Below are 72,089 nucleotides of genomic sequence, written 5' to 3' on the forward strand. Positions count from 1 at the left end.
GGAATATTGTGTGCAGTTCTGGTCCCCAAATTATGGGAAGGATATCAATAAAGTAGAGAGAATGCAGAGAAGATTGACTAAAATGTTGCTTGGGTTGCATTATCTAGAATACAAAGAAAGAGTGAATAGAGTGAGTTTTTATTCATTGGAGCATAGAAAGTTGTGGGGGATTTGATAGAGGTATTTAAAATTATGAGGGGGATAGATAGAGTAGATGTGAATAGGCTCTTCGCCTTGAGGGTAGGTGAGATTGAAATGAGGGGTCATAAGTTAAGTGTTAGAGGGGAAAACTTTAGAAGTAACACGAGGGGAAAATTCTTCACTCAGAGAGTGGCGGCTGAGTGGAATGATCTTCCGGAAGAGGTGATTGCAGCAGGGTCAATTTTGTCATTTAAGAGAAGTTGGATGAGTACATGGATATGAGGGGATTGGAGGGTTATTGGCAGGGAGCAGGTAGGTGGGACTAGTGGAGTTCACTTAAATCGGTGCGGACTAGAGGAGCTGAGATGGCCTGTTTCCGTACTGTCATTTTTATATGGTTTATATGATTGCTTCTCACATTCTGAACAGCAACACTTAAGATCAATTCTCTATCTTGAAAGTGGAGCTTGACCTGGAAGAGGTTTCCTTCTTATCGCTCTGTGAGCTCTATCCAATTCCAGACTATTCAGAAAATATTCTTTCCCTTAAACTTCAGGAATCCACTTCTGAAAAAATTGAACCAGATCCGGACCTTCAAAATCTTCCAGGAGACCAAAAAATGTTACTTTATTCCTTCGACTTTGATTCTCCAAAACATCAATTTTCTTCAATAAATCACTTCTCTGAATTTCCTAACCAGTAAATTAATCCTCCACCTGACCCATCTTTTCTTGACATTGTTCCACATCAACCTTACAATCATGAAAATCCTCTTCAACCTTCTTAAATTTATCTTGCACTTCATCCACCACTTTCAGACACTTTGCCACATCCAACTTAATCGAAGATAACTCCCCCTTCATGTCAGCAAGTTGTTCCTTCATAGATAAAAACCCTTGGCCCATCTGAATTGCCAAATTTTCGATCTGTTTAGATATATCAATTTGTGATGGTGGATCTGAAGAGTGAGGGTCAGATTTAAAGTTTGTTAAAGCCTGTTTGACAATGGACCTACCCTTGTATATGACAGTTTCTTCCTCCTCCATACCTTGATAAACTTCTTCTTCCTCCTTTGATGCTGAAGGCATTTCAGCCTGACTGCGAGTTTGGAACCACCCCGCACCCCCCCCCCCCCATGTCAGCCCAGGATCGCTTGGCTGAGAGAAGTCAGGTACCCCTGCAACCTGGGCCACATTCAATATAACACGCATGGGTGAAGTTTCGCGCATGTGCGGTTGCTCCTTCTGGTCCGGAGGAGGATGACGTTGAGTGCCGGCGCCTTCTTCCACAATGCTACGTGAAATGATCACCAGAGTCAAATGGATCTTACCCAGGGGCTGCTGTTGCAATCTTGGATGAGGAGGATTCATCTCCGGAAGCTCCACTTTGAAGGTAGACCCTAGTTCTTCTGTACTTGATAGCTGTTCGGAAGCCATTTTTTTAACTACTTGTACTTTTGTTTTCCTCATAATTGCTTCCAGAATATATCAGCAATATCTTCAATATTTTCTGAAAAAATTTAAAAACTTTAAAGATGGGTTTTCAATAGTTCTGCCAGGGGGAGGTGTCTCTCCACGTCTTATTCCTATGCCATGCCCTCCCCCCACCCTGAACACCTTGCCTTTGATCCATGTTTGGATGAAGGTTTTAGTGAGATCTGGAGATGGTGAAATCCAAACTGGACATTGCGAAGCAGGTTTTGTAGAGCATGCATCTCCTAATACTGAAGCTAATGAGACTTTCCATAACCTTTTGATGATTAAGAGTCAACTGACTGGGTGATAATTCGTTGGATTGGATGACCTGATGTGTGGGAACAGGTCAGTCCTCCGCCATCTTTCGTTTACATTGGCAGGAAGATGCTGGTTTTGAAACTCCAATGGAATATTTATTGGAGGCTCAGTTAATTTTATGGCTCCTCCTTGGTACCACAGCTGGGATATTGACTAGTTTCATTATGTTAGCCTATACCCAGTATTCCCATCTATTCTCTTACATCCTGAGGAACAAACCCATCATTGAATTTAAATGTAGACATACTGCACAGTAACAGGCCGTTTCAGCCCACAAGTCTGTGCTGCCCAATTTACACCCAATTAACCTGGTACATTTTAAACGGTGGAAGGAAACTAGACCCCCCCCCCCCCGGGAAAACCCAGGCAGACATGAAGAGAACGTACAAAGTCCTTACAGACAGCATTGGATTTTAACCCCGGTGCCAATCGCTGGCGCTGTAAAGGTGCTGCACTAACTGCTACGCCAACTGGACTGTCAACTTTGTGCTCTCTGTGGGGTCCACAAACTCTTTCACTGATAGGGCAGGAGATGCCTGTGAAGGCAGGTGGGTGCGCACTGTGCTCCTGATGAAGGCCTAAAAGATCTTAATATTGCAATTACTCCTTCTCCATTTTAAGCAGTCATGGGCCAAAGGATCCCAGGGGCATGTTGCTCTTCTTCAAGCAAACACCTGACTGAATGTTTTTTTCTTTGGCCATATAATGAACTCCTTCTCTGACAGAGCTTGGAAAAGGATGTGTGTTTTGGGAATCTTGTGGTGGAAGTGCAAATAATATGCTTTGACCAATGTAGGGAGCTGAGAGTAACTAGGTTCTCAGTGCTAGGAGTTTTGACCCAGAAGAGGACACTAATCCTGGTGTACATCCTTCCAGTGATAGCTTTCTTGGTCTCAATGCCTTGAGGTGCTTGGTGCAGGTAATCCTGTCTAAGAAGATGAAAGGATGGCATGGATTACTGCTGAACACAAGAAATGTACTTGCTGGAATCCTGAGCAAATACTAAGAGGCTGGTGGGACTCAATGTATTCATGGAGAGAAATGGACAGTTATCATTTTGGAAAGGATCTCAAGCTGAAACATCAATCTCCATGGATGTGCCTAGATGGTTGAGTCCCACCAGCTTCTCGTTATTAGCTCAGCAAATGCTGCCGTTTCTGCTATATTTTTAAAAACAAAATAGACTGCATTATTAAACTCATCTGTCCCTACATCTCTCCTCCACGTTGTTAACTACATTTCCAAATGCAGATAGTTAACATGCATCACAAGATGAGTTGGATTACAATGCAGTTTCTGGGTTGGGCAGCATGTTCCTCTGAACCTTAAGGAAAAAAAATGCATTTGTTTAATGTATTTTTGCTTATTCTTTTTCATTTTTCATTAGTGAATGTAAATTAAAGTGTTGAGTCCTTAGTAAAATATTAATTTAAAAATCTGCAACTGAATGGTTAACAGAGCTATAAAAATACAGGTAATTGAAAATGTTTCAGTAAATAGATATTTTTGTAAAACCAAATACAATGTCCAAATTCTAAATCCTGTTTCTGCTTCGAGATGGAATTAAGTGTTCCAGATAGATATATGTATCTTTCAATTAAATTATTTTTTTAAATGTAGATAATTTTTGCTTTCCTCAGCTGCACCAAATCCATACTATAATGATTGATATATAGGATTACTTTGTGACAGAATTTTTTAATGCTTTTCCCTTTTCCTTATTTCCTTACTCTGCAACAGTTTCCCCATAGATAGACTTGCTGCAGAGTCTATCATTTTTTTTGCTGTGTTCATTCCTTATTTCAAATCTAGATTTGATTGATGACATGTCATAGAGGAACAAAGTACAAAAAGAAAATCCTTCAGTCAGTCATTACATTATTTATACTGACTCATCAAGATGGCTTTAATGCTTTACACTTTCATTGGTCAGGGCATCAACTATGAGTAATAAGGTTGTGTTGTAGTTAATAACACATTGGTTAGACATACTTGGAGTATTGTGTGCAATTCTGGTTGCCCTATTGGAGGCTTTGGAAAGGATTTTTAACCAGGATTAGAGGGGTGACTTGTGATGAGAGGCTGGACGAATTTGGGTTACTTTCCTTGGAGTCTTCGAGGCTAAGGGGAGACCTGACAGAAGTTTATAAAATTGAGACTCAGATAGTCAGAAATTTTTGCCCATTGTGAAAATGTCACATGCTAGAGGATATGAATTTAAGGAGAAAGGAAAGGAGTTTAAAGGAGATGAGCAGGGGCAAATATTTTACATGAAGAGTAGTAGGTGCCTGGAATTGGGCTGTCAGGGGTAATGGTGGAAGAAGACGCAATAGTATAATTTGAGAGGCTTATAGATAGACCCATGAAAAATGCAGGGAATAGAGGATATGTATCATTTGCAAGCAGCAGAGCTTTACTTTAAATCGGGCATCATGTCCAGCGTAGATGTTGTGCGCCAAAGGGGACTGTACCTGTGCTGTACAATTCTATACTCTATGTAAAATCTTACCATTTCAGGCATAATTTGTGAATGCAGGTATTGTGTAACAGGTCACCTTAGAAACTTCATCTGCAGAAATACATTTCTACATGTAGAATTTTAAAAAAATATATTTATTGAGCAACATGATTAGGATTTTTAACAGATAGTATCAATAGAAATGACTCATTGAGATAGAGAACTTGCTGCCTTTTGCTTTGCTGAGGCTATGGCATTCCAAAGAAAAGGAATTGACCAATATATGAAGGTTTTGTTTGCAATCTTACTGAAAATCTGCTGAAGCAAGCTTTCCTGACTTTGCCCAGTCATTAGTGCCTTTGAAAGGGTAATAGTAAGCTGCCCATTTGAAACACTGCATTGCTGTGGGGAGGAGAGTTCCAGGATTGAGGGCCAGTGCGAGTGAAGGAACAGCAAGATGTTTCCAGCTCAGGATGAAGTGTAACTGGGAAGGAGCCTGTGATTGATTGTATTCCCTTGGTTCTGCAGCCCTTGTCCTTCTTGGATGTAGAGTTTACAGGTTTGATATGGCCTCTGTGAGAAACTATATTTTATAGATGCTACTGTCATCATGCCGAAAACATACCTTACAGTAAAACAAAATCAACCAAAATCCAAACCTGGAAGATATACAAAGAAGGAACACTTACAGATCATTCTGCACCCACTGAATGCTGATGGTCGAGGGAAAGAATGCACTGCAAGAGCATTCCCACCAGTTATCCACCTCCAGCTGGATGGTGTCCAGATCCTTCGATGCTGTTAGGATTTATGGTACTACTAAGCTGTATTAGGTTTAATAACAGCCCACTATAATGGTGAGCCTTGAAGGACCTATGGGCCAAAACTCAAAGGTTGTAGATTTCATTTTCGGAAAGGTATTTAAATTTAAATTTAAATTTAGACATACAGCACGGTAACAGGCCATTTCGGCCCACGAGTCCGTGCCACCCAATTAACCTACAGCCCTGATGCATTTTGAAGGGTGGGAGGGAACCAGTGGCCCCTGGGGAAAACCCAGGCAGGCACAGGGAGAACATACAAACTCCTTAAAGACGGCACAGGATTCGAAACCTGGTCCCAATTGCTGGCATTGTAAAGGCCTTGCGCTAACCGCTATGCCACCCCCTGATAAGCCAGGTGTATTTTTTTAACAAACTGGAAGTAATTGTAGTTAGAATCGCTAATGATGAGCTTTTTTAAAAAAAAACCCTAAACGATTAACTGAATTTAAATTCCAAGCTTGCCTGGTGAGATTTGAATTCAAATTGCTAATCCACGTCTCGATAATACTAAAAAGTAAATTAAAAAAACTGCATATGGAAGGAATCTGAAATGGGGAGTGGGGGTGGGGAAAGGGAGGGTGGTAAAGCTCAACATGTGATGCAGCATCCGTAGAGGGAGAAACAAGAAACATTTTGAGTCAATCATACTTTATTACAGGTTGAAGTTTCTGATTGGCTTGGGAAAGGGTGAAGTTATCAGAATTAATATGCTGGAAACTCTCAGCAAGTCAGCAACATCTGTAAAAAGAGAACTAGTTAATATTTCAGGACGAGGAGAAATAGGGTTTATGTTTTAGATCATTAATCCTGGAAAAAAAAAGAGCATCAGCTAAATGTGCAGCAACAGGATTAGTGGTGCAGCGGTTAAATAGTAATCTAGAGCGGAGAAAAATGGAGTTGATGTTTCAGGTCAGTGATCCCTCCTCATCCGAACCTCTTCTGCCTGAAAGATTGAAAGAAAGAATGTATTTGCATTTATTGAATTTAGTGACCTTAAGACATTCCAATTCATTTCACAGTCTGTGAAGGATATTTAACATGCCATTATGGTAATGGGTCCTCTACCGGCACCACCTACGGCTCCTAGAACGCTTCCACCAGCGTTGTCTCCGCTCCATCCTCAACATCCATTGGAGTGCTTACATCCCTAACGTCGAAGTACTCGAGATGGCAGAGGTCGACAGCATCGAGTCCACGCTGCTGAAGATCCAGCTGCGCTGGATGGGTCACGTCTCCAGAATGGAGGACCATCGCCTTCCCAAGATCGTGTTATATGGCGAGCTCTCCACTGGCCACTGTGACAGAGGTGCACCAAAGAAAAGGTACAAGGACTGCCTAAAGAAATCTCTTGGTGCCTGCCACATTGACCACCGCCAGTGGGCTGATAACGCCTCAAACCGTGCATCTTGGCGCCTCACAGTTTGGCGGGCAGCAACCTCCTTTGAAGAAGACCGCAGAGCCCACCTCACTGACAAAAGGCAAAGGAGGAAAAACCCAACACCCAACCCCAACCAACCAATTTTCCCCTGCAACCGCTGCAATCGCGTCTGCCTGTCCCGCATCGGACTAGTCAGCCACAAACGAGCCTGCAGCTGACGTGGACTTTTTACCCCCTCCATAAATCTTTGTCCGCGAAGCCAAGCCAAAGGGATGGTAATGTAAAGAAGTATGCCAGAAAATGTGCAAGAACAAGGCCCTACTAAATACAATGAGATAAAAGACCAGATAACCTATTTCAATGATATTCCTTTAAGATAAATGTTTCCCAGAACATTACCCTTGCGAATTCAGTGGTGTTCTTCATATTGACCTGAAAGGGCAATTTAAAATATCCAAAAAAGGAGCACATCCAGTATAATACAATCTTAGCACTGCACTGGACAGAATTAACAGTCTGGATTATATGCACATATTTCAGGAACGGGATTTGAAACCATACTGTCCTGGTTTGGGGGAAAGAATGGTTCAATTGAACTAAAAACACCCTAATTTGCTCCATAATTTCTATCCTTGTGTGACATGCATATTGAGTTACCAGAGAGGGTGTTCTGAAAGTCATTGAGCAGATGAGAAGAAGAGCAAGTAGATTCAGCTGGAACAGCCAAGGAGTGAGGCAGCTTGGGGAACAGCTTACATTGTGATGACCTCAGAGATATATAATACAGGCTTTCAGCATTTTAAAAAAATAATTATTGCCGAATCTATTGAATGCATTGGAAGCTGTGGTGGAGTCCACTACTGCATGGATTATGATCTTCTCTCATTGTATTCAACCATGGAAAGAGTGGCTCCTTTAATCAATATTCTGGATGACTGGATCATTATTGATAGAATCTCTCAATGATATTCATACTGGGGCCGTGCACATGAATAGAGAGGGGATTTGCTTCAATGACTCTTCATTTGGGGTCAGCTCAGATGGGACCTCGCAGCATTTATAGTCAATAGCAGAGTAAGACAGGAATGGCATTAGTAGAACACCAGAAGTTGTGTTCCTTCTCCACAAACAATGCCAGTCTTGATTATAAGGAGGTAGCTTAGGCAGTACCCAGGCAGGTGATGAGATACCATAATATGTCGCTGGTCTATCTCAGGTCTATCTTCCTCACAAATGACAATTGCAGTCATTTCCTGAGGCTTGAATGGACTTTCCTGGTCCATAGCTGCCGTAGAACAATTTAAGAGTTAAAAAATAAATAACTCATTATTGAACCATGTAATTTATATTTGGGATGAAATGAAACAATTTTTCAGATTAAAAGAAGGATTAATCTCAAAGACACCTCTATCTCAAAACAGTTTAATACCCATGACTTTGGGTAATAGAATCTTGAAGACCTGGTACCAATATGTTATCAGGTGCATTGAATTTGTTATGAATAACAGAAGCAATATATGTCTTTTGAGAGACTTAAAAATAAATATTATTTACCTAACAACACAGTCCTCTGCTATCTCCAGTTGTGATCTTTTTTGAGGAAATGTGCTCAGACAAGGAAATTCTAATTCAAAAGGGGAATGCAACCAAATTTATCTTTTAATATATGCACCGATCCAGGATCAAAGCCCATCATCTGGGCTATGTAGATCGAGGGAGAGATGGGAATTAGATTTGGGCATTGTAATTGATCCACAATGCTGGTCAGATCTATGTGTAGATAATATGACTACTTTAATTAATTCTAGATGTAGACTGATTTGTTATAATTTTCTGCACCAATTATATCTCACACCTCAAAAGGTACATAAAAACAAACTAGAATTTTCTGATAGGTGTCTTAGGTGTGGTATCGATGTTGGTACTTTTTTACTTCCCACCTGGTTATGCACAAAATTAAGACCCTTTTGGATAGAATTGGGGGGAGTGTTGACAAAAATTGTGGGGGTGAATTTCCCTCTAGAACAGGAATTGTTTCTTCTGGGGAATGTGGCAGTTATAAATGTTAACTTCTCCAGAAGTAAATCTAAAATTATTAACATTGAGTTCTCAATAGCCAGTGAATGTATAGCGGTAACATGGAAATCCGATTCCCTACATCACATTGATCGTTGGAACATGGAAGTGCAAAGTTGTATTCCCCTTGACAAGATTAGGAATAGATATAGTATGTTTGTTAAAATTTGACAACTTTATTTAGATTACTTAAATGCCCAGATTGTATAATTTATTTTGATATTTGTCATTTAATTTACTCCTTATTGGAAAAGTAATCATTTTAAAATGATATGACTCTGAGATGTCAAACCTTGCTCCTGTTGCTTTTTCTTTTCTATTTTGTTTCTTTTTATCTCCCTCTATTCCCTGCTGTCTGTCCCCTTTTCTTTTGAATCTAGGGAGGGGGCGCTGGGAAAAGAGGGATTCCTTTCCTTTATATTTTTTTTCCCCTCGGACCTTATGAATTTTTTTAATGAAAGAGTCCTAAATTCTTTATTTTCTTAAAACAATTGAAATATTTTAAAAAAAGAGTTTAAGAGTTAACAGAAGAACATTTTTACAGCCCTTGGGGACTAACATGGTGAGAATCAGTTTGCATTTCTTTCTGATCATAATTTGGAAATCTTTGTTTTGTTGTAGCTTGTGTTGTTACAATCGTTTTTCTCAATAAAAGTACTATTTCTTTTTGTTTATGATAGTGATGTCGCAAATAATACGTCAGCCCATTTATCTACAACCCAGAGCTATCATTCTAGAGATATGAGGTCATATCCCACCATAGCAGGTATGGAATTTAAATTCAGTTAATAATCTGGAATTTGGAAGTTAAAAAAAAAATATCTTCAGCAATGAAGACTGCAAACACAACCATTTGGTTCACTCACACCATTCAAGGGGAAACTTACCCATGTGACTCCAGTCCAACCAATATGGTTCAATCTTAAATGGCCAGCAAACTTCACAGCTGTAAATCTGGTACGTTGAAGAACAATCCAGTATGGGATAGTGTTATTGGAGGTCAGCATCTGCTCTTGAGCACCACTGCAGAACTTCCTCAGGAGATCCAATCTCCAGTAAAAAATGTAATTATTGTAAAATATATTTTAATTTTGAATCATCTGTTAATGAAAATCTGAATACATACATTTTAATTACTGGCTGTTATTGATCGCTAAGCAGTAATTCTGTATATTGTTAAGGTTTCATTAACACCTCATTCAAGAAAGGTAACATTTTCACTATTTTATTCATAGGGAATCTGAAAATGTTGCTATTTTACTGATGTGTAAAGATAATACTGGATAAGGCCCATTGGACCTGATCTAGAGATCAGTGAGGCACCTGAGGTTGCTGTTTGACTGTTTTTATTTTGAGCCCGTCCCTGTTGCATTCTTCCAGGAGGAAGGTGGCTCCTATCTGATGGTCAAGGCCAAGAAGCGTAAATTGCAAGATCTGTCTTGACATCTAGTGAGGCCTTGTCCTCAGGCTTATTGGCTGCCAAATCTATGGGTGAGTTTAAAAAAAATATTCTAAACAATTCAAAACAACTAAAATTGAAAAGCATTATTAAATTTATTAAAGCATAGTATTTAAGTAAATGTTCAAATTAATACACTAAAAACAAGTGCACACACTTTAATCAGCTCAATTTACTAAAAGGTAAATTACCTTGTACTTTTCCATCACACTTTTGGGTGCTTCTGTCATTGCAATCAAAGGATTCATGGACTTGCACTTGGTTAATGCAGCACAAATCCATTGGGCGGATTTCCCATTCTAAATAATCACGGGATACCAGATAGAGATGCTGTGGCTCTCTTGTGGTCTTGCAGTAAATTTAGTACTTATTCCCTGTTAATCCCTCAAGGTCCAGATTTTACCACACACAATGTGCATGAAAACTATTGCACTCTCAAAGCTTTAGGAAGGAAAAAGTTAGATTTTGCATATAAAAATTATGCCTGCCCAGAGATTCTAAAAATCCTTTGGCTTATGACTTGAGAGTTGCACACGGTTGTAATTGAGAGTTCTTTGCATTCCGGACCCTGCCCTGCATTATTGGGAGTGAATTAGTAAATGAATGACATGCTAGATATCAGGAGGCTGATCCATAGCCATTATCCAATGCTATTTGCTGTAATCTATTCATATATATTGTACTTGTGTGTGTCTGTGCATATGCATCTGTAAAAATACACAGTAAATGCTGGAAGAACCCAACTGGTCTCGCAGGTATACCTTGGAGTAGGGTTTAGGCCCAAAACATTGGTACAGGTCGTACCTCTCTTGACCGACAACTCCCATGGGACTTGAACCACGGTTCCAATCACCAGCGCTGTAAAGGTGTTGCGCTTATCGTGCCGCCCCACAGTATTATATCCTGTTCTAAGCTTTGTTCTACATTTGATATGTTTACTCAGGGGGGTCCCTTAGGGGTCTTTTTTTTTGTTTTCTGGCAATGGCCAGGTTAAAGAGGTAATACATCTTTACCTCCAATGGATGCTGCAAGACTGGCTGAGTTCCTCCAGCATTTACTGTGAGTTTTTACTACAATCACAGCATCTACGGTCTTCCATGTTTCACTCCTCAGTGTACATGTATATTTGTATTTGTGGATAATGGGTTAGTCCCAGTCCTGTAATAAGTAGCAAAACTTATGAAAAAAAGATTTTATGAACAATGCTTTTGAAGGCAAATAAACATGTTCTTTTCTGTAGGTAAAATTGAACAACTTGTGGTTTTAAAGTGACTATCCAGTGGTGCACAGAAAAGACTCAGCAGTCGGTCAAAATTTTTCTGTTCAGATACAATGCAGTCAATTGCTGAGTGGTCTGAATATCTCGTGACCAATTGAAAATGAGATCTAAAGATCTGACATATATCGCAGATAAGAGCTCAGCTGGTAAATGTGCAGAAACCCACAACTCAAATATACCAATTATTTGACTTTACAATTCTAATGGTTAAATTAGTGCTTTTAATTTCCTGTGTATTTTTCCTCAATGAATGCTAATAATTTATCTTCCTAACCCTGAAAAGAATAGTATTACCCGTTACTATTCCAATCCTCAGTACTTTTGTACAGAGAATAAGAAGTATATTAAGAAGGAAGCCGATAATTTCTCCAGAACTAAAATCATCGATTGTTATTGTTTCTTTGTTAAACAGTGCCTTTGGATTGAGGCAGGCTGACAGATAAATTAACTTATGTACTGTACTATATTTTCAAAAGTGCAAAGAACAATCAACAAGTTAATTTGAACACAAATGAGTGCTCTGTACTTTTCAAACAAGATTTCATCTTGCTGTAGCTTATACATGAATATGCTTTCCATTCTACAATGTGAAGTACTTAGCTAATTAAATGTTTTTATAATGGACTATACAAAAGTATGTTAGTAGTTATTTGGTATAGTATTTCTTTAAATAGAGTTAATTATTTATTTCTGAACTAAAGCTAATAAGTTTCCACTTCTTTCAGTCACTTTGTATTGGACTCGGTCTAATGTTGGTTGAAGGTAAATCAGGATGGCCCTTCAGTAATTTAGCAAAATCCTCCAGGAAAAACAAGGACTGGTTCGACGAAAACAACCAGGAAATCCAGGAGCTGCTGGCAAAGAAGCGAGCTGCCCACCAGGCTCACCTTGCAAAGCCGTCCTGGCCAGAGAAGAAACGAGCCTTCCGTCGTGCATGCAGCCATCTTCAGCGCAAACTCCGGGAGATCCAAAATAAGTGGTGGACTAGCCTCGCCAAACGAACCCAGCTCAGCGTGGACAGGGGTTTTTACGAGGCTCTAAAGGCTGTGTACGGCCCGTCACCCCAAGTTCAAAGCCCGCTGCGCAGCTCAGATGGCAAAATCCTCCTCAGCGACAAGATCTCCATCCTCAACCAATGGTCAGAACACTTCCAATCTCTTTTCAGTGCCAACCGCTCAGTCCAAGAATCCGCCCTGCTCCAGCTCCCTCAACAGCCCTTAAGGCTAGAGCTGGATGAGGTCCTCACCCGGGAAGAGACATATAAGGCAATTGAACAACTGAAAAGTGGCAAAGCAGCAGGTATGGATGGAATCCCCCCAAGAGGTCTGGAAGGCAAAACTCTGCAAGCCAAACTGCATGAGTTTTTCAAGCTCTGCTGGGACCAAGGAAAGCTGCCTCAGGACCTTCATGATGCCATCATCATCACCCTGTACAAAAACAAAGGCGAGAATCCCAACTACAGGGGAATCACGCTGCTCTCCATTGCAGGCAAAATCTTCGCTAGGATTCTCCTAAATAGAACAATACCTAGTGTCACCGAAAATGTTCTCCCAGAATCAAAGTGCGGCTATCACGCAAACAGAGGAACTACTGACATGGTCTTTGCCCTCAGACAGCTCCAAGAAAAGTGCAGAGAACAAAACAAAGGACTCTACATCACCTTTGTTGACCTCACCAAAGCCTTCGACACCGTGAGTAGGAAAGGGCTTTGGCAAATACTAGAGCGCCTCGGATGCCCCCCAAAGTTCCTCAACATGGTTATCCAACTGCACGAAAACCAACAAGGTCGGGTCAGATACAGCAATGAGCTCTCTGAACCCTTCTCCATTAACAATGGCGTGAAGCAAGGCTGCATTCACGCTCCAACCCGCTTTTCAATCTTATTCAGCATGATGCTGAAACAAGCCATGAAAGACCTCAACAATGAAGACGTTGTTTACATCTGGTACCGCACGGATGGCAGTCTCTTCAATCTGAGGCACCTGCAAGCTCACACCAAGACACAAGAGCAACTTGTCCGTGAACTACTCTTTGCAGACGATGACGCTTTAGTTGCCCATTCAGAGCCAGCTCTTCAGCGCTTGACGTCCTGTTTTGCGGAAACTGCCAAAATGTTTGGCCTGGAAGTCAGCCTGAAGAAAACTGAGGTCCTCCATCAGCCAGTTCCCACCATGACTACCAGCCCTCCCCACATCTCCATCGGGCACACAAAACTCAAAATGGTCAACCAGTTTACCTATCTCGGCTGCACCATTTCATCGGATGCAAGGATCGACAACGAGATAGACTACAGACTCGCCAAGGCAAATAGCGCCTTTGGAAGACTACACAAAAGAGTCTGGAAAAACAACCAACCGAAAAACTTCACAAAGATTAGCGTATACAGAGCCGTTGTCATACCCACACTCCTGTTCGGCTCCGAATCATGGGTTCTCTTCCGGCATCACCTACGGCTCCTAGAACGCTTCCACCAGCGTTGTCTCCGCTCCATCCTCAACATTCATTGGAGCGACTTCATCCCTAACAACGAAGAAATCGAGATGGCAGAGACCAACAGCATCAAATCCACGCTGCTGAAGATCAAACTGCGCTGGGTAGGTCACATCTCCAGAATGGAGGACCATCGCCTTCCCAAGATCGTGTTATATGGCGAGCTCTCCACTGGCCACCGAGACAGAGGTACACCAAAGAAGAGGTACAAGGACTGCCTAAAGAAATCTCTTGGTGCATGCCACATTGACCACTGCCAGTGGGCTGATATCGCCTCAAACCATGCATCTTGGCGCCTCACAGTTCGGCGGGCAGCAACCTCTTTTGAAGAAGACCGCAGAGCCCACCACACTGACAAAAAACAACACCCAACCCCAACCAACCAATTCTCCCTTGCAACCGCTGCAACCGTGTCTGCCTGTCCCGCATCAGACTTGTCAGCCACAAACGAGCCTGCAGCTGACGTGGACATTACCCCTCCATTAATCTTCGTCCGTGTAGCCAAGCCAAAGAAAAAGAAAGATTACTGTGTGGCTGTGATTTCTATTTTCATGTGCTGATATATCTATGCAATGTATATGGCAGAATATTATTCTGTATGTTCACTAGACATAAGCATATTGAACTATCATTTTCCTTATCGATCAATTTCTGTGCCAATCATCATGGTCCTATTTCTCAACTATACACATTATGCAGATTATTGAATTAATTTCAAACTCCAAAGAATTGGAACAGTAAACTGATAGACATTGCATAAAGTTTCAGATGACTGAAATATGAATTATAGGGATTTTCTGTTATCTTTGACATTAAAGGCTCATTAAATGGGAAAAAAATTAAATGGAGAAAAATGGTTTATCGAGAAAAATATGGTTTATCGAGTGGATTCCAAGAAGAATATCAGTCTAGATCCTTGAGTGTTATATTGTTAACAAGATGTAATTTATTATAGGAAAATTAATACCTTGAAATTATTTTCTGATTTGTGCTATCATCATCAGTTGTTTCTGCATATAATTTGTACTAGTTCTGAGGAAATTTGTTTGAGAGCAGCACTTATTGGAGGTATGAGTGATCATCAGACTATTCAGCAATTAAGGTCCAATAGTGAAGGTCTGAAGTAAATTATTACCCCCTTTACCTCGTGCTAAAAGGAAGGAAGGAAAGCTCCAGTAAAATCTAATTACATCATTTGGTTTTTTTTGTTTTAATATTGCATTAATGGGGTAGCGTTCAATGAAGACTGACTAAAAGTTTTTTTTGGTTTCTTCTCACAAGTGACACAGTTAGCGGATAGGACGGCATGGTTAATGTAATAGCACAATGCTGGGTTCCAATCTGGCACTGTCTGCAATGCCTTTGTACATTCTCCCTTGGGCAGGTGGGTTTCCTGTGGGTGTTCCAGTTCCCTCTCACCCTCCAAAAATGTATGGGATTTGGAAGTTAATTGGTGTGGTTGGGCCACATGGGCTGGTGGGCCAGAAGGGCCTGTTACTATCCTGTATCTCATTAAAATATTGGTAAGTCAAACAATTCCTTCAGTTGGTATGGTGATTCTGGAAGGTCTGATATCCTGAGTTCAATTTGCTATGATTGAGCGATTGTGGCAGACAATTGGAGGAATGTTATACTCAATTTCAGACACGTTTAATTCAGGAGAAATTAAATGTTCTATGTGAACAACCTTGGGATTGAATTTTAACATTGGCTCATGCAATTATTTATTACTAATCCCAAATTGTCCCTCAATTGCGACTTTGTTGAACTGTTTCACACGATATCCAAAAAAAACAATGGTTTTGCTGCTGGTTTGGTGTAAAATGCAGCATCGATGTGATATGGTGGCAGTTTTCTTCCCTGAAGAAAATGAATGAACTGCGTGGCATCTTGCATAACTTCATTGTCACCGTGGCAAGTTTTTTGTTCTATGTTAAATCAATTGCATAGGTTATCATTTAATTATTTGAATTCGCCAGCAGTCAAGGTGGGATATCAATTTGCATCATTGCTATCCATTTAACTTTTGCAAGTGCAGATTATGATTATTTTTTTAAACATAGACTTTGCGTGATTATACCAGTCTAAAGAATGTCCAATGTATTAGCATTTGTCGTTCACACACAAACGACCAAAAATCCAAATCTCCATTTCTTTACGCAAGTATAGATGCTTACTGGATATGTGCTTTATGTGTCATTGGGCATCATTGATACATCCTATTCATTCGCCTGAACTTCACGGAATGTCTGCAGTTCACTTTAGACTGCAAGCTTTCCAGGAATTTTATAAGGGGTCTCGGAGGTAAAAGGTCAGAATGGGAATGACACCCTCATTTCCATTCCAAGCTTTTTACACATCATGCGTTCCTGGAAGCAGCGGCTGTGTAAAAAAAAAAAACAAGTGAGTCACTAAACTCCCACCGCTAACAATGTGATAAAGACTAGATAATCTGCTTTCACTGATGTTGGCTGAAGTTTGAATGAGGGCTCAGGGGACAAAAGTCAAAGCTCCCACCTTTCTTCAAAATAGTACCAGGAAATATTTTAACATCCACTTGAAAAATAGATCGAGCTGAATGAAAAACAATAACTTCCATAGTGGAGAAGTATGATTAAAGTGCCAGTTAAGGTTTTGCTCTCACATTTTTGGACTGGGTATCTATGACCTGTTGGTGAGGCGCTATCATGGAACCACAACTATATTGAGTAATAGTGTTACATTGAATCGCAGCAAATCAACTCCATGGGTGATGATCCCTGTAGATATCATATCAAAGATTTTTCATGGGAGTAAACCTATATTAGTAATTGACTGATAAAAATAAGTAGGTAATGTACAAATTAAAAACTGCTGTAATACATGTCTAATAATTTATTCTACAATAAAACCATTCTTCAGTAGATAGCCAAGGAAAAAGTATATCAACTTTATTAAACATTGAGAAATAACCTACTCCCAGGACTGTCCATCAAAGAAAACAACCAACTCTGTGAAGGTCCCTGTAGAATTTAATAGTAGGAACTTGGCTTTTGTCTTTTGGAATACAATCTTGTTTTATGATACTCTTTGAAAACTGTCATTTTCTGTTTTCTCAATTTCGACACCCTGAAGATTGTGTTATCAAATTAGCTATCCACCCACTCATTCACCCAAGCTTGAATTTTTCACTATGGCAATTATCCCTTCTGCAAATGGAAATATCTTTACTGTCTTCATTTGATTAAAAAAAGTGACCCATTCAATTCTTAGGCACTTAAAGGGAATGTATATTTGAATGGATCTTTTTTTGCAGCAGGATCACATATGGTGTATGAGGACCCCAGATAAGATCTAGCAATAGTTTTTATTGAATGAAAAGACATCCATAGTGTACTTCTGAGCACTTTAATGTAGAACAAGAAAACCATGAGCATGTGGCCATGAAGAAAAACATTTTGGCAAAAGTATTTTTTTGTGTCACAAGTATTTTATACATCATGCGATTGATGCAAAACTGAAATTTGGTCTAGAAATGCAACTGAAAGTTTTTTTGTTAGAATATGCTAAGTTCTTGGTGCACAAGACATATAGAACATTTCAGCACAAGCCCTTCAGCCCTCAATGTTGTTCCAACCTATGTATTCCTACCAAAATAAAATACTAAATCCTTCCTACCTTATAACCCTGTATTTTTCTGTCTAAGAGTCTCTTAAATGCCCCTATTGTTTTACATAGGCAAGAAATTCCATGCACCCACAACTCTCTAGGTGAAAAAAAAACTCACCCCTGATGCCTCCCCTAAACTTTTCTCCCTTCACTTCGTATAGATGCCCTTGGTGGTTGCTACTCCCGTCCTGGGAATAAAGGTGCTGGCTGCCTTCTTATCTCGGTCTCTCAGAATTTTGTAGACCGCTTTTAAGTCACCTCTTGTGCTTCTTCACTCCAAAGAGAAAATATAAATATCATTCAAGATAAGCCAGTCACTTCAATCTGCATACAGCATACATTTGCTGCAATACTGTGACAAGGATACACATTGAAGGAACATGGGGACTTTGCATGAAAAGCTAACATCTAACTGAAGCGAAAGGCCTATTTAATCTTCAAGGTTGAAGGATCATAAGATAGATTTCAGAATCTAGATTACAAAGAAAGATGGTGTAGATTAGGTCTTTATTCATTGAAGCGTAGAAGGTGGAGGGGGATTTGATAGAGGTATTTAAAATTATGAGGGGGATAGAGAGAATGTGAAAAGGCGTTTTCCCTTGAGGTGAGATTCAAATAAGAGGTCATGAGTTGAGAGTGAGGGGACAGAAGTTTAGAAGCAACATGAGAGGGAGCTTCTTCACTCAGAGAGTGGTGGCTGAGTGGAATGACCTTCCGAAAGAGGTGGTTGCAGCAAAGTCAATTTTGTCATTTAAGGAAAGGTTGGATTGGTATGTGAATGGGAGGGGATTGGAGGGTTATAGGCAAAATGCAGGTGGGACTAGAGGAGATCACTTCGATCGGTACCGACTAGAGGGGCCGAGATGGCCTGTTTCCGTACTGTAATTGTTATATGGTTTTTATGAGGTGCTATTCCAGATTTTGTCAACAAAGAGGGCAAACTAAGAATTTCATTCTCTGTTGGTGGACTTTAATGTGTTAGTTAGTAGCAACAGTAAACTGTACTCTATCTCTGAAATTATTTTTATTGATGTCAGTGAGAAAAAAATATTGGAAGTAGAGCAGAAATGCTCTTGTGCCTTTATAATGCATTTTACATGACCAACTAAGGATGAAATTCCAGGCTAGGAATATTCTTCAATGAGCTAAACATTTCATTTTGTACCTTTTTCTAATCGTTTGTGAATTGAAAGCCAAATAATTTGATTATTCTTCTCCATTTACAATATCACACTGAAGATTCCTCCTAATACTTTATTCATTCAATAAAAGTACTCTCCATATCCCCCCTCGATTCTTCTCAGTTCATGATTGTTTATTTGAAAAAGAAAATACCTAGAAGATACAACAAAATTTCACTGATTACATTGAACAACAAAGATTTGCCTCCTGAACACTTTGGCGTATATAGTATGGATTTTGGGCTGCTAATCACGAAAATCTCCTAAAAAAAAACTTTTCATAATGCTCATTGGTTCGCTAATATGAGATCCCATCTACACATGTGCAGCCAATTCATCTGCTTGACTTGCAGCATGGGCGCCATTTTGAGCACCAACAAAAGGTCAAAAAGAGTCAGTAAATTGTGTTTAAGACGATCCGACCAACAATTGGAGGCCAAGCATGAACCCCCAGAAGGCTCTCCCTCAAAGGAGGTGAGGAAAAAACGATCCAGGGTAGCCAGTGGGGGCAGGAGTGCAGCAAAAAGGTCTCAAGCTCACAGGGCTCCTACAGCGTGATCGAAGTGCAGTAGAACCAACGGGCCTACTGGGGAGCAATCAACCCGCTGAGAAGCAGCAAAGCTGACCTATCCCAGTTGGGGGTTGGCCAGGGCAAGCCAACCTACCTCTGTTGGGGGTGGGATCAGGCGACAGTGGCCTTCCCTCATGAAGGGTGGGGCCCAATTCTGGCTGCACTGACCTAGTTTCGCTGAAGTTGTGGTTCGATGTGTCTGGCAGTGATACAGAAATGCCGCTACAGGAGGTGAGCTCAATGAGGCCATGTCTCATCAGTTCTAGTGGCAGTGAAGAGGAGGCTCCTTCACTTAGTAAGGGAAGGCCTGGCCACTCTATGACCCGCTCATAGTTAATTTGCCCGCTTGACGGGCAAGGATGACCTCCAGCTGCACAAAAAGCCTGAGAAAAGTCCATGTGTCTCTGATACACGGGCACCCGCTCGATCAGCGTCCATCACAAAAGCCTGCCAGAGTGCAGAGCCTACGACCAATGAGGAGATCTTGCTAAGACTGGACAAGTTGGAAGGCCTGATATCAGCAATCGTGAGTAAACCACGTGCCTTCTGAGCAGGGGGAGGAATCTTATTTCTAATGTGAATGGGACGAGGGAGAGCCTGAGGGGCAGGACATGGAAACTGAGTCCCCGAACCCTCAATTTACTACCCCCATTGGTCGGGATGAGAGAAAAGTTCTATCAATCGCAGCAAAATTTGCATTACCGAGGGGCATTGGGCAACACCTCGATGAAGAAATTGAGGGGTCATTATCTTATCTCTAATCTAATGTCTTCGAAGCGACGTTGCTAGAGGACTCGATTTAGAAAAAAATATCCCTGCCCAGCCAATTGCCCTCAGCTGGATGTACCAAAAGTAAACACCACAATTTGGGACAATTTGAACAACTCCACAAGACCCAAGGACATGAAGCTGCAAAGATTACAAGGCTCTTTGGTTAAAGGTATCACTGTGTTTGCCCAGACACTGTTGTCAGATATAACAGAGACACAACAAGATGCCAATTATGAACTTAATGCATTTCAGAAGGAACTGATCTAAATGTTCAGTATGCTCATTTACGTAAACCCACTAATCCTGTCACTAAATTTCTCTTTGGTGATGACCTGAGTAAACAGTTGAAGGACCTGAATGAGCAGCAGAAGGCAGCAGCTGGAGTGGTTAGAGGCTCGAGAGTACAGACAAGAGCAACTGCTATGTTTCATCCCTATCGCAGGTACACGGGCGACTTTAAGAGAGGATATCCCCCCTCAGATGGCACCACCACGCAGGCAGTTTTTAGGCCAATGCCCTCTGCGGAGACAACGGCAGCAGAATTTTCCCACCCAAAGCTCTTCATAGAGGTTGAGCCAGATTGCACAGCAACGCCAGCCAAGCGCCGACAAAATGAGCACCACATATAGAGAGCTGAGTGCATTTTCTAATTATGATGATAAGGTTGTGGGTGGTCGATTAACAATGTTCTTTAGCCAATGGTGTAATCTTGCTACTGATGTTAATATAAGGCATGGAGTCTGGGTATCAAATTGAGTATGAGCCACAGAAATTCCCTCCGGTTAGGAGTAAGGGCTTATATAATTATATACTCAGCTCCCAGCTGACTGAAGCTACACATAAAGAGATTACGGCTTTAGAACACAAAAAACATAATAGAACGCTGCTGCTGGGTAGAGAATGAGTTTGTATCAAACATATTCACGAGAGAGAAGGGGGGAATGGGAGTGAGCTTGGATTTATCTGACATAAATGAATATGTCTTATACCAACATTTTAAAATGGACACTATTTACTCCATTATGCCTTGATTTCATAAGGGCTATTTTATGGCATCCATCGATTTACAAGATGCTTATTATTCAGTATCTATTCACCTGCTCCGAGAAAGTACTTGGTTTATTTGGAAGGGTGAATTGTGGTAATGTAAGACTCTGCCGAACGAACTTAGTTTGGCGCCCAGAATATTGACAAAATTGCTAAAACCGGTTTTCTCCCAGCTCAGAAAGGAAGGTCATACGGTGATGGGTTACTTGGATGACACCATCGTGATTGGCAGGTCCATGGTCGAAACACAGAGAGCAGAGAACGCCACTACGGCGCTGCTGCAGGGACTGGGATTTGTTATACACCCAGAAAAATCAGTCCTCAGCCCAACCAGAGAAATTAAATTCCTTGGGTTCCTCTTAAATACAGAATCTATAAGAATAACTCTGCCAGAAGATTAAGGTGGAAATTCTTCTGGCTTGTTGTGCTTTGATTGCAGAATCACATCCCTCTATAAGTAGTAAAAACAATTGGGAAATTGGTGGCTGCTTTCCCAGCCATTCAGTACAGTCCATTAAAATCTAGATTTCTGGAAAGAGATAAAGAACAAGCCTTAAAGGCTCCCAGGGGTCATTTTGATAGACCTATGAGCTTATCGCAAGAGGCTAGAGCAGATCTTGCATGGTGGACGACAAATGTATCTCAGGCTTATGCCATGATGGACATTAGAAAGTTTGAAATGGAAATCCAATCAGATACTAGTGGTGAAGGATGGAGCTCCACAGACTTTACTACCTCTGCCGGTGGGGGATGGACCATTCAAGAGCTCAGTTGGCACTGAAATCATTCTGTGCAGAGAAAAGGGCTGTACATGTGTTGATGAGGTTAGACAACACCTCAGCAATAGCATCCCTGAATAAAATGGGAGGATTGAAGTCCCCATCACATAAATGGCTCCCAATACAGACGTGGAGTTGGTGCATCGAAAGGAATATCTGGATTATACCCATGTATTTTCCAGGGCATCTGAACCATCAGGCAAATTAGGTTGCCAGAGATCGATCTATTTGCATCTCGTTTAAATGCCCAAGTACCAAGGTATGCATCCTGGTTACCAGACCCCCAGGAAGAAGCCACAGACGCCTTTACGAATGATTGGGCAGAAATGAATTTCTATGCTTTTCCCCCCTTATCATTAGTAGCTAAATATCTGAACAAAGTTCAGGAGGATGGGGCCACTGGACTCCTGGTCGTGCCAAATTGGCTTTTCCAGTCTTGGTTCCCAATGCTGAATTGGATGCTGCTAGAGCAGCCTTCACTGTTGAGAAGGAGCAAGGAACTGCTAGTTCAACCAGTATCTCTCCTGCCCCATCCTCTCACTCATCTTGATCCCTTATGTTGCAGGATTGGGGTGAAAACTTTGATGCAAAAGGATTGCAGCCGAAAACGGAAGACATTATTTGTGCTTCAAGGAGAAAGTCAACTCAAAAGCAATACGTCACTTGTGTTAATAAATGGCAACTGTTTTGTTTTAATGAGAGTTTAAATGTTAATTACATTTAAACAATGTGTTGTATTTCCTCACTGATTTGTTTTATGTTCACGTAGCCAGATAAAGAGCTATCAATATGGCCAAAAGTGCTTTGGCGGCTTTCCTGACTCTACGAGACACCGAACACTCTGTCGGGAATCATCCCCTGATTTAAAGATTCATGAGGGGAGTATTTCACTTACATCCCCCTACACCACGTTATCACGCGATCTTGGATGTTAAAGTTGTGTTGGATTTGTTGCGACATTTGTCACCAGTGTACACTTTGGACTTATGTGACTTATCTAGGAAATTTCTTATGCTTGTGGCCTTGAGTTTGGCCCAAAGAATACAGACTAACTTGTTTGCACTTGGACTATACCATTTGGGGAAAATGATTTTGTTGAATTTCATGTTCATGACTTGTTGAAACATAATGAACTTTGTAGTGTGGGAAATATGCTTATCAAGAGGATGAAAGAAAGATTATGTGTGGTGCGGTATCTGAAACAATGTATGAATGTACTCGCGATATCAGAGGGGAAGAGAGATTCTGGTTTGCTGTTACAGGAAGCCGCATCAGCGGGCATCCTCTCAGACCTTGGCCAGATGGCTAAAGAGGTCCATAAGGTTGGCTGGAATGGATACCACTTGATTTGGGGCTCACTCAATCAGAGAGGCAGCTATGTCTACTGCAGAAGTCCCCATCCATCAGGTGGGATGGTCAATTGAAAGAACTATTAACAGGTTTTACAATAAACTTCTGAGGACAGAGAGGCAAAACTTCACTGCAGCAATTTTGCAGGCTGCCGATTGAATTGTGCCTCGAACTGAAGGTTCATTTATCTACTCTTTGGTCTTTTGGACCATGCGAAAAAGCGACCGCTGAGCTTTGAAATCTCATATTAGCGAACCAACAAGCATTATGAAAAATAATGGAGCAATAAATGAGAACTTACTGGTTCGAAGTTTGATGATTATTATTTGAGTAATGGGAGAGGTGAGACAATATGCCCTCCTCACCCTCCCATAATTACCTCGAACATTGTTTCTAGTCCTGCATGTATGGCTCATAATAAAATGCTCTTTTGACAGAATTATACCAGCGGTCATCTTTTTTGAGATTCAAAGATTCACTGCACTTTCCCAGATGGGATCTCATTATCTCACCACACCCGTAATAATAATCAAACTTCAAACTGGTAAGTTCTTGTTTAATGCACCATTTCCTATTACATACTATTTTATAGATATAACCTACTTTTGTGATATCCCATCATATTTTAAGTCTACTCCAAGCATACAAAACCATGAAGCACAACATACAATTGAAAATTCATTCAGACTTGGACTTCTTCCCTGCTGATCTCGGTGCAATTGGTGACAAACATGACGAAAGGTTTCACCATGACATTGTGACCATGAAAAAGTGGTATCAGGGCATCTGGAATCCATCATTGCCATCCCCCTATTGTTGGACACCGACTCAAGAGGCATCAGATGTGGAGTACAAATGAAATCAGTGGAGGAACATTTTTAAGCCAATGGAACTAGGGCAATGTGTCAACATCATTATGCAATTAAACATGCTAAATATAATAAAAGTTAATTTCAATTTTCTCCACCTTCCTACATGTTGCAATAAATCTGAATTCATCTTTCTGTTCATCTTGAAATTGTCTATCATAATCCCTAATTTTCTTTCAGGAATAAAAATAATCATGCGATAGAATTTTAAATCTTTATCTTACTTTTGGTAGTCTACACAGACTTCAATAAGTCCTTTGAGAAGTTCCAACATCAGAAACTAGTCCTAAAGTTTTACAGGATGGAATCAAGCCCTTCCACCCACATTGGGTATGCCAACCAAGTTAATCCCATTTGATTGCGTTCATTACATATCCATCTAATCTGTAAGTATACCGTTTGACCAGCCGAGTTCCTCCAGCATTGTGTTTTTACTCCAAACATTTCCTGTCTGTCATTGCCCTACTCTCTTAAATATTTCAGTCACATCCACCTCTCCCACTTCCTATGGCAGCTCATTCCAGGTACCCACCATACTGTGCATTAAAAAAAAACCTGTGATATTAAGGGCAAGTTTGCAAACTGGATCCAAAATTGCCCTGGTAAAAGGAAGCACCGGGTAATAATGGAAAGTGATTTTCATGATTGGAGCCCTGCAATGAGTACTTTTGGGATCAGTGCAAGGACCCTTATTGTTTATGATATGCATGAATGGTTTGGATATGAATGTTGAAGGTTGGAGGTATGTTTGCAGGTGATACTAAATTGCTGAGTTGCAGTTAACAAGGATTCAAGATGACACCCTGGGTTCAGATGGCAATCTCCATCTGTTAGCAACATGGGGCAGAACAATGGTAAATGGAATTTAATAATGACAAATGTAACATGATGCATATTGAGGAGAAGAAGAAGAAGGTAAGATAGAAACAATGAATGGTTAAGCCCAAAGAGGAACTTGAGAAATGGAGTTAGGTGCACAAGATGAGGCAAGGGTTGAAGGCATATTGGATACTCGCTTTATAGACTAGACATAAAAGGCAAGAGCATGGTATCATTTCACAAAACATTAGTTAGGCCAGCTCCCCACCATGATTACCAGCCCCCCCACATCTCCATCGGGCACACAAAACTCAAAACGGTCAACCAGTTTACCTATCTCGGCTGCACCATTTCATCAGATGCAAGGATCGACAATGAGATAGACAACAGACTCGCCAAGGCAAATAGCGCCTTGGGAAGACTACACAAAAGAGTCTGGAAAAACAACCAACTGAAAAACCTCACAAAGATAAGCGTATACAGAGCCGTTGTCATACCCACACTCCTGTTCGGCTCCGAATCATGGGTCCTCTACCGGCACCACCTACGGCTCCTAGAACGCTTCCACCAGCGTTGTCTCCGCTCAATCCTCAACATCCATTGGAGCGCTTACATCCCTAACGTCGAAGTACTCGAGATGGCAGAGGTCGACAGCATCGAGTCCACGCTGCTGAAGATCCAGCTGCGCTGGATGGGTCACGTCTCCAGAATGGAGGACCATTGCCTTCCCAAGATCGTGTTATATGGCGAGCTCTCCACTGGCCACCGTGACAGAGGTGCACCAAAGAAAAGGTACAAGGACTGCCTAAAGAAATCTCTTGGTGCCTGCCACATTGACCACCGCCAGTGGGCTGATATCGCCTCAAACCGTGCATCTTGGCGCCTCACAGTTTGGCGGGCAGCAACCTCCTTTGAAGAAGACCGCAGAGCCTACCTCACTGACAAAAGGCAAAGGAGGAAAAACCCAACACCCAACCCCAACCAACCAATTTTCCCCTGCAACCGTGTCTGCCTGTCCCGCATCGGACTTGTCAGCCACAAACGAGCCTGCAGCTGACGTGGACTTTTTACCCCCTCCATAAATCTTCGTCCGCGAAGCCAAGCCAAAGAAGAAAAAAAAGTTAGGCCATAACTGAAATTGTGTGCAATCCTGGTTGCGCCATAGGAAGCATATTTTTGCGCTGAAGAGGGTACAGAGATGATCACCAGGACATTGCCTGAGATGGGGCATTTCAATTGCAGGGCCAAACTGGGCTTGTTTTCCTTTAAGTGGGGGAGGCTGAAGGAGATCCTGATAGAGGTGTATGTGGCATAGATGGGATAAATAGCTTGACTATTTTTCTTCCCGAAGCCGGTTGGATTCCGGAATATATTGCCCGAAGGAGGAGGGGATAGGGTGGGGTCAAGAACTCTCATAACATTTCAGGAGTACATGGAGCAGCATGGAAGGCTGCAGGCCAAGTGCTGGTAAATGGTGATCAAAAAGCAGCAAATGTTTGTAATTTTTAAAAAAAGATTAGACAGACAGCACGGTAACAGGCCGTATTGGACCACGAGTCTGTGCTGCCCAATTTGCAACCAATTAACCTTCAGCCCTGGTACGTTTTGAATGGTGGGAGGAAACTGAAGGCTCCGGGGAAAATCCACGCAGACGTGGGGAGAACGCACCAATTCTAGCTGCAAAGGCAATAGGCCAAATGTGCCGCCCTAAGCTGAAATAAAACTAGGAATTGTTGGAAACACTTAGCAAGTTAGACAGCATCGCTGGAAATGGAAATGGTTAATGTTTCAGGTCCAGAATCCTTCAGCATTTGTGAAATAGGACTAGTATAATTGGATATTTGATGGACATGTTTGGTTGAAAGGGTGTCTCTGTGCTGCATAATTCAAAGACTGATCCTTCTGAGAATTTAAAATAAAATAAAAAGGTAATTGACAAGCTTTTAAATGGCAAAACCACTGACAATGCAAATATGATATTTTTATTGAGAATGATAGTTATTTTAAGACAGTTGCTCCTTTCAGTGTTTGTACAATGGTGTAACATGCTCTCGATGTTGTAACAGTATCTTCTCTATCATGTTGTTGATGCGACATTGACCGCCCAATATGGTGGACATTCACAACAGAAAATAACAAGTCATTAAAAGATCTGTTACTATTTACAAACTCAATGGGTTTGACAATATTGTAAATATTAGGGTGCCATTGTTGGCATAGCAGTTAGCGCAACACCTTTACAGCGCCAGCGATCAGGACCGGCATTTGAATCCCCCCGCTGTCTGTAAGGAGTTTGTACGTTCTCCGCGTGTCTGTGTATCGTTCAAAATGTACTGGGGGTGTAAATTAATTGAGTGTAAATTGGGTGGCACAGACTTGTGGGCTGAAATGGCCTGTTACTATGTTGTATGTTGAAATTTAAATTTATTATTTACTGGGGCAAACAAATTATTGAAATAGATAAAGGTCATATATAAAGTCTCCAGACACTGTGATTGTAGTAAAAACACACTCAAAACCTGGAGGAACTCAGCCAGTCTTTCAACATACATTAAAAAAAAAATCAACGATACATTGCTGTCATTTTGGGCTTGAGCCCATCTTCAAGGAATAAACAGAAGGAGCCAGAAGCAGGAAATCTCAGAAAGTCTCAGAATTCAGTCGGGGCCAGCCTGGGGGATGAATCCAGACCAAGAACAGGTGTTAATAGGATATGTTAAGGGGAGGGGTGAGCATTTATCATGTCAAAAGGAGACAGGAGGGAGAGTCAGAGCTGGGGGAAGGTGACAGGGAAGAATTTAAGGGGGGAGGGCGATGTTAATGAAAACCAGAGAGGTTGATATTTATGCCATCCATTTGGAGGGTAACCAGTCAGAAGATGAGTTGTTGTTTCTCCAGTTTGGAGGTGGTCTCAGTCTGAGGACACATGGACAGATATGTCAGCAAGAGAATGGGATGGGGAATTGAAATAGGTAGCCAGTGGGAGATCCATGCTATTTCAGTGGACAGAGCTGAGGCGATCAATGAAGCAATCGTCTGGTCTGCATCCCAGTCAATTCGCCATCCCATTCCCTTGCTGACACATCTGTCCATCTGTCATGCGTCCCCAGATTGAGACAATCTACAAATTGGAGGAACAACAACTCATCTTTTGACTAGGCACCCTCCAACTGGATGGCATTAATATCAACATCTGTGGCTTTTGGTAATTCCCCCCTCCCTCACTTCCCCCAGCTCTGTCACTCCCTTCCCTGTCTCCTTTTGCACAGACATGATAAATTCTCCGCTCTCCTCTCATCATATTCAATTAACTCCTTTTTTGTTGGTCTGGTTTCCTCCCCCAGGCCAGCATTGTCTGAATTCTGAGATTTACTGAAATTTCCTGTTTCTGGTTCATTCTGCTTATTCCTTGAAGAAGGGTTCAGGCCCGAAACATCGGGAATGTATCTTTGTCTCTTCTGGATGCAGAAAGACCAGCTGAGTTCCTCCCGCATTTTGGAGTGTTTTTAGGAAGGTCATATACAAAGGCAAGAAGGTGATTTTGTCGAAAGAAGTAGACCAGATGCTTCTGCATTTGTGGCAAACATACTTGCCTCTTGTAGGATGCCCTATTTAATGAAGTAATAGAGCAGATAAGATAATTTAATCAATAAAAGAGTTTGTGGGAAGTTTGGAAAACATAAGCAATGGTTGGAAGATGTGACCTGTACAGTAAGGACGGGTTACACTTAAATCCCAGGGGGACCAGAATCCTGGCAGGGGTATTTGCTAGGGCTACTCAGGATTCTTTAAACTAGAATGATTGGGGGGAGGGAGCAAAATTGTACAGAGCAGTAAGGAGAAGTTTAGAATGCAAACAAAGAAAGTTTGTAGTAAGTATTTGAATATGGATGCGAAGGTGATAGAGAAAGGAAATGCTCTAGAAGAAGATGAAGGGCAATTGGCAGGAAAAGGAAATAATGTTGTTATTAAAGATGAGGGAAAACAGGGATTAAGAATTGGGAAATCTCTGAAATTCATATATTTTAATGCCAGGAGTATTGTAAAAAAGGTGGATGAGCTGAAGGTGTGGATTGAAACTTGGAAGTATGATGTGGTAGCGATTAGTGAGACATGGTTGCAGGAGGGATGTGATTGGCAGCTGAATATCCCTGGGTTTCGTTGCTTTAGGTGTGATAGAGTCAGAGGGGCAAGAGGAGGTGGTGTTGCATTGCTTGTCAGGGAGAATATTACAGCGGTGCCTAGGCAGGATAGATTAGAGGGCTCGTCCACGGAGGCTATTTGGGTGGAACTGAGGAGTGGGAAAGGAGAGGTTACACTTGTAGGGGTGTATTATAGACCACACGGAGGGGACTGAGACCTAGAGGAGCAAATCTGTAGGGAGATAGTGGATATTTGTGATAAGCACAGGGTTGTAATTATGGGAGATTTTAATTTTCCACATATAGATTGGGAAACACATTTTGTGAAAGGGCTGAATGGGTTAGAGTTTGTGAAATGTGTGCAAGATAGTTTTTTACAACAATATGTAGAGGTGCCAACCAGAGAAGGAGCAGTGTTAGATCTACTGTTGGCAAATGGGATGGGTCAAGTGACGGAGGTTAGTGTTGGCGAGCACTTCAGGTCCAGTGATCATAATGCCATCAGCTTCAATGTCATTATGGAAAGAGATAAGTCAGGGCCAAGGGTTGAGGTTTTTGATTGGGGAAAAGCTAGATTTGAGGAGATGCGAAAGGACTTACAGGGTGTGCATTGGGACAATTTGTTTTATAGGCAGGATGTAGTAGAGAGATGGAAGTCTTTTAAAGATCAGATTTTGAGAGTGCAAAAGCTTTATGTTCCTGTTAGGTTAAAAGGAGGGGCAAAAGGTTTGAGAGAGCCGTGGTTTTCAAGGAATAATGGAAACTTAGTTCGAAGAAAAAGGGAGGCGTACATTAGGTATAAGAAGCATGGAATTAAGGAGATGTTTGAAAAATACATTGAATGTAAGAGGAATCTTGAGAGGAATTAGGAAAGCTAAAAGAAGGTAGGAGGAGACTATAGCAAGCAGGGTGAAAATTAATCCAAAAGGGTTCTACAAATATGTTAATGGTAAAAGGAAAGCGAGAGACAAAATTGGTCCCTTAGAGAATCAGAGCGGAAAACTGTGTGTGGAGCCTAGAGAAATGGGGGATATATTGAACAGTTTCTTTTCTTCGGTATTCACCAAGGATAAGGATATTGGGATATGTGAGATAAAAAAAGCAAATTGGGTAAATATGGAGAATATAGTAATTATGAAAGATGTAGTGTTAGGGCTTTTGAGGAATATAAAAGTGGATAAGTCTCCGGGACCAGATGGGATATTCCCCAGGACATTGAGAGAAGTAAAGGAGGAAATAACAGAGGCTCTGACGGTAATTTTCCAAATGTCATTAGAGATGGGGATAGTGCCAGATGATTGGCATATTGCACATGTGGTTCCATTATTTAAAAAGGGTTCAAGGAGGAAGCCTGGCAATTATCGGCCTGTAAGTTTGACGTCTGTGGTAGGTAAATTAATGGAGAAAGTTCTTCGAGATAGTACTTATAAATATCTGGATAGACAGGGTCTGATCAGGAGCACTCAACACGGATTTCTGGGCGGATTGTTTGACCAATCTGATTGAATTTTGAAGAGGTGACTAGGAATGTGGATGAGGGTAGCGTGGTGGATGTTGTCTATATGGACTTCAGTAAGGCCTTCGATAAGGTACCACATGGAAGGTTAGTTAGGAAGGTGCAGTCTTTAGGTATAAATTTTGAGATAGTCAAATGGATTGAACATTGGCTGAAAGGGAGAGGCCAGAGAGTGGTAGTGGAAAATTGTCTGTCAGGTTGGAGGCCGGTGACCAGTGGTGTGCCTCAGGGATCTGTATTGGGCCCATTGTTGTTTGTTTATATACATTAATGATCTAGATGATGGGGTGGTGAACTGGATTAGTAAATATGCAGATGATACTAAGATAGGCGGAATAGTGGATGATGAAGAAGGTTTTCAAGGATTGCAGAGGGATTTGGGCTGCTTAGAAAAGTGGGCTGAAAAATGGCAGATGGAATTTAATGCTGATAAGTGTGAGGTGCTTCATCTTGGTAAGAAGAATCAGAACAGGACATACGTAGTAAATGGGAGAGCATCGAAGAATACAGAAGAGCAGAAGGATTTAGGAGTAACGGTACATCGTTCCCTGAAAGTAGAAACTCATGTGAATAGGGTGGTGAAGAAGGCTTTTAGTATGCTGGCCTTTATCATTCATTGCATGGAATATAGGAGTTGGGAAGTGATGTTGAGATTGTATAAGACGTTGGTGCGGCCTAATTTAGAGTTCTGTGTGCAGTTCTGGTCGCCTAATTATAGGAAGGATATAAACAGAGTGGAGAGAGTGCTGAGAAGATTTACCAGAATGTTACCTGGGTTTAAGCATATAGAGTACAGGGAGAGATTGGGCAGATTAGGTCTTTATTCTTTGGAGCGTAGAAGGTTGAGAGGGGATTTGATAGAGGTATTTAAGATTATGAAAGGGATAGACAGAGTGGATGTGGATAGACTATTTCCGTTAAGAGTAGGAGAGATTGAAACAAGAGGACATAAGTTAAGAGTTAAGGGGCAGAGGTTTAGAGGTAACATGAGGGGGAACTTCTTTACTCAGAGAGTGGTAGCGGGGTGGAACGAGCTTCTGGGAGAAATAGTGGCAGCAGAGTAAATTTTATTATTTAAGAAAAAGCTGGACAGGTATATGGATGAGAAGAAGGTGGAGGGTTATGGTCATTGTGCAGGAAGGTGGGACTAGAGGAGTGTTTGGTTCGGTGCAGACTAGAAGGGCCTGTTTCCATGCTGTAATTGTTATGTTATGTTAACTATATGGATCTCTTATAGGATTTCAGCTTTGATGCCTGTCTCTGTTGCCTGCTAATAATGATGTTTTGTTTGGATTTCTCATTGAATATATCCAGTTGCAAGTTAATGATTGTTTAAAACTTACAACTCCAGCTGACAGGCAAGCTTGTGGAGATTGGTTGAAGGAATTGAGCAGGTTTTGGAAAAGTGTATTCAGTACGAGTACAATTCAGAAAGATTTTGGAACAAAATGTGGGAATGCCCAAGGAGTTGCACAAGAATATTAAAAGGCACAAAATCCATAAAGTGAAATCCCAAGATGATCCACATTAGATCCAGGCCACTGCTTCAAGCAGTGACACTTTTAGTTGCAAGAAAGCAATGAAAACAGAGAAAGCACCATGGAGCACAATGGAGTTCATGCCTTGAGACCAACCAGCAGATCAGAAGTGAAGATCAAGGCACTGATGTGATTGCTGATGAACAAGAGTCCAGGAATTAGTTAGTGGAAAAAAAAATCCATAGTTTTCCATTTGAATGCTTAATCCTAGTAAATGTTCAGCAAGGGAATAGCAAATTTTCCACATTGGAGAATTTTTGACGCCCAGATATTGTTCAAGAGAAGTCAAGATGTAAAAAGTTTCTGAAGAAAGTCAAGGTGAGACAGTATTGTTAAAGCAGCCAGATGAATCTAACACTTCAACACAAGCAGCATCAGCGCTGTTTCGAAGATAACAGGCGGTGTGGACATCTTGGTTAAATTGGTGGTAAATGAGACAATCTGCAGATGCTGGGGTGCATGACCCTCTGACCTTCTCCAGCACTTTGGTGGACTGCACAGTTAAATTAGCATAATTTTAAAATGTGTTAAATTGTTTTTTTAAGAAAAAAGTTATGTGCAATATTGCTTAGAAACAGTGATTTTATTTTCACGTTTTCACCTCTTTATGGATTTAACCATGTTATTCACTGATGTCAGGGTTTCAGATTCTAGAGCTAGTCAGCAAAGAGGCCTTAAATAAAATGAGCCACTCACCACTTTTTTGCCAAGCTCTTCATGCATCTTGTTTAGGTCTCTATATTCTGAATGATTTCATTCAGAGGTTAACAATTCACTGAGCAAGCTGACTGAACACTGTATGGATAAACATGTAAAATCAAAGTTAAAATACATTTAAAGATTACCACCTGTTCATTTCATTTTATCAGCCACTAAATAGTTTACTTTAGAGGGACTAATGCATCAGTTAAAACAGCTCAAGAAGATTTCTGTGCAAGTCCATAGAGTTCATACCATAACATCACGGAAGTTATTTATTAACCTTGACCAACAAACAGAACATTTAGCACAAAGCCTGCTAGAACAAGCCATGGGACAAAGTGAACAGTTCCATTCACAGGACCCCGGCTGGCTCCTATGTTTGGATTTGATTTGGGACATTAACTTAGGCTTTCAGAATATGGAATTTCTGACTCATAGCTTCAGTTTTCATTCTTATTTAATTAAAGCTATTGACTATCATAATTTTAAAAATCAGTGATTTTTTTTGTCTTAATGTTAATAATTTAAAGAATAAATGTTCAAATGCAATGCAATAAATAAATTTGTTTTGTTTCCATGAAAAACAGACAGTCCTTTCCCAAATGTACTATTGCAGCTGTGTTTATTGGCTTAGGCAAAAATCAACCCCTAATGTCTTGGGAAAAATTCTGTAGGCTCCTTATTGCTGGGGAATCTCAGATAGCACTGTGTTTCTTTCCAGCATATGGCCTGCAGATAGCTTCTATCTAATCACCATTGCCTTTGGATATTAACATAATCACAGCCTGAAACTTTACATTACATATGTCATCAGTACCATGTGACAATGAGCAGGAGAAAAGCATGTAACTGGTAAATGTTATCAGAGACACAACTTTGTCACTTAGACAAAAGAGTGAAAGGTAATTTTTCACATCAGAGAGCAATTCAAAGAGAAGTGTTCAAATGTGACCATTGCAAAATATGCCATCAATTTCATTAGATTGGGTTTACAGTGGTGGAGTATTACTTGATTTGATTGTGAATCAGAAATGGGAAAAGAGAGAAGAAATTGACTTCAATACCACAGATTAATAAATTGTAAATGGATTTTATTTCCAGTGTTGAAGTGGGAGAATCACTTGTACACAAGATCTCATGGTAGATAAGTTGAATAACCAATTAACAGGTTTATGGAGTTGTTGACATACAGTTTTGACCAGAACATAAATATAGCCAAGTTCAAAAGAAGCTATTTGATCCTAGCTAATCTCTTGACCCGGCAGAAATGGCACTGGGTTAATTTTCTAGTCAGAATGAGCTCTTCAGTGCCTGCAACAGTCTTTTTGCATTGCACTAAGTACCCATTTCCTAAAAGGGACCACAAATTGGAAGCAAATATGTAGCTACTCTGTTATAATGACATAGTTGTTGGATGCTATCAGTTGCCCCAATAATCACAGAGACAAAGACTGAGGGGAACAATAGGTTTTATTACACTTGAGACTAATGGCCCGGGTCCAAGCTAGGGAAATGAGGGGAGGGAGAGGAGACTTGACCTTTTTGGCCTAGTTCACAGGGGAGGAGTCCAAGGAGGAGTCTAGGAGAGAATGTCATCAGGAAGGCGGGCCAGCCTGTGCCTGTAGTACATACAACCACATCATTACAATAGTTTCCAAATTGGTACGGGTCTTGGGCTTTACAAGTTTAACCTACGTTAAATGTCAGCCATGAACTGAATAATAATTCTCTCCATTATTATGCTGCTACCCAATGACCAAGAAAATAGAACCATCACCAAACGACCAATCTTCTCTCTCCTTGTTACTTTAAGGAAAAGGCTAAATGTAGGCTGATATGGTGTATGAATTTCATACCAGGAGATCATGGACCTTTTGTCACCGAGATCTGAATTACATTTTGTGCCAATGCAACAACTTTCACTTCTCCTGCCTACCAGGTCAAATGCTGATTAATACTCAATCAATGCTTCCTATCCATCCTCCTGTCCAACAATAGCTTCACTTCAGAATTCTCTTTCTAGTTTTCCAGGCCTTGCTTACCCACCCACTAAATATCCCTCTTCCACTTTTCTTCCCATCATGAGGGGTTTTGACAGTGTGGATGTGGTCAAGATGTTATTGGAGAATCGAAAACTAGGGGATTAACATATTAAAATAAATGAGCTGAAGTAAAGTTTTTCTTTTCAAATGCTTGTGAGTCCTTGGAACTCTCCATTAAAGAATGATGCAAGCTAAGTCTTCAAATATTTTAAGGCAGGGGCCATTATATACTCGATGTGCAAGGAGGTTACATTTTACTGCAATGAGGTGGAGCTGAAATTTAATCATGTTTGCCATTAATTAAGCTTCAGAAGTGAAATGTCCTTCTTCTAGATTGAACTCCATCTCTATTCAGTATATTCACAATTTTTTACAATGTCTTCTTCCTCCCACAAACTTTTAAAACCTTACCATTCCTCTAAATCTGGCCTCGTCTGCATCCTTATTTGATCACAAAACCCAAACACTCTCAAAACTCTTGTACTCCCCTTAAATTCTCTTCCTTGCTATCTTTCTCTCCTGAAGATGCTTCACTCGTTCTATTACATTGGACCAACACTTTGTCCATCTGTCCACCGTTTGTTTAATTGAAGGGTCAGTAATAACCTGAGAAATTTCAAAATACTGGAGATGTAAAGAGAGAGGGAACTTGCTGTGCATTAAACCTCTCTTATTCTCCATTATCCTAACCTTTTGCTGAAAGTTTTCACTTTAGAAGATAAATGGCAGGGGCAAGGTGGTGAATTTTACCCTGAAATTGATCTTTCAACATTTTACCCAGTGTTTCCAGAGAGAAAAAAAATAAAAAGTCAAGTTAATTTAAAATTGATAATAGATGCAGTATGGCAACAGGCCATTCCAGCCTGTGTAGCCCAGATGCATCAATTAACATACAAATTCTCATTTGTTTGTAGAGTGTAGGAGGAAACTGGAGCACCTGGAAGAAACCCTCACAGATAAAGGGAAAACTTATAAACACTCAACTTACAGCGCCGGATTCAAACTCTGGTTTGCTGTAATAGTGTTGCACCTACCCCAGAGTTTCTGCATAGCTTTAAATTGTAAAGCAGTGGACCATTCCCAGCAGAGAAGATTTGTGGTATTAGGAGATCATCCATGTTATCAAAATAAGGTAAAACTAGAAAAAAAACCAGGAAAGTTATTATTTGTAGCATAGCTTGGACCCAAGTCATTTTATTTTGGTGATTTTTATCAAGTCCTGACACTTGATTGCATTCCATGATGCATTATTACTATTTTAATTTGTTTTTACAAAATTCGAGTTATCACCTTCCAGGCAAATTTTATCTGTAAATTAAATGCGGGCTTGGATAACACCATTCCAACCAAATTCATTCCATTAGTGCAAATGAGATACCCCTGATGCAGGAAAGAAAATGCTTATTTGACACTTCACTGTGCAATACATTAAGAGAATGATCAGGGTCCATCTATCATAGCCAGCTTTTTATCTCCTGTCATTTGGTTAAGACAAGCAGATGATGAAGTGACAGCTCTGGCCTTATGACTGAGGGAAATGGTGATAGTCTCTTCTGTCAATACAAGTGCTGGAGTCTTGGGAGGTGAGATAGGAATTGTGCTCTGGAGGAAGAGCTGATGGTGTTGAGATAATGTAACAGTTACTAGACCTCAAAGGATTAAAACAAGTTCTGCTGCAGAAGTCCAATTTAGTCAATGTTACTGTTTTCTAATCATTATCTTGAAACTAATGAGTATTTCAGTTTAGAAATTAACTATGCAGGTATGAGACTGTAAAATAATTACATTATTTTAGTACCATTGAATATATTATGTTGATGGCATAATAGGTGCAAAAGAATTTAAAAGATTATTTTCACCTGTTTTAACCTCAACATTGTTTTTCAGGATTAAATTTTGGGTGTTGATACGTGATGAAAACTTCCACTCATCTTTGCATCATTATAAGGTCACAAGGTAGAATGTAAGCACTTACCAGTGTCAAAGGTAAGTTGGGAATTACCTTCCATTTATTTTTGTGCAGAGCTTGTGGAAATTTATTTTCAAACTACCAGCAAGGCCATAGTAGGAGTAGAAGTGTTACTGGAAGTAATTACAACTGCAAAATCTCACGTTTACAAACCACAAGCTGCCCTGGCACATTATCATTTCAATAAATCAGTACCAATTTTTTATAAACTTTGTATTAAATTGGTGATTGACAAGTTGTAGGACGATGGGTTATAAGGTGGTTTTATATCACAGTAGGGGGCAATTTTCTTGCAGTAGCAGGACATATTTCAAGATCATCTATGACATTGAAAGCTGTTCCAAGTGATATAAAAATGTCAATGTTCTCTAAGCACCCGCTGCGTATCCACCTTTTGACGCTCAACATATTTTGATTTCCACTTCTGCCCAATGTAACAGATATCGGAAAAGCACAAAAAGTGAAAAGCCTGGGAAGTTGCTTCCTTGCTTCACTGGTGAATGCACCCCACTGAGTCCACAGGCAGTTCTGGGCCACATTGAGCTGAAGGCTCAGATGCACTCGGCATTTGGCCTCCAGCTTTACACCGACCATGTCAAGGGTGCAAACAATAACTCAATTCAAATGGGTCACCAAAATTTACAAAAAAGGCAAATTTGGTGAAGTTTTTTAGTTATTCTGCTTTGTTCACATATTAATATAATTTGCACATTTTACATTAAATATTTTACCATAAATTATTTTTTTTCACTAAATTGCCTATTTAAATTTTAATTTTAAAAAATGTTTAAAAAAAAGTTAATCAAATTTATCTACGTACAGACATTGACAGCATAAACCATTGTCAAACCAATAAGCCAGTACAATGGCAGTGAGCCGTCAAGGCAATGCTGGGGAAGAGCCCTGATCTTCACTCATTGCCTACTTCATCTTATGGGTAGGAAGTTGAGTAAAGGGCCAACAGGCAAGACCAGTCATTGGATAGAGGAAATGTGCTGGTGACAAGTCAGACCATAGAGTGATAGGTTGCTACAGCAGAGAAAACAGGCCATTCAGCCCTTCTAGTTTGTGCTGACCATCTCACTAGTACCCCCCCAGACCTCTCCCATCTATACATTGATCCAATTTATTCTTAAAACACAAGATTGAGCCCGCATTCACCACATCAGATGACAGTTCATTCCACACTCCCACCAGTCTGAGTGAATAACCTCCAATGTTTCCTCTAAACCTTTCCCCTTTCAGCTTAAAACTATGACCTGCCATATTTATCTTTCCCAATCTAAGTGGAAAAACCGTTCTCGCATCCACTCTGTTTACATCTCTCAATCTTGCAAATCTCCCCTCATTCTTCTTTGCTCCAAGAATTAAAGTCCCAACCTGTTTAATTTTTCCCTGTAACTCAACTCCTGAAGACCCAGCAACATCTTCTCTGCACTCTTTCAATCTTATTGATATCCTTCCTGTAGTTAGGCGCCCAGAACTGCACATAATATTCCAGATTTGGCCTTACTAATGTCTTAAACAACTTCAACATAACATCCCAACTGCTATACTCAATACATTGATTTATAAAGGCAAAGATGCCAAAAGCTTTCTTTACAACCCTGTCCACATGTGACGCCACCTTCAAGGAACAATGTATCTGAATTCCCAGATCTCTCTGCTCCTCCGCAGTCCTCAATGCCCTATCATTTACTGTATATCCTACCTTGGCTTGCCCTTCCAAAAGGCATCACTTCACACTTGTTTGCATTAAACTCCATCTGCCATTTTTGGGTCCATTCTCCTACTGGTCCAGATCCCTTTGCAAGCTTTGAAAATTTTCCTCGCTGTCCAGAATGCCTGCTATCTTCATGTCATCAGCAAACTTGCTGAACCAATTTACCACATTATCATTCAGATCATTAATATACGCAACAAACAACAATGGTCTCAATACAGATCCCTGAGGTAGACCACTAGTCATAGACCTCCAGTCTGAGAAGCAATTATCCACTAACAATTGGTTTTCTCCCACACAAACCAAGTATGATTTGGTGCATCATCAAATAATTAATTTGCTTCAACCTATACTTCTATGAATGTTTCCCTGCTGAATCACAATTCCTGTTTCTTTACTTAGAGATTTACACTTTGCAGTCTTGTTTTTTTTGTAATCCTTCTGCTGGTTTACGCTATAGTTTGTGAGGAAATAGATGCATGATGTAAATTGTATATTGACCTGTGATTTTTTTTTCCCTCTGCACTTTGGATGCACTATGTAGTAAACATTAATACTATAGGAAAAATATCAATGTACCAAAGTCATTTTCATTATTATATTTAAAATATTTTCATTATTATCAAAAATATGCACTTTTTTTTCCAACAAATCTCAAGACCAGTGTCACCAGTACCCTGTTCTGCAATATTTGGGACAAATCTGCAACTATTTAAGAGAAATATTATACTCCTCCAACAAATTACAAAGCAGTTTATTATTTGTATGGCTTAATTAAGATGTTTTTTTAATTCTTTAGCTACAAATTCTGCTTTGTGTGTAATTTTATTTAGAATGGATTTCATACAATGAACAACTTTGAAAGAAATATATTTTTCTCACCAAATGAACTTGATGTCAGTGTTCAGGCCTTGAAATTTCACTCAATGATCTTGGATTTGACTGTCTCCATTCACTTTGCTACGCCAAGTCTATTGGATGAAAGAGGCAAAGTTTTAAGACAGTAAATCCTGGAACTTTTTGCCTTTGACACTAAAAACCCTTCTCAGTTCATGGGAAGGTCCCATGTTTCATGAAGATTTCTGTTCATGCGAGTCAATCAGTTGGAAGAAAGCAAAATGTTGCTCACACTGTCCAGAGACGGGCTACATTAACAAAGTCATGGAGGTCCAATGCTACACAACCAAGGCTAACCAGAAACAGTGGTTGGATCTAGAAATCCAGGCACTTCTCAGAACTCATGATGCTGCCTTCAAGACAAGAGATTAGTTGGCACTAAGATCAGCCAGGGCTGAAATCTCCCCTGCAGTCTGGAAGACAAAGCATGGGCAAACACAGAAGATCCACAGTTAGCTGTGCGATATCAGTGACAAAAGCCACATTTGGGCAGGGAATCAAAACTATTACAGAACACAAGGCAATGATGATTCCCTCCCAGACAGACTGAACATCTCCACATGATTTGAAAAGAGGCTGACACCAAAGATAGCTCCATCTCCCCTTTAATAATGGACCCCTTGCATTGATGTGGCTGAGGTGAGGAGAATTCTATCCAAGGCAAACCCACACTAAGCAGCAGGACCAGATAACATACCCAGTTGGGTACTGAAGAACTGTGCAGACCAATTGAGGGATATCCTTATGGATATCTTCAGCATGCCATTACAGCAGTCTTTCTTCACCTTGGGTTTCAAGACAGCTACCATTAACTCGGTACCAAAGAGTACAAGAGGAACAGGCCTCAATGACTAACTCCCAGTTGCTTCAGGCATCTGGTGATGGAATACACCAAAGCACACCTCCCAGAGATGCTGTACCCATTCAACTCACCTACAGATAGAACTATACCACTGACGACCCTATAGTCCTCTCCATCCACTCCATTCTGTCCTACCTGGAGAACAATGCCTCGTGCACCAGGCTTCTGTTCATTGACTTCAGCTCGGCATTTAATACAATCACATTCTCCCCCCCCAGGGGCTGATAGAGAACCTCTCCTCACTGGGAATCAACATTCCTTTCTGTAACTGGATCCTGGACTTCCTATTGGAATGACCGAAGTCTGTCCCAATTGACAGCAGAACATCGAGCACCTTCACACTGGTGCACTCAGCCCACTCTTGTTCATGCTACTGACCCACAACTGTAATACCAGATCCAGCTATGTAATCAAGTTTTTAGATGACAGCAATAGTCGGCCTCATCAGCAACAATGATGAGTTGCACTATAGAGAAGAGGTGAAAAATCTTGTGAAATGTTACGAGTGTAACAACCTGAGTATCAATGTGGACAAGCCAAAGAAGGTGATTGAGGACTTCAGGTGGACCAGAGATGACACCCTCTACCACTCATTAATAGCTTGGTTGTGGAGAGAGTGGAGTGTACCAAGTTCCCCGGAGTCAACTTAAGATGTAACATATCCTGGACTAACAACATCTCTCGTTAGGAAGGTGCAACAGTGACTGTACTTCCTGAGACAATTGAGGCAGGAAAGGCTACTGCCCACTGTCCTGTCAACTTTCTATAGAAGGTGCATCGACAACATCCTGGCCAGCTGCATCCCAGTGTGCTATAGTTGGTGCAGAGGATCAGATTGGTGGTCAAGCCACATGTCAGGCACAGAGGATCACTGGGATCTCCCTCCCACTCACTGATGGGATTTACTGGGATCACTGTCCAAAGAAGGCTTGCAAAATCAGTGAGGACCCCCATCAATCCATAGGCAGCAACTTCCAGCTGCCCCCTTTGGGAGAGAGAGATACAGGAGTATCAGAGCCAGAACCACCAGGCTGAGAACTTCTTCCCACAGACGGTGAGACTGTTGAATGATTGATAAACTGCTCATACAAATGCCTCTACTCCATAATATTTATTTTAATATTTGTATATACATACTGTGCAGATATATTATTTGTCTATGGGTGTTAGGTCTGTATGTGTGTTGCAGGGTTTTGCACCAAGGACTGGAGAACGCAGTTTCGTTGGGTGGTACTTCAGCAATCGAATGGTAAATAAACTGGAACTTTAACTTGAACAGTCTAGAAGCATAATTATAAAAGCTTTCATCTTTCTAAACCAACAACAGATAACTGTAGGAACAATCCCTTCATCCGACTCTTTCGGCATCGCCTGGATTTTGTTTTTTGTCTCTATTATGAATTTAATGCTCTTTTGAAAATTACCATAGAATATTCAGCCACCACTGCAGGCCATGAATGGCAGAGCACTATCTGCAAAACACTTTTCCTTGTGTCAGTTCACTTTCATTCACTTGCTTAAAACCTATTTTTTTTTGTTTTCATCCCTTGGAAGCAAAAGGATCTCATTTTTCATTGTTTTGATTCTTTATGATTTTTGAAGACAATTGTATTCAAATGATGCCCTTTCTTTAAGTTTTTGTATTAGGCTTAAAAACTTAAAGGGCTATTAAGTTACCTTTCAATCTACTCTTCTCCAAGGATTAAAATAAAATCTTAGATCCCTCTGCCTGTTGGCATACTCCCAAATATTTCCTAGAGAGCAATGGTTTTTAACTTTTTTTCTTTTCTTTCCACTTGCATACCACTTTAACTAATCCCTGTGCCATCAGTGCTCTGTGATGAGTAAGGGATTGCTTAAAGTGGTATGTGGGTGGGAAGGGAAGGTTGAGAATCACTGCTCTAGACCCAATTGTTACTTGAGAAAAATTGTCACTGGCCCATTTCCTTTGGAGCTATGAAACCAAGCACATCATGAGTCAATGAGTTAAAAGTATGGTTTTCAAACTCTTCCCCCCCCCCCCCCCCCCCCACATACAATCTTAAGCAATCCCTCACTAATCACAGAGCACCTATAGCCTAAGGATTACTTAAAGTGGTACGTGTGTGGAAAGAAAAAGGTTGAGAACCACTGGTTGAGAGCCTTGCATCTTTTCTGGAGGACGGTGATCGGAAGTCTGCAGTTGATGCAACATTTCAGAGATTTGACAAAGCACCTGACCCTTCTGAAGAGATTTTTCTGCCCCCCCACAGGCATAGTCAATTCTCACTGATCCTGCATTCTTATTGTTATTACCTTTTGGTTATTTTACTTCTCTTATGTTTCCTCTCAATATGCCTCATAATGAACTACTTTCTGTTCAGCTTTACCAGAAACATGACTGGCAGTTCAACTTGGAGATGACATACACATTTGTACATCTATTCCTTCACAAGAGGGATGAAAATGTCTTGCATCATTTCAAAATCTTTGGAGGCAAGGCCAACATTCATTTATTCCCTTGCACAATCTGGTGCACTTCCTTTCGTTGTTCTGCTTGCCATTCATTTCATTATATTGGATAAAAGATGGCCAGTTTTTCACTGAAACACAAGATTGGATTTCACTTCATATTTTATATATTTTAGCTTAATTAATTCGCAGCAATGAGCAGTTCATACTATTATTTTGGAAATGTATTCAAATGAAGCCCTTTCTTCAAGTTTTTATATTAGGCTTACTTAAACATCGACCATTTTCAAGAGTAGAAAAGTGCCAGATACATGGAGGACCAGTAAGTGGATATTCCTGAGATGGCCATTAAACATGCAAAAGCAAGATAGGCATGGTAGTAATGCTATAACAATTATGACTGGGAAAGAAATGCAAAACTGATTGCCATAGAAACCAATTCATCTTATCCATCTCAGTATATAAGCAGAAAGAAAGAAATCCCCCAAAAGATACAGCGTAGCAGGATGTATATTTATTTGAAATGAGGATAGAAAGGTTTTAAATTCTTGAGCAGACAAGTAGAAATCTGTATTTTTAATTCCTGGCTTTAGAAAATGAAGTGTATTACAGTGGTAAAAGTCAAATTAATTGGCATTTGATTGTTTGGAAACCTTGGTGGTCCTAGTTGATTCATTAGTGCAGAATGTGAGTGAGGGATCAAGACGAACAGTGGGGTATGTAACTTGAGCTGGCAGTCCAAAATGTTGCTAGGACTGGGGGGTTAAGACTATGGCCCACGGGTGTAACCTGAGCTGATGTCAGGAACATCGATGGTTAATCTACAACCAGAGTTAAACGTGCAAGCTGAAACTCACCAGATTCCATTTCCCTCTCCCTTTAAACTTCTGAGGGGGTCACTAAAAATTTAACACGTTTGAGAAAAAGTGTAAATGAGTCATTGATTAATAAGTGTTGTACAATTTAATAACTCTTTAGATTCATTTACTCGCAATGCCAAATATATCACTGATCCTTCTCAAATGGAGCAGACCCACTCTCATCATATCTCATCCGCTCTGGCTTTCCACCATTTATCAGTGGCACCTTCAAGCATTATGTACAAGTATTATTACTGATGCTTCAATTCAATATCGGGAATGTTTCCTCGAGGTTCTTCTTATCTTGCCTGATGAAGTAACCTCAAGCTCATAACCAAACAATACTCAAAGTAGAAAGAGCAACGTAACCCTATAAATCAATGCTCTGCAGAAAAACAACTCAATTTGTGCTCCAGTAGGCAGACGTGGTCGAGGCAGGATCATTGGTTACATTTAAGGAAAGACTGGATCGTTACATGGATAGGAGGGGACTAGAGGGGTATGGACCGGGTGCTGGTCAGTGGGACTAGGAGGGTGGGGATTTGCTACAGCATGGACTAGTAGGGCCGAACTGGGCTGTTCTGTGCTGTAAGTGGTTATATGGTTATATCCCTGTTGGCTTGTGCTTCTTCCCCTTCCTCTCCTTCCACCATCACCCCCTCCACCTTTTTATTCAGGTGTCTACATGTTTTCCTACATTCACAGTGAAGATTGACACGATCTGCTGAGTTTCTCCAGTACTTTTGTATATTGTGTATGATTCTTTATTGTTTTCAGCTACTATTGTTAAGACAAATATCATAAAGTTAAAATTTGCTTCCTTGGGCAGCGATCTGTGATTCATCTTACAACACTGCTTTAGGCTCCACTGATGGAGCTCTGCAGCCCATACAGAGATTTCAAAAGGAAGGCTGACAAAAGGATTAAACCTGGAGGCAGTGAAATAATCACACACCTTTTGGGTAGGCAGGAGGTATATGCTGACCAAGTCCATAGTTATGACAGCAAAGCTGTCACTGAAGGACACGGTTATTCCTGATACATGGGATAAGTCTCCAGGCAGCAAGTCATCTATCAGGAAAATGGATTTTCCAATAAACCCCGGACTATATACTTGGCTCAATCAACATTGTGAAATATCAGAAAAAAAGTTAAATTGTATTAAAGTTCATGGTTTTAATCAACCGTGGTTGGTTCTAAAGGGTAATAACAATTTTATCCTGTTAACCCAACAAATATGCTTCTGTCAATACTGTGAAATAAATTTGGTATCAAAATAACTGAGACAAGAGTGAAATTTGAATATTTAAAGGTTGATTTAATTGCAGAGTGAACTTCAAATAGATTGCAGCTTGTTGTGTACAAAACAACATTGCAAATAGATGTTCTATTTGTAAAAATGGATGTGGCATGGGGTGGTGGAGGTGGGGGTGGGGTGGGGCAGGAAAGCACTGCAATGCTACAGGACTGGAGTGGAGCTGTTTCTGGGAGGCACCCACTGACAATGGCCATGTAAACAGAGGATTACATGAGCTTACTGACTAGCTACATCAGCAAGTACATTGAGAGTGTCACCAAGATCAAATGCTTCACAACCAGGGCTAGCCAGAAAGCATGGTTGGATGCAAAGGCTTGAGATCCAGCCTTCAAGACAGGAGACAAGTTGGCACTCACATCAACCAGGGATGACCACTCCCATGAAATCCAGAAATCAAAGTGTGAGGATGTCCAGAAGATCCATAGTCACTATGCTTGCGTCAAGGTATCAAAACAAAAACTGATCACAAGAGAATCTTACAAGACAATGACGCCTGCCATGCAGGCAGATGGAGCGTCTTCTACGCACAGTTCTAATGAGGAGAACAGGCTGACACCAAAGAAAGACCGTCTCCCCTGAAGAACAGGCCCTTTTGCATAACCACAATTGAGGCGAGAAAAATCCTATCCAGAGTTAACACTGGGGGACCAGATAACATACTCAGCTTGGAATTGAATGACTGTGCAGACCAACTGACAAATGTCCTAATGGACTGTTCAACAGCAGCAAAGTTATTGCAGCATTTCATCATCCCAGTGGGTTTCAAGGCAGCCACCATCATCCAGTACCAAAGTGTCAGGCTTCAATGACTACTGCCCAGTGGCATTATGGAGCACACCTCCCAGAGATACCCATGTACAAAACTGTTCCACTGATGATGCTCTAGCCTTGTCCCTCCATTCCATCCTGACCCACCTGGAGAATGATGCTTTATATGCCAGGCTTTGACTTCAGCTTGGTGTTTAGTACAATCAGACCTCAGAGGCTGGTGGAGAAGCTGTCCTCACTGGGACTCCACACCTTTCTCTGCAATTGGATTCTGGACTTCCTATCAAAAAGACCCCAGGCTGTCTGGGTTGGCAGAAAAAAGTCGAGTACTATCACATTGAGGGTTTTGTGCTCAGTCTGTTCCTGTTCATGCTACTGCATTGCAAGATTGAGCTCCAATAATGTCATCAGGTTTGCAGATGACACGAACAGTAGTTGGCCTCATCAGCAACAACAATGAGAAAAAATGCAGAGAAGGGAAATGCTGCAAGAATAACAACCTGAGACTTAACTTGGAAAAGACAAAGGAGATGATTGTGTACTTCAGGAGGACCAGGGATGACCACCCTCTACTACACATTAACAGCTCAGTAGTGGAGAGAGTGGAGAGCACCAAGTTCCTTGGAGCCCACTTAAGACATGACCTATTGTGGACATCTCCTCACTTGTGTCAGGAAGGCACAACAGCGACTGCACTGCATTAGAAGGCTCAGGAGGCAATGTAACTGGTCACTGTTATGTCAACCTTCTGCAGGAGCTCGATCGAGAGTGTCATGGCAGGCTGCATCACAGTGTGGTACAGTTGCTGTAGACCATCGGATCTGAGGTCAATTCACAGGACCATAAAAGTGGCAGAAAGTATATTACTGGGGTCTCTTCCCTCCCATCAATCTGATTTATCACAATCATTTAAGGACTGCTCGCAAAATCAGGGAGGACCACTGCCACCCTGTTCACAGCATTTTCCAGCTACTCCCATCGGGGAAAAATGTATCAGAGCCAGGACGACCAGGCTGAGGAACAGCCTCTTCCCATAGGCAGTAAGAATGCAGAATGACTGCTAAAACAACTACTATTTATTAGTAAAATTGATTTTAATATGTATCATTTGTACGTGTGTTACACTGTGCACATGGTTTGCACTGTTCTGCATCGTAGACCAGACAATTCTGGTTAAATTTAATTTTTTTAATAAGTTAACAAGCCCTTTCGGCCCAGGAAACCATGCCACTCAATTTACATTCAATTAATCTACAACACCTGGAACATTTTGAACAGGGGAGGAAATTGGAACCCCAGGGAAAACCCATGCAGACATGGGGAGAACATGCAAACTCTTTACAGACAGCGCAGGATTTGAACCTGATCCCTTTGTTAGCTTTGTGCTAACCGTGCCACATTCATTGGGTTGTTCTAATACAATCTGATGACAAATAAACTGGAACTGGAAGTTAAACTTGATAAAAGCAGGCCTGAATTTGCAGCATTTACAAATTTCACGATATCACTCTTTGCATCCCGTTTCCTTTGCCCTGATGCAAGGTGGCTTGTCATTCACTTTAAATGACTTGATTTTGGCTTATGATCACATTCACCATCTCAGCATTCAACTCCACACTGTGAACTAAGGATAGGAAACTCAAAACAGTCCAGCTCTGAGGGATCATCACAAAGAACAGTTCTGCTCATCTATCCTTACAAAGTCCATCTTTTCATCAGTTTACTCCACTTCAAAGATTTTTTTAAAAATCAAGCAGATGTAATTCCACCCACTCTGCAACTTTTCTTAACAGTCCTAATCAATCTTATTTAGCCTTTTCAAGCAGAGCACAAGTTCTAACTAATTATCACCTACATTTTGTGAAGAATCAGACAGGAAAGACATGCATATTGTCCAGGATCTTTCCACCATTAATTTTTTTTACTGGACTCACATGTGTGGGAGAAATTCTACATTTGTACAACTGATGTACATGCTTCGGATACCCAAGAAGTGTGGGGGGGGGGGACGACCGGCAGCGCGAGTCGGGCGGGGTGGGGGGGGGGGACGACCGGCAGCGCGAGTCGGGCGGGGTGGGGGGGGGGGGGACGACCGGCAGCGCGAGTCGGGCGGGGTGGGGGGGGGACGACCGGCAGCGCGAGTCGGGCGGGGTGGGGGGGGGGACGACCGGCAGCGCGAGTCGGGCGGGGTGGGGGGGGGGACGACCGGCAGCGCGAGTCGGGCGGGGTGGGGGGGGACGACCGGCAGCGCGAGTCGGGCGGGGTGGGGGGGGACGACCGGCAGCGCGAGTCGGGCGGGGTGGGGGGGGGGACGACCGGCAGCGCGAGTCGGGCGGGGTGGGGGGGGGGACGACCGGCAGTGCCACTGGAAGGGGGTGGGGGTGAATACGGCAGAACAATTCGGGTGGGCTTTCTGAAATCCGGAAAAAATCCAAAATTTGGAGCACACAGTCCCCCAAGGATTCTGGATAAAGGATTGTGTACCTGTAGATCTAAAAAAAGCTCAGTAAAAAAAAATCTGTTCCTTGATACAGGGAGCTGGTATGGGTACTAGCAAGCTCAAGCCCCTTTGCTGACCTCTGATGAGATTATAGAAAATAGTAGCGGGGAAGGCCATTCAGCCCTTCAAATCTCTTCAACTTTCAATACCATCATGACTGATCATTTGATTTCAATGTCCAATTTCTGCTTTCTCTCGATACCACTTTTAACCCTTTAGTTATGAGGGTCATGTCTAACTCTCTTTTGAGTCTATCTATTGAACTGACCTCAACAACTTTCTGGAATGGGGAATTCTCCAAGTTCACAACTCTGAGTGAAAAAGTTTCTCTTTATATCAGTCCTTAATGGCTTATTTCTTATTCCTTTGACTAGGACCCCTTGTTCTGGACTTCCCCAACATTGAGAAAATTCTTCCTGCATCTAGGCTGTCTAGTTGTGTCGGAATTGTACATGTCTCAAGAAATTATTTCTCATTCTTCTATACTCCAATGAGTAAACCTGAGTCTATCTAGTCTTTCTTTATGCACTGGTCCCACCATCCCAGGAATCTATCCAATTCACTGCACCCCCCTCAAGAGTAATTGTCCTTAAAAGGCCAGAGTGGTAGATAAGGATCGCCTCTTTAACTGGCTCCATTGTTGTTTGTTATCTAGATCAACAATCTGGATGACACTCAGACTGCAGGTGTAGTGGATAGTAAGAAAGGGTCTTAAAGTTTGCAGCAGACTGGTCCATCTGTAAAAATGAACTGCAAAATGGAAGATGGAATTTAATGCAGACAGGTGTGAGGTGAATCATTTTGGGATGAACCAGGGTAGGACTTAGGTTGTGAATGAAAGGGCATTGTGGAGTGTGGTGCAAAACATTGGTGAGCTCAAATTTGGAGTATAGTGTTCAGTTTTGGTCACCTACCTGCAGGAAAGATATCAATAAGATTGAAAGAGTGTAGAGAAAATGTACAAGGACATTGCTGGGACTTGATAATCTGTTATAAGGGAAGATTGACTATGTTAGGGCTTTATTCTCTCACGATTCAGAGAATGAGGAGAGATTTGATAGATGTAGATAAAATTATATTGAGTATAAAAAGAGAAAATGCAAACAGGATTTTCCCCTATCGTTGGTTGAGACCAGAATGAGAGGACATAGTGAAAAGAACTTCACTCAGAGGATGGAGAATGTATAGAATGGACTGCCAGTGGGGAGATGCAGATTCAATTTTGATATTTAAGATTGGATAGGTACATTGATGGGACAGGAATGAAGGGCTACAGTTCAGGTACAGTCAATGGGAGTCAGCAGAAACAGATTTTTAGCATGGACCAGATGGGCCAAAGATTTGCTTCTGTGCTATAGTTTTCCATGTTTGTCTTGCCTTCAAGTCTGATAGGAACATTCTCTCTGCACTCTCAAAATTCACTTTTGAAAGCCTCCCACTTACCAAGCACATCTTTGCCAGAAAATAACCTACCTCAATCCATCAAAGTTGATCTTTTTCCAATTTGGAATCTCAATCCATAATTACCTTGAAACTATTGACAATTTGATAACTAGATGCAGTGTTCCCTCACACATACACACTTTAGTTACCTGCCATCTCATTCCCCTGAAGAGAGAAAAAAAGTTAGTTGTAAATATCCTTCTTACTGCTGCATGTACTGTGTGGAACTCCAGTCAATAGTACCATCTCCCAAGACTGCTGAGTTGAAGTGATTTGACACCACCCTGCATCACCTGATCTCCATTGTCCAATCAGCTTCCTGGTGATCTGAGCTTTTCAAATCCAATTGCCTGACTCCAATTGCCAGGTGCAGCCTTCAGATAAGTTGAAGTCTGCTGCACCCCAATCGGAAATCACATCTTGAACTCTCTCTAGTTTGGACCTGCATATATTGATGTAAGAAACTTTCATGACAAAATCTAATCTATCCTGCCATTTTATAGTATGGGAGCTCTACTTAATATGTGGAAAGTTATTTGTTAGTTAAATTTATTTAAACATAGAATCATCCTCAAAAGATTCTAGATTTGTGAAATTTAATTTCCCTTCCATAAATTAATGACTTGGACTAATGCTGTCACTTCACTCTGAATGGGTAGCCATGACATCTTTAGTAATTGACTCCAGCATTTTTTCCACCATTGAAGTCAAGCTAATTGGTCTGTAATTCCCTAATTTCACTCTCTCTCCTTTCTTTAAAAAAAAGTGGTGTCACATCAGTAACCCTTCTATCCTAAAGAACTGATCCAGAGTATAGAGAATGTCAGAACATTACTACAATTTCTTGGGCAGCTTGTCTAAGCACTCTGGGATGCAATCTATCAGACCTTGGGGATTTATCAACAACCATTCCCATTAATTTACATAACATAATTTTATGACATATTACAATTTCCATCAATTCCTCTTTTTTTTTTAGTTCCCCAGACCTCTAATATTCCCAGAATGTCATTTGTATCTCATGAAGAGGGAACCAAAAAATTGGTCTGTCGCTTTTTTTTTTAAATTCCCCATTATGAATTTTCCAGATTTTGACTGTAAAAGACTTATGTTTGCTTCGACTAGTTTATATCTCTTTATGTACCTTTTGAAGTTTTGCAGTCATTTTTTTACATTTCCTGAAAGTTACACTTATATGCAATTTTACAATTTGATCTTCCTCTGCTGCATTGTGACTTCTTTCATTCCTCGGGTTTGCTGCTTTCACTCACCAATGTATTTTCCCCTTCTTTTATTTTAATATTATCCCTGATTTCTCTCATTAGCTAGGATTGAACTACCTTCCCTATTTTAGTTTTACATCAAACAGGGATGTTGTTATGTGAGATTTAACTCCGGTTTGGTGGGTTCAGATTTAAGATGTATTGTCAGAGTATTCATTGACATCATATACAACCCTGAGATTCTTTTTCCAGTGGGGTTCACAGAGAAGAAAGTCCAGAGACAGGCTAACAAACAAAGGATGACCTTCATTCATTGTGCACATGGAGACACAAAACAACACTTGATACTAAAACTATAGAGGCATTAACATCGAATACAGCGATTTCCAATAACCATGGCTGCCTACTCTCTTCTTTATTACAAATATGTAGTAATACTTGTTAACTTGCACACCCTGACAAGACTTCAACACACACTCCCGATACCCTATATCAAAGGGGTGTGGCTCAATGCTAAATATTCCCACACAATACTATAATCGCGTTCTAAGTGTAGTGCATACCTTACCAATAAATCTTCCAGCGATATTCACAGTTCACGACCTGGCATAGATCAGTGTTTGTAGTCAGGACCAAGGAACAAAGAGAAGGGTCACCTGCATGTGGTAGGCTTTGAAAGTGCAGTAAGCTGGGGAGACTGGCCCAGCTAATCAATGAGTAATTGAAAGGGGCCAGTGGTCTGCTGTGCACTGATTGGTGGGCAGAGTCCAACCCTGATAAGCAGGTAATGAGTCTTCTGATGAGGTTCTAGGCAGAGAGGTCATGTGACCCTTCACAATCCACACTACAGATGTACAGTTTTTAAAGTTCCTCCACATAACTTTAAATACCTCCCATTAAGTACCAGTCTATGCAAGCCAATTCAGCCTCATATCATCTTAGTTACTGCTCTTTAAGCTTTAAACCCACCTCTGAATTAGTTTGTTTATTATCATCTTACTACAAGTACAGGTTAAAACCTTGTGCTTTTTTAACTCTTAGTTAATTTTGTGCCTGTCTCATTAAGAGACTATTTTTATAGTGCTACATAGTGACTGTGATGTAATATCTTATAATATTCACCCATACTAAAACCTAACTCATTATTCAAACAGATATGGAGGATCATGAGCACGAGAAATTTTTCTTTGAATTTTTTATCACTTTAAATACTTTTTTTTGCTTCTGCCTAAAGTTTGTGTATTTCTTTAAGGCCATATCTCGAAGCTTTTTTATCATTATACAGTAAATGCTTTGTATTTCATCATTATGAAAGTCTTAATGCAAGGTCATGCAAAATGTTTAACCATTTTATCAATGAATTAAAACTACATAAAGCAATAGCCACAGAGTTGGATTTATTGGATTATAGAGATCAAAATTCTGGATATCGTAGCTCATGCCTTGAGAAGGTGATACTTTGAAATTAGGATATATTAGAATAAGGGAAGTGTCGTCTATAGTACATATACAATATGAAATAAGGTTTATCCAGACCACAAAGCACACATATGTACATACACATAATAAGTATGTATATACATAGATATAACTGAAATAAATATATAAATAAATTTACAGAGTCCTAAATAAAAATAAAATCTCCATATTGTGGACACTGTTTCCCATAGGGCTTTGCTCAACAAGATTACTAATGAATCCTGCCTCCTTGCACAAAACCAGTATCAGACTGCCTGCTCTCTGGTTGGTTCCTCAACATTTCATGTTAGTGCTCCACTGTTACAGTGACAGTGACCCAGTTTCAAATCTAGCACTGCCTGTCGGGAGTTTTTAAGTTATCCCGGCCTCGGTGTGTTTCCTCCAGGTACTCTAGTTTCCTCCCAGCCTCCAAAAAACATATGTTGTTTGTCAGTTAATTGGTAAATTTGTGAGCCATGCAATATCTCTAAAATTAAAGAAAAAGTAAACAATTGGTCAAGGAAACCATTCTTTACCCACTCCAAAGAATATGCCTCCATTGTATTGCTATCAGTTTGGTTCTCCCGAACCTCATGCACATTAAAGTCACCCATGATAACTACGGTAGCTTGATTACATTTTTCCCTTATTTCTTGCTTGGTGTCACTCATTTTCCACATAGCTTGGAGGAACAGGAGTATACTCTTGTGAATTCTACAAAATGAACTGGAGCCTCAGTCACTACAGATTTCACCTCCTCCCCCAAAATGATCTGAATTAATCACCATTATCTTGGAGGTATGCTGTTCTCCCCAGTGCTGTCGCATGGTCAAGCCAGTTGATTAGCCTGCGGTGCATATGTTTTCCATTACGCTGCAGATCAAATCCTAATGAGGCAATGTGCTCAAACTGGACAAGGAGTCTCACAGGAATGATCAAGTGTCTGATGGGCATAAATTGGTGGTGATCTAACTGCACCAGATGAATGTCAGGCCCTGTGAGCCCTGTTTCTGTTAATGTTCACCTGCTTTCCAATAATGTGGATCAGCATTTTCTGTTTGCTGTCCACACCTTGGATGGAAGTCTAATATGCTTCCAGTACTGTAATACTGGCCATGACAGTATTTAAATAGTAACAGTGTTACAAACTAACAACCCTTTTAATTATTTTTGGGACTAAAGGGACTTTTTAAGCACTAACACAGATAATGGTAAATTTGAAATAGTATTTTTTTAAATTTAACTATTAATAACATAACATTTTTAATTATCTCAAAAATTAAATCTAAATTTAACCCTATGTAAATGTGTGTGTGTAATAAATTCCACTCTGAAAAGTCAATTTTCAAAACTTCAGCATAATTTTAGTCTTGCTCAAAGGTCTTAAATTCTCAGTTCAGAAATAATTACAAGGCACTTTTAAACATCATATTTTCAGGCTTCTTTAATCGCAATCCTGCCCTCATTTCCATGAGACAAGGAATGTGACTATTTTCTTCCACGACGAATGCACAAACCCAGACAAAGGTTAAAAAAATGTGGCCATTTTCTTCTACAATTAATTCACAAACCCAGACAAGGGTTAAATGAAGTGGCCATACAAAAAAAGACAGTGGAATTCTATTCTCTGTTCTAAAGAGACAGTGAAGTGGTCTTCCTTATTTCAAAAACCACTGATTCTGTGTTCCCCTTTTCACAGGAGTAACATACACAACAGCACCTAGTCTGGTTACTGTAACTTAACCCTGTCTTTCACAAGGTTTCAAGCCCTGTGTGTCACAGAGTTTTGACTTCTGTCAAATCCAAACTGAACTCCCAAAAATGTCTGAATTCGATAATATATTTATTCAAATCATGTGACCATTTACATCATCAATGAAGTCAGTTCCAATTGGAATTTTAAACAGTTGCAAACCCCAGTTTCTTGTAAATCATGTGATCTTCATACCTCTGTATTTTAGACAACACGATTCCAAAAGATTACTTCACTTCTGTTTCAAAAGTCACTGAGTTTCATTTCTCTTGTTTAAGAGGCATTAAATGATTGGGTTTAAAAACAGATGGCTTCCTTCAGCAGTTCTTATTGAATACTTAGATACTTTAGATTTTAATAAAGCAAACACTCCACTGTCCTTGAACAATTAAGACCCACTTCAAATCCATTAGCTCTGTCTTTCCAAGACACTTTGACTCCAAAAATAAAGTCTCTGAAAACAATGGTGTGTGACTCTGTACCACTCCACAACTAATTTACTAAGAATACAGATACAATATTTTATCTCTATAATTTACTTTACAAATACATTTTATATATGAGAAACATAGTTTAACATTAAATTAAAGGTTAACATGAATCAGTTACAACAGACACTTTATCACTGAAATCAAGAAGAGGTAACAATTTTTGCAAGTAAAAGCCCAATGCTGACCAATTGAAAGAGTTCACCAGTATGATACCACATTTTAAAAATATACAGTGTTTTTTAATGGGAGTCTCAATTTACCTATTGTGTACAATGAATTTTTTATGTATTCCCTGTCATAACATCATGTAATTTCACATTTACTGCTATATTACACATATATTGATAGGACAGTAAAGATGTATAAACATTTAACTGAATTAAATAAATGTAAACTTTTGGGACAAATGGAAGTTGTATCATTATATCAGCATTTGTTTTTTTTTCCTATGGAATTTGTTTTATACAACAAACAAAACAGACGGAACGAATGCAGGTTCATATGAGCCAATCAAACACTTGTTAACCTTATCTGCAACCCTAGTCTGAAAGTTTGAGATTCCACTAACCTCACTTATTCCCAAAGACACATCATGTGTATTAAGTGGCTCCTGGAGCCCAGATATTTCCATGAAAATCCAGGATACCTTCAAGGCAATCAAAAGAGTTGTGATAGTGAAATTGAGATTTATGAATTGCGAAGCCTTAATGGGTTTCATTCCAGAAAACTAGACAAAAATTTTAAGACTTACTTTAAATATTATCTTTCCACATTCCTTTGATTTCAGAACAAAACCATTAAATTGGAATACGACAAATAATTTATTCTATGTTATAATAGCTGTTTTGGAAAGTTAATGTTGTGATGTTAAAAACCAAAAGTTTACATTTGTTCAGACAGAATCAACCTAAATATATAATGGGTCATGCCATGACTAACAAATCAGGTTGTAGGTTTTGATTAGAAAGTCATATCTTTAAGTTTGTAAAAGCAGAGGATGGGTATAATTTGAAACAATGTAAATAAAGGATTACCTATCTAACGGGTGGCTTGTGACTTGTGGTGTGACTCAGGGATCATTGCTGGGTCCATTGTGGTTTGTTATCTATATCAATGTTCTGGACGATCATGTGGTCAATTGGATCAGCAAGTTTGAAGATGATACTAAGATTGGAGGAGTAATGAACAATAAGGAAGGCTTCCAAAGTGTTGCAGCAGGGTCTGGACCAGCTGGAAAAATGAACTGCAAAATGGCAGATGGAATTTCCATGTTGAAGATTCAATGTTCCTTTTATTGTCATGCAATAATACTTAAGAATGTAATATAAGTGATCTACTTAAACTTTTGACTGCTGTAAGATGAACAAAGAGTCGTCATGAGCATTGTCTGGTGACCCTAACAATAAGAGAAATAGAAGTATCCGTGGAGACGCCAGTTCAAACCATCAGCAACCTAAGCTCCAGTTCGAAACCTTTGATACGATCAGAAAGCCTTCAGTGCCCGAGGCCCTTTGGGAGCCCCTGGCCTCAGCACTGAATTTAATGCAGACAAGAGTGAGGAGTTTCACTTTGGGAAGACTAACCAAAGAAGGACAAATAGTTAACAGTAGGGCACTGAAAAATGCAGTAGGACAGAGAGAATGGGGAATTCAGATAGATAATTCCTTGAAAGTGTCGTCACAGGTAGATAAGGCCATAAAGAGAGATTTTGGCATGTTGGCCTTTATAAATCAAAGTACAGTAATTGGGATGTGATGGTGAATTTACATTTAAATGGAGACATACAGCAGAGTTACAGGCCCTATCAGCCCACGACACTTGTACCACCCAATAGTTGTATTGAGTTATTATAAAGCTGTATAAGACATTGTTGAGGATGTTGCTGGGACTTAAGGAATTGAGTTACAGGGTTCAATAGGTTAGGACTTCCTGGAGGATTGCAAAACAAGGGAAGATCAAATCAGATATTATTTATTATCATGTAATAAAACAGAACTGTAATATTACAAAAAAAAATGCCCGTAGTCTGCCATAAGGGGGGCAAAGATTCACCATTAGCATTACCCACCATCCCTTCCACTCAGAGAAAGAAAAGCAAAAGAGAGTCCCCCATAGTCACCAAGTGGATTCGACTCCAACATTCCCATAGCCTCTGCTGTTCATTCCTTGAAGAAAGGCAACCTTGTGTAGTTTTAACACTTAAACAACTTTATTAAATTTTGAGCTGCTTGAACCAACAATGTATTCAACTTCTGTTGTAGTCTACTTTTTGTTCCTGCGCCAACCGCATTCATTGCCTATTGGGAAATGTAGTTCTTTATTATTTTTCTTCTTTGGCTTGGCTTCACGGACGAAGATTTATGGAGGGGTAATGTCCACGTCAGCTGCAGGCTCGTCTGTGGCTGACAAGTCCGATGCAGGACAGGCAGACATGGTTACAGCGGTTGCAAGGGAAAATTGGTTGGTTGGGGTTGGGTGTTGGGTTTTTCTTCCTTTGTCTTTTGACAGTGCGGTCTTCTTCAAAGGAGGTTGCTGCCCGCCGAACTGTGAGGCGCCAAGATGCATGGTTTGAGGCAATATCAGCCCACTGGCGGTGGTCAATGTGGCAGGCACCAAGAGCTTTCTTTAGGCAGCCCTTGTACCTCTTCTTTGGTGCACCTCTGTCTTGGTGGCCAGTGGAGAGCTCGCCATATAACACGATCTTGGGAAGGCGATGATCCTCCATTCTGGAGACGTGACCTACCCAGCGCAGTTGGATCTTCAGCAGCATGGATTCGATGCTGTCGGCCTCTGCCATCTCAAGTACTTCGATGTTGGAGATGAAGTCGCTCCAATGAATGTTGAGGATGGAGCAGAGACAATGCTGGTGGAAGCATTCTAGGAGCCGTAGGTGATGCCGGTAGAGGACCCATGATTCGGAGCCGAACAGGAGTGTGGGTATGACAACGGCTCTGTATACGCTAATCTTTGTGAGGTTTTTCAGTTGGTTGTTTTTCCAGACTCTTTTATGTAATCTTCCAAAGGCGCTATTTGCCTTGGAGAGTCTGTTGTCTATCTCGTTGTCGATCCTTGCATCCGATGAAATGGTGCAGCCGAGATAGGTAAACTGGTTGACCGTTTTGAGTTTTGTGTGCCCGATGGAGATGTGGGGGGGGGTGCTGGTAGTCATGGTGGGGAGCTGGCTGATGGAGGACCTCAGTTTTCTTCAGGCTGACTTCCAGGCCAAACATTTTGACAGTTTCTGCACATAATAATATAATAACATAATAACAAATCTTTCCCCTTTTTTGAAAAGAAAAAAAAAACACAAACACAATACTATGTCTACATAATGAGGGTATCTACATTCTGTAGCCAGTCTCTTCCCACTCAGCAGCTTTCAATCAGTCTCCGAGGTGGTATAATAGTCCTTTTGGGTCTGGTATGTGTTTCCATTGGTGTGTTGCTTACATTTGCTGCATTAGTACTTGTGCCTTTCTGTGAACTCTGAACAACATGTTCCTTTTCTACATGTGCTGGACCCTTTTGTGTCCTGACCGATGACCATGCGTTGGAGCTTGTGGTCATAGATTCACACGGTTCCTTCTCCGAGGTGTTCATCCCTCTGTCTGGATCTGGTAGGAATGTGGATCTGTTTCCTCTTGCATACATCCTTGCATGGACCATGTGCTAGAATTGTGATCTTGGATTTGGACTTGAACTCCAGGCTTTAGGATTGGTTGACTTTTCAGTCTTATCATGATACTGTGTCTGTTTTACTTTCTCTTCCACTTTAGCCTGTCTGACCTTGTCCACTCCTTTAGTTTCCAACAGATTTTCATGCATCGGAAGGTTGGTCTGTATGCATCGACCCATCAGCATTAGGGCAGGATAAAGGCCATTTTGTAGTGGTGCACTTCTGTGAATTATAGACTTCTGTGGAAATACTCTCATTCATCATTTGCTTTCTTCATGAGGCTCTTCACCACCTTGACAGAACTCTCTGCTAGGCCATTACAATTTTGGTGATGTGGGCTTGAAGTTATATGTCAAAATCCCCAACTATTGGCAAAAGACTCAAATTCACTGCTCGAAAATTGTTAACCATTGTCCGATACTACTTCTTAAGGAACTCCTTATCTTGCAAACACATTTTTCATTGAAGCGATAACTGCTTTGCTGGATGTTTACAGCAGTGTTGCTACCTCTGGGTAATTGGAACAATAGACTGTTTCTACTATATGACTCTTCCCATTACAGTCAAACAAATCTTCTCCAACTTTGAAGTATGGCCTGTCTGGTATAGGGTGTGGTATTAGTGGTTCTGCTTACTGCTTTGGTCTATAGGTAAGGCATATTTCGCATGAAGTAGTGGTCCGGTTTATGTCTTGATTCATTCTTGGCCAATACATCACATCCCAAGCTCTACATTTGCATTTTTCCTCACCAAGATGTTCTTTGTGTACCTTCTGGAACATTTCCTTGCGTAGCAACGTTGGAATCACAAACCTGTTCCCTTTGAAGACCATATCTTTCACAACTGACAGTTCATCTCTGCATGTCCAATAAACCCGAATACCCATTGGACAGTTATTCTTAGCTGCTGGCCATCCCTCGAATCTTTGAGCTCTTTCATTGTTTCATCTGTCTCTGTTGCTTTCCAGATCTGCTCTGTACTATCCTGGGATATTGGAAATGAAGTGATAACCATGTCAGCATAGGCCTATAAAACTGCATTAACATCTTGGTCGCCCTTTTCTTTCTTGACAACTGATTGAGACCGAGCAAAAGTTGCAAACATGTATTTTCCTGGCATGTAGATCATTTTCGCTTTGCGTTTCTGCAGCCTGATCAACATGTGCTGTACTCCCATGGGACAGTCATTCAGTGGTTTTGACATAATTGAATCCATCTCCACTTCAAGAGCTTGTCCATAAATGTATTGAGGGAACCTTTTGCATGCAAAAGTACTGCCAAGAGGCTTTCTCTATCTGTGCATAGTTGGCTTCGGCACTTGTTAAAACCCTTGCTGCATAGGCCACAGATTGCCATGTGTCCTCATGCTACTGTGGTAGTACTGCTCCAAGGCCATGTTGGGATGCATCAGCCGAGATCCTGGTGAGCCCATCCGGATCATAAAATTTTAGTCCAGGCTCTTCTGTTAGGACTTTTTTGAGTGCCTGGAGCACTCTTCTTGCTCTTGCAACCAGATCCACTCATTTTTCTGCTCAAGGAGTGACCTAAATGGTGTTGACATAGTTTGTAAATGAGGGATGTCACCATCCCTAAGAAATGTCTCACCTCCTCTTTGTTCTGGGGTCTCACAAAATTCTCAATGATTGATGTCTTTCTTGGATCAGGCTTCACTCCTCATTCAGATATGACATCTCCGATGAAGTACATTGTCTTTACACTAAACTCGTATTTCTCTTTATTTAATTTCAAATTTAAATTCTGTGTCATGTCAAACACTTGGCCTAGTCGAATATCATGTTTATCCTTGGTGGCCCCCATACAATGATGTCATAAATCATGGTCTCAACTCCAGCAATACTTTCAAAGATTATGAGGATGGTTTTATGGTAGACTTCTGGTGTGGACAAGATCCCATATGGTAGCCAAAGAAAGCAGTATCTTCCTTGTAGAGAATTGAAAGTGCATAGTCTTGAACTTGCCTCATCGAGCTTCATCTGCCATAACCCCAATGTGCCATTGAGTTTGCTAAACCATTTGGCACCTGCAAACAGGGACATGATTTCCTCCTATGTCAGCAATTTAAAATGCTCTCTCTCGATGGCTTTATTGAGATCTCTTGGATCCAGACATTTACGCAATGCTCCATTTTTCTTTTGCACGATGACCAGTGAGCTGACCCAATCTGTAGGCTCTTCAAATTTCTCTATGACTTTCATCCATTCCATGCGTACTAGTTCTTGTTTAAGTGTAAACAGAACTTTCATGCATCCATGGACAACAGGAGCCACTGTCACATTTAGATAGGTCTTGTAAATATCAGATAAACATCCAATCCCCTCAAAGACATCCGTGTACTCTTCCACGAGTGTTGGGCTTAACAGCAATACCTGGGTAGCCCTTCTGATACCTGGGTGTAATTACTGGAGCAAAGGTTTCGGAAGCACTTTTCAAATCGTAAGGAGATCTACCCATTAAATCGGAACCTGGCGATTTAAGGGGGATCCCGCCTCTGCAGTGACATGGCAAGTGATGCATTACACACTCATGGGAACTGACAGTAGTCAGTCTCGCCCCCTCCCAATGCCTGTCAGTCTCCACCCCCATTGTCAATCATCCCCCCTCCCAGTCAGTCGCCCTCTCTGTCAGTCGCCAACCTGACGATTTGAAAAGTGCTTCCGAAACCTTTGCTCCAGTAATTACACCCAGGTATCAGAAGGGCTACCCAGGTATTGCTGTTAAGCCACTATGAAAACTCTTTTCATCAGTTTGGGGTCTTCATTTGCATTCAGACCTAATATTGGCTATACTCTCTTTTCTACAATCAGTAGTTCTGACTTTAGATGCTGCCCTTTGTATTTGAAGATCACCATACAGCCCCCTTTTGCTGGATGTTCTCTCCAGTGTAGCCTGTCACTTTTAATTTCACTGGATAAATCTTGCTCTTTATGGTGAGGGTCTAGTAATTATCCATAGATAACAGATTCACCTGGGCTCCGGTGTCGAGCTTAAGTGGAATTACTTGTAGGCCCTTTGAAACTACCATGTAAAATGGGGTTAACCAGGTAATTTTCACGGTTAGTAACCCAGTTATTTGGTGATTTGAAAGGGTCCAACCGGGGTCAACCTGGTTAGAACCTAACCGGGTCACTGACCTACCTCAGAGGTGGTCAGGGAACCCAGTAAAACTTACCTGGGCATCCTGCTCCTGCAATTTGAAAGGGGAAATGGCCAACCTGGTTACTCTGGTGATGTCAGCACTTGTCATCCTGGCTGAGGTGCCACTCCCATGGGGTGGGAGGGGGAGGGAAGAAAGGTTGCTTCTGCAGGGTGCGAGAAATCACTGCTGCAGTCACGATATAGTGACTGACGGCGGGGTGACTGATGGAAGGGTGGCGACTGACAGGTTGGCGACTGACAGGTTGGCGACTGACAGGGAGGGCGATTGACTGGGGGGGGAATGATTGACAATGGGGGTGGAGACTAACAGCCATTGGGAGGGGGCGAGACTGACTACTGTCAGTTCGCATGCGTGTGTAATAGATCACTTGCCATGTCATTGCAGGGGCGGGATTCCCCTTAAATCGCCAGGTTCCGATTTAATGGGTAGATCTCCTTACGATTTGAAAAGTGCTTCCGAAACCTTTGCTCCAGTAATTACACCCAGGTATCAGAAGGGCTACCCAGGTATTGCTATTTGAAAGGGGCTACTGTCTCATTCAGTCACTGGAACGATCCGTTCCATTTTACCAAGCGCCAGCAGTCTGTCGTAAATCCACGAAGAATTCCTCCATTTTTTTTCATCCACTGTGTACACCTTTCCCTTAGTAGCCCCTACTTTGCAGCACTTTGCAAAATGATTCTTCTTCCCAAATTTATTGCAGGACTTTCCTTAGCCAGGATACATCTTTGGAATATGTCTACCTCCACACCTACTGCATTTGCTGTTTGAGCCTACCTCTTTGCTTTGTCGTAACTTTAGGAAACTGCTGGTGCTCTGCTTCTCTGTTTTGACTGCGTGTACTGTTGTGTCACTCCTGTGCAGCTCCTTAGCTTGTACTCGTGTGGTCTCTGCTGCTCTACGCATACTCACAACCTTTTCCAGTGTCAAATCTTTTTTACGCAACAGTTTTTCTATAAGCCCATTATCCAGCATTCCGCAAACTATTCGGTCTCCAATGAGTGAGTTTTTCAAATCTCCAAATTCACAGGATTTATTCAGTGTGTGAAGCTTGGCTAAGTTTGGTCAAAGCTCATACCTTGTCTCTGGTCACATCAGAAAAACTTGAATCTCTTGAACATGGTTTTTACTTGGAACAAAATACTTCTCAAATTTTGTCATCAGAGTGTCCAACCAGAAAGCTGTCTCATCAATTCCAAAACTGTTATAGATGTCCAAGGCATCTTCACCCATCATGTGTAGATATATAGATGCTTCCATTTTTCATCAGCCTCTTCCACTCCCACCAGCCTCTAAATAAATGTTGAATAATGGGTTGAAGCATTTCAAATTATCGGTGAGATTGTCGGTAAACTGCATCAGTGTGGGAGGACTTAACTTATCCATGATGGGAACTATTGACTTTTCTTACTTACTCACACACTTCTGACACCATGTTATGTTTGTTCTTTGAAGCAGAACAACCTTGTGTGGCTTTAACGCTTAAACAACTTTATTTAATTTCAAGCTTCTTGAATCAACAACGTACACGACTTCTGTCGTGGTCTATTTTTGTTCCCGTGCCAATTGTGCGCGTTGTCTACTGGGAAATGTAGTTCTTTATTATAGATGCATAATAACACAGTTTTCATGAGCCAGTCTCCAGCAGCCCAAAGCCCGGTTGAGTCCTTTGACCTCAAATCTCCAGCAGCCATACAAGTCACTAACAGCTCACCGGCTGTGCTGTCCTTCAGCTGTAGATGTCTCACTGGTCCGCCACCATGGCCACCGTCTTTGGGTTGTCACCTCTGCTTCTCCTTCCCAAGAGGGCAGGTTTTTCCTGTTACTAGTGCCCTGCACTGGTCCGCTACGGCCCAGAGTCTGCAACCCCTTGTGGCTGCTGCCGAACACAGGCACCAACCACCATCCTGGACTCAAAGTCGCAGGAATTTAAATAAAACTCTGTTGGCTCCATTAAAGACTTATTGAAGCTGTTGGCAGTCAGACTGGGAGGTAGGATCCCATGGGGTGTCTGCACTCCCTATTCTCCCCAGGTCCACACCAGCAGCAATGCTACCATTGCAACAGCCCTGCCAGCACCACCACTTTTGTTTGATAGAATAAATGCAAGCAGGCTTTTTCTACTGAGTTTAGGTGAGACAAAGGGGAATATTTAAAGGGAATATTAGGGTTAATTTTTCATGAAGAGAGAGTCAAGAGTGTGGAACGAGCTGCCAGCTGAAGTGGTGGCTGCAGGCTCCATTTTGACATTTCAGAACAAATTGGAATCGGAGGGGTATGGAGTGATTTGAGTGCAGGTCATTGGGACTGGGGAGTAATAGTTTGGCACATACTAGATGGGCTGAAGGGCATGTTTTGTGCTGCGTGTTCCATGGTAAGGATATGAATCACACTAATGTTATTGGCGATAAATAAATCAAAATTTAGAAAAAATAATGCAGTAAATATAAGGTGATCACTGAGGAAGAGAACAAAGTGCAGGATGTTAAAATATTTTAATTTAGACATACAGCACGGTAACACTCCATGTCGGCCCACAAGTCTGTGCCACCGAATTGACCTACACCCCTGGTACGTTTTGAACGGTGGGAGGAAACTGGGGCCCCTGGGGAAAATCCAGGCTGACATGGGGAGAACGTACAAACTCCTTATAGACAGCAGGGGATTTGAACCCTGGCCCAGGTCATTGGTGTTGTTACAGCGTTGTGCTATCCACTACGCTAACCATATTGTCCACTGTTACAAGAAGTGTGGATGGAAATTGGCTTTTACATTGATCATTGAACTAACAAGGTTACAGAAAATTCAAAAAAATCAATGGAAGGTCAACCTTTAAATGTAAAGGAATAAATGGATATAGCTAGAATTTATCCCATTTCTCTAAAAAGTCCCAGAAAAGGTGCACCTGGGGAACTTTTGGCAGCTCTGATACAACAGATACATAGCACTCTTGAAATTATGACTTTAACATCAGAATATTGTATGGGTTCTGAGGCTTCAATTCTATATATGACAGAGAGAGAGAGAGAGAGAGAGAGAGAGAGAGAGAGAGAGAGAGAGATGACAGACACATTTCACACACACACACACACACACACACAGAATTTTAATGAAAATATAGATGGGCTGAATAGTAACTTTGAAGATGACAAGATAACACAAAAATGGGCAAGATAGTGGATGGTGAGGAAGGTTCTCAAAGGATACAATGGGTACAAAAGGATATCAATTAGCTAGAAAATTGGTGGACAAAGATCAGATGAAATTTAATCTGGACAAGTATGAAGTGTTGCATTTTGGAGATTAAATATAAGAGGAAAGTATAGAGTAACTGGTAGAATCCTTGGGGCCATTGATGTACAGAGGTATCTTTGGGTGAAGATCCATGCTTCCCTGAGGATGGAACGCAAGTGGAGAGGGTGATAAAGAAGCTTTACAACATGCTTGCCTTTGTCAGTCAGGGTGATGTGTTTGGTTCGGCCACATTTGATGTACAATCCTGGTTCACTCCGCAGACGAACGTGGAGGATTTGGCGAGGGTGCAGAAGAGGTTCACCAGGATGGTGCCTGAATTAGAGTATTAGTTACAAGGAAAGAGTGGACAAAAGAGGATAGTTTTCTCCAGAGTGTCAGAAGCTGAGTGATGACCAGAGAGAAGCATATAAAATCATGAGAGATATATATAGGGGAGAGGGTCAGATTATTTTTTCTTAATATAGAATACTATAGGGTAGACCTGTTGTGGTTATGTACCTACCTGCATCAGGAGAGGCACTGGTCACGACTGATGATGTTGTCGAGGCAATGCGCGGGAGTAATAACACGTATGCGTGGATTGGTTCACAAGGCTGCATATGTGGGATGGATCCATGATTGGCGTCAAGGGGGGCATCCGCGGGCATTTCCCCCCCAAATTAGTTATTGTCGTCACAGCACTAGCGCCACTTGTGTCACATGGTTTCATCTCCACACGATATAATCACGGGCTTATGTCAGACAGAGAAGGTTCGTGGCAGGTATGGCACATGCTTCCCCCCATGCTGAGTGAGTCTTCGAATGCCACTTTGTGCTGTGCCACCCCCCCCACCCCCCACAGTTATCCTAATGCCCACCTCAATTAGACTTGTCCTGACACTGACTCTGGATGGATCTCAGACACAGAAGGAGGAGAGTGAGAGCCATGTGGCAGAGAGCCAACGAGAATGTCGGAGCGGTTTGGGGAGATGGAGTATTCAGTGTTGTGTCTGAGAGGCAATAGAGTTGACTCCATTTTGTCCTGAAAAACGAGCGAGTGTACTCTTTAACTGTTTGTATACTGGGTAAATTACTGCAGCCACACAGCTTTATGGAGAGGGGGAAAGTTTAACAGAGATTTATGACCAGGCTTCTTTACACAGAGAGTGCTAAGTGTATGGAACAAGCTGCAGGCAATGGAAGCAGATAAGATAGCAATGGTTAAGAGGCATTGAGATAGGCATGTGAACAAGTAGGAAATGGCGGGATAAAGATCACACAAGGCAGATGGGATTAGTTTAATCTGCCATCATGATTGACACTGACATCATGGGCTGACGGGCCTGTTCTGCACTGTGCTCTGGCTTTATAAAACAATGGCGGCACAGCCAGAGCTGTTGTAGCAACAGCACTGCTGCGGATCTGTGGAGAGAACAGGGAGAGGAGACAGAGCGCTCCCCTGCAGGGACCAAACGTCCAGTCCTACAGCCATCGGCTTTGTGCAGACTTTAAATGGCTTGTTAAAGCAGCTGTCGGTAGTTAATTTCAAAATCCTGTGACTATGGGTTCTGGGCCCAAGATGGCAGTGTCTATGTTCAGCGTGGACATTCAGTTACTCCGGGTGGACACCCTTTTGCTTTTCTTTCTCTGACTAAGGTGTGCCAGGCAATTTTGGCTGATGGTGAACCTTCATCTGCCTTACGGTAGACTAAAGGAAATTTCACGTAATATTGCTGTTTCTGTTTTATTACATAACAACAAAACAATCTTGAATCTTGGATCAAAACAACAGCTCTTGCAATTTAGTTGCAATAAGGTTAGTATTTTAATTATATCCACAATTTCAACAGATGGAAAAACAAAGTCTCTGTGTTGATAGGGAAAATCAATCTGAAACTTTGATATATTTGACTGACCAATGTCTAAGATGTATCGCAATTGGTGAACTGGAAAATGGAGATGGCAGTGTAATGTCCAATGGTCCAGTGGTATGGGACAACATTGAACTAAGTGGGTCAGACTATGACTGGACTATCAATGTGGTATCATCTCATAGAAGGTGAAATGGAGGGAGATGTGCCTTGAAAATAGGATTACTGAATCCTGGTGTGTGCGAGAACCCAGGACACTCAGTAAAGGAGCCCCAAGTTCAAGACGAAGAAGATCACAAGCCATCAGTGTGAGCCTGGTCAATTCATATTCCACAGTTGGTATTGAAATCCCACCTGTGATTCTTGTGATTTTATTAAAATTGGAAGTTAGAATCATAAACTAAATGTAAAGATATTGAGAATTAATTGCATGATTTTGTGTTTTGATGGAGTAAATTATAGACAGAAGAAAGGCAAACTGAATGAGAAGTTCATCAAATTGAATTAATTGTATTAAATGTAGTGAAAGTGTTTTTGTCCACCCCATCAGCTTGCTCCGTATTAAAGTAAATGGTATCAACAGGTAGACAGAGAGGAATTATACACACTATTTGGGAAACTTCAGGCTGGGATTAGAATGAAGAACCAGACTTTTCAAGGAGATGCATGAGGAAACGTGTGCCATCCATTCTGTCTAATGAAGGAGTTTTCCACCATCATCCTGTGTGTAGTGTACATTCCACCACAGGCTAACATCAGGCTGCATGGGGACTCTAAGCAGCAGCCATGAGAGAGCACACCCTGAAGCCTTCCCAATCATTGTAGAGGACTTCATGCAGGCCAGCCTGAAGAAATCTCTGACAAATTACCATCATTCTATCAACTGCACAACTTGACCACAGTTACACCACCAGCAAGAATGCCTACTGTGCTCATCCCACACCTGCATTTGGGCAAGACTGATCACCAGTGGTGAAGGCCGTGAAAGTATGGTCGAGGGAGGTAGAGGAGTGCCTGAAGGACTGCTTTGAATCGGAGGGCTGGATATTTTTAAAGATTCATCTTCAAATTTGAATGAATATGCCACAGCGGTCACTGACTTCAGGATCTGCATGTATATGTGTGTATGTCCATGCGTACATAAAAGGAGTACCCCAACCAAATGCCATGGATGAATCAAAAGATTTGCAACCTGCACAGGTCTAGATTGATGGCTTTTAAGACCAGTGATCCAGATCTCTATAGGAAAACCAGGTATGATATACAGAAAGCTATCTTAACGGCATAGAAACAATTCCAAGTTAAGTTAGGAACAGAGTCAGATACTTGCCAACTATGGCAGGGATTTCAGGCTATTACATCCTACAAGGATGTACATCATAAGTAGCTGTGATGGTTCACTCTCCAATGAGCAGAACACCCTAAACCACCTATTTCTACCTCCCGTCCAAGATCCACGAACCCAGTGGTCCCATCACACCCATAGTTTCCGTGTGCTCCTGCCCCACTGAATTGGTCTTCACTTACCTTGACTCTGTTTTGTCCCCCTTGTCCAGTCCCTCCCCACCTACATCTAGGACACCACACATCCGCCATCACTTCAACAATTTCCAGTTCTCTGAACTTGATCACCTCATATTTACCATGGACATCCAATCCCTATACATCTCCATTCCCCACACCAAAGGCCTCAAAACCCTTTGTTTCTTTCTGGAAAATAGAACCAACCAGCCCCCTCCACCATCAGCCTCCTCCGGCTGGCAGAACTTGTCCTTACCCTCAATAATTTCTCCTTTATCTTATCACACTTTCTCCAGGTTAAAGGGGTAGCCATGGGTATGCAAATGGGCCCCAGCTATGCCTGCCTTTTTGTTAGCTATGGGGAGCAATCCATGGTACAAGCCTATACAGGCAAAGGCCCCTCAACTCTTCCTCTGCTACTTTGATGACTACTTTGGTGCTGCCTCATGTCCCCATGATGAATTCATTGACTTCATCCACTTTGCTGCCAACTTCCACCCTGACCTCATATTCGCTTAGTCCATCTCTAGCAACACTCTCCCTTTCCTTGATCTCTCTGTCTTCATCTCAGGAGACAAACTCTCAACAGGTATCTTCTATAAACCCACCAACTCCAAACAGCTACGTTGACTACACCTCTTCACAGCCTGTCCCCATAAGGATTCCATTCCTCTGTCTCCGGACATCCCAGATCATCAGAGATGTCCTCATTCTTCAAACAACATGGTTTTCCCTCTTCACCATCAACTCAGCACTTACTCACATATCCTCCATTACCCGCACATCTGTTTGGCCCCTTCTGCCTGCACACACAACAAGGACAGGATTTCTCTTGTCCTCATCTACCACCCCACCAACCTCCACATCCAACACATCCTCCTCTGCCATTTCCACCACCCACTATGTGATCCCACCACTGGAACATATTCTCATCTCCGCCTTCCACAGGGACCACACCCTCTGTGATTCCCTTATCCACTCTTCCCTCCCCACAATTCGTCCCCATGGGATCTACCCTTGTGACTGCAGAAGATGCTCCACTTGTGCCCACACCTCCTTCATCAGCACCATTTGAGGCCCCAGTTCACATTTCATTTGTGAATCTGCAGGGGTCATCTACTGCATCTGGTATTCCCGCTGTGGTCTCCTCTACATCAGAGAGTCTGGACACAGACTAGGAGATCACTTTGTCAACACCTCGGCTCTGTCTGCCACAATAGCATGGATCTCCCAGTAGTCACCCATTTCAACTCCCTATCCAATTTCCTTGCCAACAGTCTGTCCATGGTCTCATGTACTGCCAGAATGAGGCCACCTGTAAATTGGAGAAACAACACCTTGTTACAAGCCCAGAGGACCCCAACACCCAGCAGCAATAGATATTCACCAAGATAAATGGTTACTTAAACAAAAGTTGCTTTTAATTGTCTTTAAACATGAAAACAGGATCAAACTCTAACTTATTACTATTAAATTACCCGCTTCTAATTATAAGCGCACGTGTATGTAATGTGTACGTTTAAAAAAGTTCTTTGATTCACAGTCCAATCTCACTTCTCATTCCTCCAAGTCACAGGTTGCAGGCAATTCTTATACACTGCACAGAATTAAACATTTATGAAGTTCACCAGGCTTTTGTGCTTGAAAGATAAATGGTTACTGCTCGAGAGGTTCTTGTCAGTTTTCAGAGAGAGATTTGTTGTTTGCTGGACACAAACAACTGATTCCTTTTAGTCAGCCACTTTAGTGTCCTGTTGAAGAAACGTGCTCCCTCAGGGTTCTCCAGATGATAACCTCTTTCTTTCAGGTCACCACAGATTTCTTTTTTGTTTCACTTATTTCAAGTGAAACATTAGGCAGCCAGTCCTCTCCTCTTGTATGAACCACAAGGGCTTTGACCAGGCTGAACTAAGCAGTCACAATCTATCTTCCAAATGGGGTTTTCCACAAGCTTTCCAGCTTGTCCTGTTCCAATCCCAATTGCTGCTGCTGACTGTAAAACTGATCTCTCTCTCTCTCTCTCTCTCAGAGAAAGCTGTTTTTCTCTCTCTGCTTGCCAAACCACATGACCCTCTTAGAACAGCAAGTTCCACTCCAGACAGCTTGCTGCTCCAACAAGTTCTTTCATCTGTTGCCTTTTTGTAAACAACAATCCATTAGTGAAGTCTCTTGGACACTCTCCAAAGCTCTTGCAAAGGCTCTTTTGGCCCTGGAATGTCTAACATGAGCAGAGCTCCAGTATTTTAAATAAGACCTGTTTTAAAGTGTTTGTATGTGACCTACACTAAAAATCACATCTATATACACAATACAAATACAACATAATCTGTCACAACCTCAGCTTCCGTCTGAACACCCTCCACCCAGATGACATTAATATTGACCTCTGGGTTTCATTAAAAAAACCCACCCTCTTCTTTCCCCGTCATTTCTCCATTACCTGTCTTCTTTTGCACACATGATAAATTCTATCTAGTTCCTTATCACATCCAATTAACACCTTTTGTTGGTCTGGATTCCTCTTCCCCCATTGTTTGAATTCTGAGACTTTCTGATATATCCTGCTTCACCTGCATTTTGCCTTGAAGAAGGGTCAGGCCCAAAATTTCAGTAGTGTATCTTTGTCTCTTCTAGATACTGAAAGTCCAGTGAGTTCCTCCAGCATTGTGTTTACTATAATCACACCTTTTATGCTCGCTTTGAAAAAGAAAATCCAATGTTATCAGTGAGAATTCCTTCACAAGTTGACAATTCTGTGATACCTGTCTCTGAGGCCAATGTCAGAATATCTTTCAAGAGGATGAACCCTTACAAGTGCCCTAATAGCTTATGAAAATCTGTGCCAAGCAACTAGCTGGGGTGTTCACGGGCATTTTCAATCTCTCATTGCTGCAGTTGAGTTTCCCACCTGCATCAAACATCCCAGTGACCAAAAAGAGCTGTGTGCGCTGCCTTAATGACTATCGCCCTTTGGCACTCACATCCACTGTGAGAAAATGTGTTGAGGGGTTGGTCACGGCCAGAATTAACATATCTAAACAAAGACCTGGGATCCACTCTAATTTGCCTCTTGCCACAATCATTCCCCAGCAGATGCCATCTCACTGGTTTTCCACTCTGCCCTGGATTTCCTGGACAGTAATACAGTACCTACATCAGGTGCAGCATCAGTAATACAGTACCTACATCAGGGTGCTTTCCATTGATTACAACTCAGCTTTCAACACCATCATCTTTTCAGTTCTGGCCAGCAAGCTTCAAAACCTAAGCTCCTGCAACTGGATCCTTGACTTCCCTCCATTTGTAGAGCACAGTCTGTGGATCAGCAATGACAATAATGGAAACTTTACCTTTACCTTGTTCCATTTCCTCCTCACTGACAATCAACAAAGTCATGCACCAAGAATGCACGCTTAGCCCACTGCTCCACTCTCTTTACACTGATGACTGTGTGGCCAGGCACAATGCAAATGCCATCTACAAATTTGGCTAGACACAACAGTTGCCGGCAGAATCACAGATGGTAATGATGAAGCGTACAGGAGTGAGATAGATCAGCTAGCTGAATAGGGTCACAACAACCCCCACCTTGCCCACAACATCATTAAAACTAACGAGCTGATTGTGGATTTCTGGGAGGAGTTACCAGGAGAACACAAACCAACACTTATTGAGGGGTCAGCAGTGAATAGGGTAAGAAATTTCAAATTCCTTGGTATCAACATCCTGGGGCCTTCATGCCGATGCAATCATGAAGAAGGCTATACTTCGAGAGGAGTTTGAGCATATTTGGTATGTCACCAAAGACTTGGAAATTTCTGCAAGTGTACTGATTGCATCACTGTCTGGAATGGAGCTGCCAATGCATAGGACAGGAACAGCTACTGTGGCTTGTAAACTCAGCCAGTGCCGTCATGGAATTCACTCCACTAAGGGCATCTTTAAGAGGTGGTGCTTCAAGAAACCAGTTTCATTCATCAAGGACCCTCACCACCCTTTTCTCACTGCTATCATCGAAAAG

The 72,089-nt window shown here is 41.3% G+C and overlaps 1 long non-coding RNA gene across 1 annotated transcript; it reads right to left on the bottom strand.

The window, feature by feature from the left end:
- Positions 1 to 9,998: 9,998 nt before the first annotated feature.
- Positions 9,999 to 55,790, bottom strand: LOC138748833 (uncharacterized). Its single transcript, XR_011348280.1, has 5 exons — positions 55,624 to 55,790; positions 39,448 to 39,536; positions 35,908 to 36,011; positions 32,826 to 32,924; positions 9,999 to 10,155 (listed from the first exon to the last, which is right to left on the bottom strand). It is a non-coding gene; the product is annotated as an uncharacterized lncRNA (long non-coding RNA).
- Between the last annotated feature and the right edge of the window lie 16,299 nt (positions 55,791 to 72,089).

This window comes from Narcine bancroftii, chromosome 1 (assembly GCF_036971445.1).
Source record: "Narcine bancroftii isolate sNarBan1 chromosome 1, sNarBan1.hap1, whole genome shotgun sequence".
Taxonomy (NCBI): Eukaryota; Metazoa; Chordata; class Chondrichthyes; order Torpediniformes; family Narcinidae; genus Narcine; species Narcine bancroftii.